This window comes from Phalangium opilio, unplaced genomic scaffold, assembly GCF_054372755.1.
Source record: "Phalangium opilio isolate 3A_F unplaced genomic scaffold, DU_Popi_V2 ptg000043l_1, whole genome shotgun sequence".
Classification (NCBI taxonomy): Eukaryota; Metazoa; Arthropoda; class Arachnida; order Opiliones; family Phalangiidae; genus Phalangium; species Phalangium opilio.
The window spans coordinates 5,205,433-5,277,521 of record NW_028324167.1 but is presented as its reverse complement, the minus strand read 5'-3'; the positions used below and the strand labels follow the sequence as shown (position 1 = coordinate 5,277,521).

Sequence of the window (72,089 nt, the reverse complement as noted above, 5' to 3'; positions counted from 1 at the left end):
GCTAGTGATTCGGTATTGATTTGATAGTGATTTTAACGATTTGATGATTTCTTGATTTTAACGATTTGATGATTTCTTGATTTGACTGCTTTGTATAGTGATTTCACTGATTTTTAAAGAGATTTCACTAATTTTTGCCGCGATTTGAACGATTTGATTGATTTCATAGCGATTTTAGTGATTTGCTAGATTTGGGAAGTGATTTGAATGATTTGAAAACCTACGTCTATGAGATTTGAAGGAGTGACGGCCCCCTCGGGACTAACACAGTTTTTTTTGGCCCTAATTTTGAAAATATTGGCTGAAATCGGTTGACATTTTTATGAGATGTGCAAAGTTGCTAATGTTTCTCTTTCATGGAATTCAAAGAATTTTTTTTAATTAAATTCAAAGAATTTTTTTTTAATTAAATTCAAAGATTTTTTTTAATTAAAATCAAAGAATTTTTTTTAAAATGAAATTCAAAGAATTTTTTTTAAAATGAAATTCAAAGAATTTTTTTTAAAATGAAATTCAAAGAATTTTTTTAAAATGAAATTCAAAGAATTTTTTTTAAAATGAAATTCAAAGAATTTTATTTTAAAATGAAATTCAAGGAATTTTTTTTAAATGAAATTCAAAGAATTTTTTTTTAAATGAAATTCAAATAATTTTTTTTAAATGATATTCAACGATTTTTTTTAAACTAAACTCAAAGAATTTTTTTTAAAATAAAATTCAAATAATTTTTTTTAAACTAATTTCAATGATTTTTTCGAATTATTTTTAAAATTAGTAATTGTAAAACTCTGCCTTCCATTTCGCATTTTAGCGCCTGCGCTGTAGACGTTTTGGAGCTGAGAGTGCGCACACATGGCACTGGAGCAACCCCCTTATTATCTCCCAGGGAGCACAAAAATAGAGGAGAGTCAAAGATAGAAGGGGTGAGGCAAGCTATAATGGCTGGGCAACATGGCTCTCACGCTGTAGACGTTTTGGAGCTGAGAGTGCGCACACATGGCACTGGAGCAACCCCATTGTTATCTCCCAGGGAGCACAAAAATAGAGGAGAGTCAAAGATAGAAGGGGTGAGGCAAGCTATAATGGCCGGGCACCATGGCTCTCACGCTGTAGACGTTTTGGAGCTGAGAGTGCGCACACATGGCACTGGAGCAACCCCATTGTTATCTCCCAGGGAGCACAAAAATAGAGGAGAGTCAAAGATAGAAGGGGTGAGGCAAGCTATAATGGCCGGGCACCATGGCTCTCACGCTGTAGACGTTTTGGAGCTGAGAGTGCGCACACATGGCACTGGAGCAACCCCATTGTTATCTCCCAGGGAGCACAAAAATAGAGGAGAGTCAAAGATAGACAGCCGAGGAATAAGACGTTACGTGATCCTTTGAGAAGGAAATTCAAAAAGGGTAAACACGAAAATATGCAGAAGCAAAATTAAAAAAAAATTTGTGTAATTTCACGTAATAAAATGTTTTAACAACTTGCTAATTAATTAGTGTCAATTTTAGTCAACAAAATAAATTTATTTTAAAAATAGTTGTTTCTTTTAGTATGGTCTTTGAGCGTCTATAGCTGTTTTTCTTCGTGTTAGTTTTTACTTCCAGGCGAACTGGTGGAGTTTTTTACTCTGCATTCTTCAACGCCTTCCACGTTGATGCTTGGTTTTCTTTTTTGTTCTAGCTCGCTTTAATTATCTTCTTACTTTATTATTTACTTTTAACCTTATTCCTGAAGCAATTTCAGTGGTATTTCCAGCAGGAATAAATGTTTTTGGTAATTATTCTATTCTTGTTCAAAATTTTAATTATTAATTTTTACCCCTCTGTACCCCATAGGTTTTTTGTAGGCCTAAATAGTAATAAATTAAAACTATCCATGAAGAATGTTTACACCACGTACCTCAATTTATTATACAATCTAAATTGAAGTTAAATAAGTCGATTGAAAAACACGAAGCCCTCGGAAATATTTTGTTAATTAATAGAATTTCAGTATCTAGGGTCCATAGTGTGTTACCACGAACTTTGTAGTGACGTCACATGCTCTTATCTCTTACCTTATTTTCAGGCGACCATATTGGAAGTCGCGAGACGTCGTCAGCTTGGGCAATACAAATTCGGGACCCAATATTGACGTCACAGTTTCCTCCCCCCCCCAGCTTCGCGGTAGCACACTATTACTGTGAATTTGAAGGTTTGTCCTATAGAGCTATTTCAGTTGGGGAAAAATTTCGTCACACCGTAAGGTGAATTCTATAATTGTTTGGCATTAAATCATCAGCAATCATCCCACGAACCTCGTCTTGACGAGGGACAAAAATTTACAAGCGGGTCTTGCCAAATATTTAAACGCTAATAGAGTAATGATGAGGGAACTATTTATTGTGTATGTGATTCGGTTTAGTAACCTTGCTCTAAATGCTCCGATGTTGGGAAGAATGACGAGGTATTCCAAGAGTCAAATATCGACCACAATGATCATTCTCGTAATGCACTGCCAAAGGCTGGCTGTTCTTTAGGCGGGTTATACTCCCCAACTTCCTGTTTAAATAAATAAAAAAGATGGCTGCCTTCGAATCGTACTCGTAGTAGCTCGTAGAATTAATTTAGATGCAGTTTGAAGATTTTATATTTAATTCTATGCGACTAATGTTTTTCAGAACTATATGTTTCAACCTTCTATAGTTTAATTTATTTGTTTTAACATCACCGAAGCGAGAGAAACGTAAGTATTTTGAATAACAATTGTTTTTCATGATAATCGACCAAGGCTTAGGATTGTTTTCCTTGCGGTTTCGCGTTATTAAATACATATTTTGCATTTTTAATTAAGGGGAATCATTCTTAAATGCATAGTTCCATTGTTAATTTAATTAAAATTGAAAAAAACTACATAATTTCAGATTTTTCTTAACTACGGAGCACTGAAAGCCGTTGCTTATTGCAGTTTCAACGAACATCAAGAAGATTAGGAGTTAATCATTACACCCCCCCCCCCGCCTTAATCAAGTCAAATTAACTCAAATAACGGTAAATAAACGTCATAGTAATTGAAACTAATCTCATTTTTATCTGAAACTCCCGTCAGAACATACTAACCTTGCATGTTTTTTTTAGGCTAAAAGATCTTCATCCCGTTCCGTTTCCACTGAAAATTTGTAAATAATTGTTATTAATTGGAGCATATCGGTAGCGGCAATATGTAACATGATTGATAGCCACCATTGTCATTATGACTTGATGATAAGGGGTGGGGCGAGAGCCTTTCGCCGCAAAAACGTCTCTCAATGGCGTAGGCTGTCTATTTAGCGCAAGTAGACATGGTAGTTTCCTATTTGATGATAGACAAAGCCCCGCCCATACCTTACCTTTTGTAATTGTAAATAGACCATGCCCCGCCCTTACCTTACCTTTTGTAGTTGTAAATAGACCATGCCCCGCCCTTACCTTACCTTTTGTAGTTGTAAATAGACCATGCCCCGCCCTTACCTTACCTTTTGTAGTTGTAAATAGACCATGCCCCGCCCTTACCTTACCTTTTGTAGTTGTAAATAGACCACGCCCCGGCCATACATTACCTTTTGTAGTTGTAAATAGACGAAGCCCCGCCCATACCTTACCTTTTGTAGCTGTAAATAGACCACGCCCCGCCCATACCGTCTGTAGTTTTAAATGCTCCACGCCCCCATGACTTCAACCCTCTTTAATTGGAAATGATGAAGCGCAATTAGTACTATCGTGGGCTTTAGCTATTTAGTTCAAGGATGCACGGGAGGTTCTTATTTTCTGTTAGACGATGAAGCCCCGCCCATAGCTTCTGTAGTTAGTACTAGACCACGCCCCTAGATTTCGAGCCACTTTAATTGGAAACGATGAAGCGTTGTTAACGATTATTGTTTAAAAGTTCCCTATTTCCCTCTTAAAGGGACACGAAATTTGAGTATGACACAGTCAATTAGAATAACGTCACAGACTTTTGCGAAATCATTATACTCATTTAATTCCAATTCTTGCTCTATAGACTAAAATTGCAACCTCAAATTTTCAGAAAAGTGGCCAACTTATTGCGTTTCTCATCATTGGTATATTGCAAAAGAGAGCCGAGTGTAGTTGAAGGAACACTCTAGACGAAGCTGAAAACTCTTTGAAAGGAGGTAACGCGGTCGAAAAGGTTGGTATTTAAAGGGACACGAAATAGAATAAGAATTAATGTTCAAATGTTGGAAATTAATTGGAACCAAAAAGAAGCAAATCATATTTTATTTCCTGCAGTTTCTTTTGCAAAGAAGGCTTCACCGGTGAATAAGAATTCTTTGGAATATGTCAAAGGCACCACGTGACTCCATGATACAAAGACTACCCAAGGAGTGAGATGGACAACAAAGTCCTTGTTATTCACGAGATTGCAACGCCGATTCTCCGAAGTATTAGTTTTTCGAAATAAAACTAACCAAGCTTCTTTGAACCAAGACTTTCTTTCGTCACGTCCTTATCATTATTTTCAACTCGCTGATGTCTTCTTTTCAGACCATTTAATACAACTACGGTGAGGTTTTTATTATTTTTAAAGTGTACATAATAGCTTAACCGTTAATTTGAATAATCTTAAATTGTTTTAGGTTTCCTTTTACAAAGGGTTTCACCGCAACACAATCCCAACCAGAAAATCCAGTTTTTCCCACTAATCTTGTGATTGATAAAAATTTATGGAACATTAATCGTTATTTTTAATTCTGTTTGTTTCAACCCCTTATGAGCCTGATTAAATGAATTTATTATAAGATTAAAATTAAAGAAATTTTAAAATAGTAGAAATTTTCCGTTTTCTTGCAAAATAATGAATCTAGAGTTTTCAATAAAATATTTAGAGTGAAAAGAGAACGCTGTAATTGTTTCGAGGTAATAAAAATCTTTATTTTCTATTTAATTACAGGATTTGCTTCAATTAAAAATGAGAAATCAACATTAGCGACTTGGGGGAATTAGGCAACGGAAAACGAGTCTGTGAATAGGAGACGTCTTCATGGGGGACATGGACGTCTCGTTGATTATATCTATCAAAATAGTTATTATGAGAGGCTAAAAAACCATTTCCGCACTAAATCAAGGTAGATTTCAAGTTTTAAAAGAGTTAAAACAGCCATAATTGCATCCTGAAGCAGTACAGTAAGCAGACGACAAGACAAAAACAGCTGAGCTAGCCCTAGCAGCGATGAAAAACTTATTTACAGCCCGCCTTAATTACAATCTGTAATCGCTGTCTGCAACGTCGCCTGCTAGCGTGGAGATTCCTGAAAAACACTTTAGTTTACTTATTTATCTATTTTAAATTAAACTGGATTTGCGAATTGAACTATTACACTCGCGCTAGTTAATTACTTACGTCTTTAATGTTTAATTTTTATATTACGTCAAATCAGACTTAGAAATAGCACACGTCCACTGGTCCAAAACCAAGCCTTGACTAGTTTTTTAATTCAAAAAGTGGGGGTTACTGGTCCTCGGGACCAGTTTATTAATTACAAATCTATAGGAGAACAAAGGCTGGGACCGCTCCGGAGACCGGTTTATTATTTAGGACAATAGGGGGGTCACTGGTCCCAAGGACTAGTTTAAAAATTATCCTTATTTCTAAGTCTGCGTCAAATATCTTCAAAATCATTTGCCGGTTACTGTTAGTCTGCAACGTCGTCTGCTAGCGTGGAGATTCCTTAAAGACACTTTAATATACTTGTTTATCTATTTAAAATTAAACTGGATTTGCCAATTAAACTAATTACACACGCGCTAGTTAATTCCTTGCGTATTTAATGTTTAATTTTTTTTATATTGCCTCAAATTTCAATAAAATCAATTGCCTGTTGAAAATAATTTTGATTTATTTACAGCCCGCCTTAATTACAATCTGTAATCGCAGTCTGCAACGTCGTCTGCTAGCGTGGAGATTCCTGAAAGACACTTAAATTTACTTGTTTACCTATCTTAAATTAAACTGGATTTGCCAATTAAACTAATTACACACGCGCTAGTTAATTCCTTGCGTATTTAATGTTTAATTTTTATATTACGTCAAATATCTTCTAAACATTTGCTTGTTAGTCTGCAACGTCGTCTGCTAGCGTGGAGATTCCTTAAAGACACTTTAATTTACTTGTTTACCTATCTTAAATTAAACTGGATTTGCCAATTAAACTAATTACACACGCGCTAGTTAATTCCTTGCGTATTTAATGTTTAATTTTTATATTACGTCAAATATCTTCAAAATCATTTGCCTGTTGAAAATCATTTTGATTTATTTACAGCCCTCTTAACTTCGGGGTTTAAAAATAAATTACGCGATGTCTGAATCGTCGTCTGCTAGGAAAGTGATTCCCGAAAAACGTTTAATTTTTTAATTAAGAAATTAAAGTTAAAATAAAAGAAATATTTCAGATTTCTAAAGTGAATTCGTTGATTATTAACAGATTTAGGTTTTATATTTCATCTATATTGTACAAAGGTTCTCAACGCCCTAAACCCTGTCTATCCAATAAGCGATAGACTGAATATTCTTTATAGAAGTGCACTAACTAAAGTTAATATATTTTGTCTTGTTTTTTACCTACTTTCTAATTGCAATTTTCCCCTTTAATTTACTGTAGCCGTTCATAGTATTTATGTTCAGACTATTTCGAGTGAAATATATTTAATTTATTTAGTGAAATAGCTCAACAAGCGCTTGTCTTATGATCCTGGGACTACTTCCATTGGATTCCTCTTAGGCTTTTTAAGACAGATTAGACTAAACAAATTTAATTTAATTGCTGTTTTAATGCTAAATATACGTTGAAAACATGAATGTTATACAAATCCCGCTTTAGTTTTGGACATTTAGTATAATAATTAATTAACGCTTAGTTGTAGAGGGGTGAAATTGGCTCCATTGGAACTGTGAGGTCCGATTCATCCAGATTTCATGTAATTCAATAACTATCGAAGCTAATTACTATGACAACAAAATAAAATAACCGTAAAGCTACATTATGAAAAGTTCTCCCAAAAATACTCTTCGATCGAGATTTTATTCCAGTGTTGTAGCCCTAGAGGTTTCATGCATTTGGAAAGTTAAGGTTTTTATGGATTTATTTTGCGTTTCTTTCTTAATTACGGCTCGTATTTAGGGTCATTTAACAAGAAAAAGATTTTTCCTGATTAAATTCAGGCTCAGGAATCCGAAAAAAATGGTTTTAATTGCGTACGGTTTTTTCACGTACTTTTTTTGCATAAACTCGCGTGTTACAGTTCAATAACTTGATCCAATATACCCAAAAACACATCACTTTAATTAAGATAAAACTAATTAAAGTCATTAAAGAAGAAACACCATATCAGGCGTTCAAGGGGCTAACCAACACAAATCAAACTCCATTGTAAGATATAAAACATAACTAACATTATTCTACCTAAAAAATCGTTGTGAAAATTAATTAAACTAATTTTAGACAGCAAATAATGTGTTTGAATTTTCCATCATTTCGAGCATTGGCAGCGTATGTTATTTTCCAATAGATATTAATACTTCTTTGCCACAGCCATGCTACTACTCGCATTCTGTTAAAAAAAAAGATATATGTATATTTTTCTTTCTCCGTACCCCCGTTGCGACTTCCAACTGGTTTTTTCCAGTTCAACAACCAACCCTAGTTGACAGTAAACACATTAGGTTTATAATTCCCTCCTTCCTTTCCTAGGACTCCCAGGATGAATACTTTACTACCCTTCAGAGGCAAAAATATTTCTCGAAAGAGAAAAAATATCAGAGTTACGAACCTGCAAAGTTTAGTGTGAAAATTATAAGTAACAGTCTAACCCCAAGTTGAGCATTTTCCTTAATTAAGGCGTCTAATTACGGTATATTAACAAGGAAAATATATTACCTGATAAATGTTAAGTCGAGGAATAGGAAAAAAATGCTTTCAGAACCGAATTAAAAAATTTCACCGAGTTTTCCTTCAATTTTATTAAAAAAATACAAATTTGAATGAGTTTTCATAGACTTTCATCCGCGAGTATTTTTGAAACTTCATAGACTTTCCCTTGGTGAGTAGTTTTGAAACTGGCCTTCTTAGACTGCCCCGTTGGACTATAGGATAGAAACAGAGTTACGAGCCTGCAAAGTATAATCTAACGCTATTTCTATTGCTCACGTTTTTTGCTTAATTACTCGGCCCCTGTTTGTCTCTAGCCTTAAGTTTATAGTACGCTTAGATGGGGACAAATTGGACTCAAAGGGCATCCCCGTATCTCTTGTAGAACAAGAGTTACGAGCCATAAAACCTAAGCCTAACGTAAACCATTTGGAGTTAGTTCAATTTTAATGCTATAATAATTGGACACCATAATTAATTAAAGAGGTACTTACCAGGCATTAAGCGAACAGTTTCTCGAGTTTCTTAAAACTGCGTGAGCCCCCACCAAGTTATCTTTCAGCAGAGAAAGCTGTACAGCTCCTTGCCAAGTGCCAACTCGCCACGCATGTCTCTCGAGTTTGACTGAAGATAACAGCTTCTACTCGCATAACACGACGCCCCAAGCACTTCCGAGGGGTTGTTTACATCCATTATAGCAGCGGGTTGCCCCTAATATTAAATTAAAATGTCTTAATTACACTTAAATAGGCCTATCTTCCGTTCTAACTAAGCCTTGGCCCTACTGTCATTGCTTAAACCTTGGTCCTTCTTTTCCTTAATCATTGCTTTTTCGATTACCTTTGGTCTATAGATCTGAATAAAACACGAGAGTTTCTTTCACGGAATCGTGGTTTGTACACTTCTTAACCATTTTTAATTGCAATTAACGCGAGAACTTGGTTAAATTAAACTAAATACAAGCGCAAACACGTAAGGAACATGACCTTAATACCACAGCGTACGACAGGCTGCCAGGCAGGCAGCTCGGCCGCGGATAAGACCGGAAATAAGCACAGAGCATAAAGCGTCGTATTAATTAATTTTTAATGTCCAATAATGCTTTTTAAAACTAAAGGGGTGTCACTGGACATTTTAACTAATAAATGTTTTTAGTTTTTATAGGTTACCACGTCACGACGACAGTTACGATACAATGAAGGCGATTCCGGTGATGAAGTTTTCCATTCTCGCTCAAGCTATACTTGTGGCGGTATTTTTGAATTTGAGATTTCTGTAATTTTTTTATTTTCTATTTTAAACCCTAATTAAACTTACATTATGGCTCAAATTTGATTGCATTAACTAAACAGAGGTCGAGAAATCCGAAAATGTTGGTTTTGAGTTCGTACATCTGATATGTTTTGAAATATTGACCTCCGAACTTGTAACATTAAAAGTTAAATTATGCAAATTCTATAAACAATTTTTAAACTTTCTCTACGTCATTTTGTAGATATTTTGATGCTGAATTCAACTCGAGTAACCCCGTACAGATCGGGTTAGTAGTTTAGGCCCTATCTCACTCACTAGTTTCCCGCCATTTTGAAAAATGGCGGCAACAGCACAAAGAGGCTGTAAATGGATAAATCAGTCGAAATGAGTAAATAATCGCAATCAGTTTCATCGAAATCGGCGGAATTTAAATCAGGAACATTAATAATCAGTTTTAAACCTCGTTTCTAACGCCATTAATCTGATTTTTCAATATGACACTCTAAACGGGTCACGTGACAATACGCGATAAAAATATTCCGTTAAAAATCAAGATAATTAAGGTTTAAACTCTATTTAACGAATATCAACGTAACTCGATACCAAGGATCTACTGCCAGACCTTAGGCTATAGCGTTTATAGTCGCAACACAGTTAGGTTGAAACCAAAAACGGACATGGCCTTAATTAGCGCAATAACGAATGAACCGCTAGTCGCACGATATTTGGACCACTTTCATTCGATTCCTCACAGTTTTCTACGTCAGAATCGGTTAATTAAGATTAAAGTAATGTTAATTAGAAAGGCAAAAAGACGTTGGAAAGAAAAAAACTGAAAAAACCGGCTGCGTTTCGAGACGTTTAATGGCGTAGTTAATTAACGCTTAGTCGTAGAGAGACGCGATTAGCACCATCGGAATCAGGAGGTTTTAATCATTCAGATTAAGTGTATTTAATTTAATTAATTAAGTTAATTTCGATGGGAAATTAAAAATAACCGAAAATTGAAATTGCGAAAAATTCTCTCTCACCTAGCGTTTCAACCGAGTCTGTCATCCATAGACTTCTGATGCGTTTGCATAGGCTTAAATTTGGAGTTTTAAAAATTGGTTTTTCCCTTAATTAAGGCGTCTAATTAAGGTATATTAACAAGGAAAATATATTTCCTGATTAACTTTAAGGCGAGGAATCGGAAAAAAATGGTTTCAGAACTGTACAGCCACGTTTTTGGCCACCTCGTTCATTGTAGGCCAATTCGCGTATCACCAATCGATTCGTCGGCTAAAACTACCCCGAACTCGATATCGGAATAATTAATATAGGCCTAATTACAGCCATAAAACGAGAAAAACCCTCCTTATCCGCCCTTCTAAGGTTCAAAATGTCTCGAAATGAACCCTATCCTACGCTGGACTTCGTAACTAACGGTAATCAGTAAAAAAATTGCGGTTAAAATTAATTAAAATGATTTTTTAAGCCCAAATAACGAATTTCGTTCGATTTCGTTTTCGAGTAATGGCACCCAGTTTTACTTTGCTGTAAGGTTAACGCTAGTAAGTCACGGCGCTGCCACTACCGCTGGACGAAGTAAAAAAAAGATTATTTTTCCAACTTTTTCCTCTCTAGTCTAGGACGCGACTAAGCAGATAGCGCCAGCAAGCGCAGGGAGGAATAAGAGAGGCTAACGCGTTCACTTTTAAGTTGAGTTGGTATCGTACGTCTGTGTTCTTAAAGTTTGCGTAAAAAGAGGGGGGCAGACAGCGGTAACGGGAGGGATAAGCAGTGTTGAAAAAACTGAGGTCAATAATCGCGAGACCCTCCGTAAAACAAGTCGTACCACCGCGAGAAAACCGAAGCGAAGTTTGTCTGTCCGATTTGGGACGAGGGGTTTTCAAATTATTCATATCACCTGCTATTTACTTCTGATATCACACGAATCACTTCCCGAATCTAGCAAATCACTTAAATCGCTATGAAATCAATCAAATCGTTCAACTCGCGGCACATATCAGTGAAATAGATAGTAAATCATTCAAATCACTATAAAAACCAGTGAAATTACTATACAAAGCAGGCAAATCAAGAAATCATCAATTCAATCAAATTATTATTAAAATCACTAGCAAATCCATCAAATCCTCGTTTAGTCCCAGCCATTATAATTCAAATCAATTCCAAATACTTAAAATCACATAAATCACACCGAAGAAGACGCATTTGACTCGATTAAACACCATTTATTTCATAAAATACAAATAATTTTAAGGGACAAATTAATTTTCAATTTGTTCTATCCTTTATTACTTACCGTTCACTAATTAACAGCCTCGTAAGTTATTAAAGGGCAAGTTTGAAGCCAGCCAGACAAGAAATTGACGTTAAAGGAGAGATCTAATTTCCAGAGCTAAAACTAATTTATTTAACTTTATCTTTTGAAAATAATTTTCTAAAAATACTAAACTTAGAGCAATTAATTTTAAACTTTTCCACATTAATTTAAATGTATCAGCTCAAGTTTCAGGCTAATCGAATTTCTGGTTCCGAAGATACCTTTCAGATGAGATGGTTCTCTATTTTCAAAGGAGAGAAAAAATATTTTGTTAGTATTATATCTTTCTTTCTCCGTACCCCCGTTGCGACTTCCAACTGGTTTTTTCCAGTTCAACAACCAACCCTAGTTGAATTTTACGCTTTTAGCTCGATATTTAGAGTTAAAAGGCTCGTTATAAAAATTGAGGACGCTTCCCCTCATCTGGTTTGTATTGTGGTGTGGGAACCAATGTAAAATGAAGTTCGGAGCAATGTTATTTTTTACTTTAAACATAAATGTCAGAATATCTAGGTAATAACCATATTCTACATTTGCCGTAATTCTTGCAGCCGTGGCTGATTCATATTTATGGGACCAAGCTATTACTTTTGCACACCGGTTATGCAGTTTTCCTAATCTGGTCTGATTTTCCTTGCTGGAGTTCCCTCCTTCCTTTCCTAGGACTCCCAGGATGAATACTTTAGTACCCTTCAGAGGCAAAAATATTTCTCGAAAGAGAAAAAATATCTTTTTTTTTTAACAGAATGCGAGTAGTAGCATGGCTGTGGCAAAGAAGTATTAATATCTATTGGAAAATAACATACGCTGCCAATGCTCGAAATGATGGAAAATTCAAACACATTATTTGCTGTCTAAAATTAGTTTAATTAATTTTCACAACGATTTTTTAGGTAGAATAATGTTAGTTATGTTTTATATCTTACAATGGAGTTTGATTTGTGTTGGTTAGCCCCTTGAACGCCTGATATGGTGTTTCTTCTTTAATGACTTTAATTAGTTTTATCTTAATTAAAGTGATGTGTTTTTGGGTATATTGGAGCAAGTTATTGAACTGTAACACGCGAGTTTATGCAAAAAAAGTACGTGAAAAAACCGTACGCAATTAAAACCATTTTTTTCGGATTCCTGAGCCTGAATTTAATCAGGAAAAATCTTTTTCTTGTTAAATGACCCTAAATACGAGCCGTAATTAAGAAAGAAACGCAAAATAAATCCATAAAAACCTTAACTTTCCAAATGCATGAAACCTCTAGGGCTACAACACTGGAATAAAATCTCGATCGAAGAGTATTTTTGGGAGAACTTTTCATAATGTAGCTTTACGGTTATTTTATTTTGTTGTCATAGTAATTAGCTTCGATAGTTATTGAATTACATGAAATCTGGATGAATCGGACCTCACAGTTCCAATGGAGCCAATTTCACCCCTCTACAACTAAGCGTTAATTAATTATTATACTAAATGTCCAAAACTAAAGCGGGATTTGTATAACATTCATGTTTTCAACGTATATTTAGCATTAAAACAGCAATTAAATTAAATTTGTTTAGTCTAATCTGTCTTAAAAAGCCTAAGAGGAATCCAATGGAAGTAGTCCCAGGATCATAAGACAAGCGCTTGTTGAGCTATTTCACTAAATAAATTAAATATATTTCACTCGAAATAGTCTGAACATAAATACTATGAACGGCTACAGTAAATTAAAGGGGAAAATTGCAATTAGAAAGTAGGTAAAAAACAAGACAAAATATATTAACTTTAGTTAGTGCACTTCTATAAAGAATATTCAGTCTATCGCTTATTGGATAGACAGGGTTTAGGGCGTTGAGAACCTTTGTACAATATAGATGAAATATAAAACCTAAATCTGTTAATAATCAACGAATTCACTTTAGAAATCTGAAATATTTCTTTTATTTTAACTTTAATTTCTTAATTAAAAAATTAAACGTTTTTCGGGAATCACTTTCCTAGCAGACGACGATTCAGACATCGCGTAATTTATTTTTAAACCCCGAAGTTAAGAGGGCTGTAAATAAATCAAAATGATTTTCAACAGGCAAATGATTTTGAAGATATTTGACGTAATATAAAAATTAAACATTAAATACGCAAGGAATTAACTAGCGCGTGTGTAATTAGTTTAATTGGCAAATCCAGTTTAATTTAAGATAGGTAAACAAGTAAATTAAAGTGTCTTTAAGGAATCTCCACGCTAGCAGACGACGTTGCAGACTAACAAGCAAATGTTTAGAAGATATTTGACGTAATATAAAAATTAAACATTAAATACGCAAGGAATTAACTAGCGCGTGTGTAATTAGTTTAATTGGCAAATCCAGTTTAATTTAAGATAGGTAAACAAGTAAATTTAAGTGTCTTTCAGGAATCTCCACGCTAGCAGACGACGTTGCAGACTGCGATTACAGATTGTAATTAAGGCGGGCTGTAAATAAATCAAAATTATTTTCAACAGGCAATTGATTTTATTGAAATTTGAGGCAATATAAAAAAAATTAAACATTAAATACGCAAGGAATTAACTAGCGCGTGTGTAATTAGTTTAATTGGCAAATCCAGTTTAATTTTAAATAGATAAACAAGTATATTAAAGTGTCTTTAAGGAATCTCCACGCTAGCAGACGACGTTGCAGACTAACAGTAACCGGCAAATGATTTTGAAGATATTTGACGCAGACTTAGAAATAAGGATAATTTTTAAACTAGTCCTTGGGACCAGTGACCCCCCTATTGTCCTAAATAATAAACCGGTCTCCGGAGCGGTCCCAGCCTTTGTTCTCCTATAGATTTGTAATTAATAAACTGGTCCCGAGGACCAGTAACCCCCACTTTTTGAATTAAAAAACTAGTCAAGGCTTGGTTTTGGACCAGTGGACGTGTGCTATTTCTAAGTCTGATTTGACGTAATATAAAAATTAAACATTAAAGACGTAAGTAATTAACTAGCGCGAGTGTAATAGTTCAATTCGCAAATCCAGTTTAATTTAAAATAGATAAATAAGTAAACTAAAGTGTTTTTCAGGAATCTCCACGCTAGCAGGCGACGTTGCAGACAGCGATTACAGATTGTAATTAAGGCGGGCTGTAAATAAGTTTTTCATCGCTGCTAGGGCTAGCTCAGCTGTTCTTGTCTTGTCGTCTGCTTACTGTACTGCTTCAGGATGCAATTATGGCTGTTTTAACTCTTTTAAAACTTGAAATCTACCTTGATTTAGTGCGGAAATGGTTTTTTAGCCTCTCATAATAACTATTTTGATAGATATAATCAACGAGACGTCCATGTCCCCCATGAAGACGTCTCCTATTCACAGACTCGTTTTCCGTTGCCTAATTCCCCCAAGTCGCTAATGTTGATTTCTCATTTTTAATTGAAGCAAATCCTGTAATTAAATAGAAAATAAAGATTTTTATTACCTCGAAACAATTACAGCGTTCTCTTTTCACTCTAAATATTTTATTGAAAACTCTAGATTCATTATTTTGCAAGAAAACGGAAAATTTCTACTATTTTAAAATTTCTTTAATTTTAATCTTATAATAAATTCATTTAATCAGGCTCATAAGGGGTTGAAACAAACAGAATTAAAAATAACGATTAATGTTCCATAAATTTTTATCAATCACAAGATTAGTGGGAAAAACTGGATTTTCTGGTTGGGATTGTGTTGCGGTGAAACCCTTTGTAAAAGGAAACCTAAAACAATTTAAGATTATTCAAATTAACGGTTAAGCTATTATGTACACTTTAAAAATAATAAAAACCTCACCGTAGTTGTATTAAATGGTCTGAAAAGAAGACATCAGCGAGTTGAAAATAATGATAAGGACGTGACGAAAGAAAGTCTTGGTTCAAAGAAGCTTGGTTAGTTTTATTTCGAAAAACTAATACTTCGGAGAATCGGCGCTGCAATCTCGTGAATAACAAGGACTTTGTTGTCCATCTCACTCCTTGGGTAGTCTTTGTATCATGGAGTCACGTGGTGCCTTTGACATATTCCAAAGAATTCTTATTCACCGGTGAAGCCTTCTTTGCAAAAGAAACTGCAGGAAATAAAATATGATTTGCTTCTTTTTGGTTCCAATTAATTTCCAACATTTGAACATTAATTCTTATTCTATTTCGTGTCCCTTTAAATACCAACCTTTTCGACCGCGTTACCTCCTTTCAAAGAGTTTTCAGCTTCGTCTAGAGTGTTCCTTCAACTACACTCGGCTCTCTTTTGCAATATACCAATGATGAGAAACGCAATAAGTTGGCCACTTTTCTGAAAATTTGAGGTTGCAATTTTAGTCTATAGAGCAAGAATTGGAATTAAATGAGTATAATGATTTCGCAAAAGTCTGTGACGTTATTCTAATTGACTGTGTCATACTCAAATTTCGTGTCCCTTTAAGAGGGAAATAGGGAACTTTTAAACAATAATCGTTAACAACGCTTCATCGTTTCCAATTAAAGTGGCTCGAAATCTAGGGGCGTGGTCTAGTACTAACTACAGAAGCTATGGGCGGGGCTTCATCGTCTAACAGAAAATAAGAACCTCCCGTGCATCCTTGAACTAAATAGCTAAAGCCCACGATAGTACTAATTGCGCTTCATCATTTCCAATTAAAGAGGGTTGAAGTCATGGGGGCGTGGAGCATTTAAAACTACAGACGGTATGGGCGGGGCGTGGTCTATTTACAGCTACAAAAGGTAAGGTATGGGCGGGGCTTCGTCTATTTACAACTACAAAAGGTAATGTATGGCCGGGGCGTGGTCTATTTACAACTACAAAAGGTAAGGTAAGGGCGGGGCATGGTCTATTTACAACTACAAAAGGTAAGGTAAGGGCGGGGCATGGTCTATTTACAACTACAAAAGGTAAGGTAAGGGCGGGGCATGGTCTATTTACAACTACAAAAGGTAAGGTAAGGGCGGGGCATGGTCTATTTACAATTACAAAAGGTAAGGTATGGGCGGGGCTTTGTCTATCATCAAATGGGAAACTACCATGTCTACTTGCGCTAAATAGACAGCCTACGCCATTGAGAGACGTTTTTGCGGCGAAAGGCTCTCGCCCCACCCCTTATCATCAAGTCATAATGACAATGGTGGCTATCAATCATGTTACATATTGCCGCTACCGATATGCTCCAATTAATAACAATTATTTACAAATTTTCAGTGGAAACGGAACGGGATGAAGATCTTTTAGCCTAAAAAAAACATGCAAGGTTAGTATGTTCTGACGGGAGTTTCAGATAAAAATGAGATTAGTTTCAATTACTATGACGTTTATTTACCGTTATTTGAGTTAATTTGACTTGATTAAGGCGGGGGGGGGTGTAATGATTAACTCCTAATCTTCTTGATGTTCGTTGAAACTGCAATAAGCAACGGCTTTCAGTGCTCCGTAGTTAAGAAAAATCTGAAATTATGTAGTTTTTTTCAATTTTAATTAAATTAACAATGGAACTATGCATTTAAGAATGATTCCCCTTAATTAAAAATGCAAAATATGTATTTAATAACGCGAAACCGCAAGGAAAACAATCCTAAGCCTTGGTCGATTATCATGAAAAACAATTGTTATTCAAAATACTTACGTTTCTCTCGCTTCGGTGATGTTAAAACAAATAAATTAAACTATAGAAGGTTGAAACATATAGTTCTGAAAAACATTAGTCGCATAGAATTAAATATAAAATCTTCAAACTGCATCTAAATTAATTCTACGAGCTACTACGAGTACGATTCGAAGGCAGCCATCTTTTTTATTTATTTAAACAGGAAGTTGGGGAGTATAACCCGCCTAAAGAACAGCCAGCCTTTGGCAGTGCATTACGAGAATGATCATTGTGGTCGATATTTGACTCTTGGAATACCTCGAATGACGTTACAATTGCTCCGCTTTGTGGTACACTTCTCTCGAAGAGAAGTATTATATACGTCTGGTTTGGCCTATGTATATTTTTTTCAAATTTGAGCAAAATACAGGAATGGTTTTTCGATAGAATTGGTACTTCTACATTTAAGTATTATTTTGTATTTTTGTAACAGGTTTTCCGCTATTTCATCAACTAATAGAATGGAGGACCAAAAGTATGACGGAATGGCTAAGCCAACCGTCTTGAACTTTCAAAATGGGAGTGGTACGAAAGAACCGATCACTTATCCCTCAAACGTCCAACCCATAGAAAATATGGGTATGGCTCATCATAATTACGACGTAATCGTCAAGCCAACAGTCGTAAAGACTGGTAATGGGCGTGGTACGGAACTACCGACTACAGACCCGACAAATGTCCAACCCATAGAAAATATGGGTATGATTCATCAGAACTACGAAGGAATGGTCAAGCCAACAGTCGTAAAGACTGGTAATGGGCGTGGTACGGAACAAACGACCACAGACCCGACAACTGTCCAACCCATAGAAAATATGGGTATGGTTCATCAGAACTACGACGGAATGGTCAAGCAAACCGTCCAAAGCACTGCCAATGGGCGTGGTACGAAACAAACGACCACAGACCCGACAACTGTCCAACCCATAGAAAATATGGGTATGGTTCATCAGAACTACGAAGGAATGGTCAAGCCAACAGTCGTAAAGACTGGTAATGGGCGTGGTACGGAACAAACGACCACAGACCCGACAACTGTCCAACCCATAGAAAATATGGGTATGGTTCAACAGGACTACGACGGATTGGTCAAGCCAACCGTCAAAAACACTGCCAATGGGCGTGGTAAGGAAAAAACGAACACAGACCCGACAACTGTCCGACCCATAGAGAATATGGGCACGGTTCATCGAAATAGTCATGTGATTCATAAGGCAACTTCACATACTGACAATGAGATTGGTACGGAACAAACGACCACTAGCCACGAAAACGGCAAATTCATACAAAATATTGGAAAAAATTATGGTTCATTGAAAAAATCCGATTCGAGCGCAGTTATCCCTGAAAATAAAGAATCATGTGAAAACGATACTTGGAATGTTTTAAAGACACCTTATGCACACCGTAAAAAGGCAGGAGCTCCACTTCGCGAATATGACATTAACCATAGAGCTTCTGAAATAAAGCATGAATTGATGTCGAAAGAATCGAAAAAAAAACGTATAATCAGTGATAAACTTTTGCGCGAAATTTATATGAAAGCTAATAAACAGGCTACTGAAGAAACACTTTCCCAGCCATCTGATACCATTATAATAGATATGGATTGTGAAATCTTAAATAAGAGGCCAATGCTAGAATCTGAAGGATCAAGATTTAGAGTTTCACTGGAATATAAAGTGCCCTTATTAGATAAATTCTTTGTACAGCTGTTTGAAATGTTTTTGGAAGAATTGGACGTGAAACTATTCCTAGAAGCATTTGGATGGGGTATTTACGATACTGAAGTTCTTATGAAACAAAGTCATTTTAAATCTGATAGCCCTATTAATACAGTCGTTGGCGTTGATTCAAAAATTGTTGAAATTATGCTATTGATATTCGAGTTTTTAATTCCACTATTTCATTCAAAAACCAATGTATTATTGGAATCTAACCACGTTATAAAATTAGCGCATAACGATGTTTTGATTTCAATTGTCTCTAAATATCTCGATAAGAAATGTGAATATAATTCAAATAAAGATAGATATAAAAGGCAAGGTTTGGAAAGAGAGTTGTTTGAAATTATGGACAAAGAAGCGGTAACTTTGATTAAGAATAAACATGAATTCGGGAAAGCGACCGACGAAAAGACAAATTTTACAATATTGAAGGAACAAAATTCCAATTCTAAATTTCTGTTATACGACGTAGATAGTGTTGCAGAATCAACCTTCACTTCATGGTTGCTGAAACTGAATGTCCAAGAGACTTTGGATATGCACGGACCAGCGTGCTTGCTAATGTCGCGATAATGAGAAAGTGGCGCAATTCTAGAATATTCGTTCCAAATCAAAACAATAATATTTCTACGGTTGCTGTTGCATTTTACGACATTTTACGACATTTTGTCTGAAAGAGTTGGGGCCGAAACACAAATAGTGTTAGATCCATTGTATTTCAATAACTTAGCTTATAACGAAACATTAATTTCGCTTGCCACTAGATTTATTACAAATGAACAAACGTATGATACGATTGAAGCTAAAGATAAAGCCAAAGAAATGAAACGGCAATACATGGAAAAACGTAAAATATTACTATCTACCCAGATCTATGAAAATAGAGCTCTTGAAAATGCTACACAAGATAAATGTATTATTGTATCCGAAACCCAGATCGGTGAAAATGAAGTCATGGGGAATGCTGCACCAGATAAATGCGCGAGTTTATCTGAAACTGAATACATTGGGTATTCTCATTTTTACGGAAGTGGGTAAAACGGAAAGAAGTATTATAACTGTCTCACCTTTATGTAATAAAAAAGGCATAACAGAACCGATTTACTTTGCAGACGAGTCTTCAAGTTTATATTCAAAATAAAGAGAAAACTGTTAGAAAAAACCGACCAGAACTCATCCAAGTTTGGGCTTTTTCGACCAAAGGTGACCATATCCAAAAATTGTCTGTCAAGTTTGTACGAATTTTACCAAATTTGCACATACCCAAAATGGCATACCAAGTTTGAACGCTTTTGACCCAAGTAGCACAAATCATAAATTAACACACCAAGTTTGCACACTACTGACATATTTGGGCCAGGAAATAAAAGCCAAGTGTGCTTTGAGATTGCACAGATTGTGGTACACTCTAAGAAAAAGCATTCAATGGGTATTCAAACTTGAAAGCAAATGTTCATTCTTGAACAGTTTGGAAATATTCGGCGTTCAATCGCAAAAGGTGTGCAGAATCATCAAAGATAACATGGAAGGTGTTCAATCCTGACAGTTTGCCTAAAATGTTATGAGGTTTACTAACAAAACCATATTAAAAATCCAATAGTATCCGATAATATCTCAACAATTTACTGTAAAATGATTATTTATCCTAAATTTAATATAAATTGGTCTTTACAAACATCATTTTAAAATAATTTGAAAGGAAATGTCAAGGATTATTGCGTATTTCACCCTTCCGTTATATTTATATAAGACTTTAAATTGAAAATGTAATTATTTGCTAGTCCATTTTTAACGGAGGAAACAGACAATAACCACATTCGTCAAGTGCAGTCCCAGGAGGGTAATTACTACTTTTCGTTAACCGTTCAAGAAGTGGGAGTACGATCTAGTGGAATCTCCCCATTTTGTTTTTCTTTGATTGGGAATTCGCTACATTGGAAATGAATGAACATTAATATCGAAGGTTGGAATTATAAGAGATAAAATGGTTCGCTGAACTATTCAAAACTGCCACTATAAGCTTTCCAAATTGTCATTTATACCATGCAAAATTGGCAGATTATGTGTGCCAAATTGTCAACTATACTGTTCAATTTTTCATTCCCAAGAAGAAATCCTACCACACACAGTGTTCAACAATGAGCATGAAAGTGCTCAACGTAGCACAGCGTTTTGGTGTTCAATTTTGGTACCTGTATTTACTGTTCAAAACTGAACCCAAAAGTGTGCTCCCAGTGTGTTGAGGCTTTCCGCAATTATTTGTTCAGGTTGGAACAAATATTTCTTAGAGTGTAGGTTTTTGCTTTCTCTACCATTCATGTGATATTAAATCGCAAAAAGTCTACAAACCAAAATATTTCTTCTCAAGTAAATTAGTTAAAATATATTTAGTTCAAAACTAAAATTCATTATATATTTGGCAAAAATGTCATCGGCCAATTCGGAGACTTTTTACCTGCAAATTAAAATCCAATATACAGTATGTCGCCACCCGCTTAGTATTGTTTATCAAACTATCGAATGATAAAACAAAGCGGTTTCCTATTCAACAGAGTAGTATCACAACCAACCATAAGCCAAAGGCAGGGATTCGAAATTACTCCATTATCGTGCCACCTAAAATGTTGTTATTTTAAACAATTCAATTTTGTTTTGACTATTCATTTAAGGTCGAGAGTGTGTTGAAAGTTGGTTTGCAACAACGAAAGCTACAGTGTGATACACTTAGAACTTATTCAAAGAACTGTTGAGGTGCGAAGCAAAGGCCAAAGCAATAACATTTCATATTTCTTAATAAGCTTTTAGATTCTACTCCTTAGTTCATACTCCCTTCTTGTTTTTACCTTGTGCTGGTATGAAAAGAACTCTTTCAAAACCGTAAAATATTCGTTTTGCAAAATATTAAATGAAAATATTGTAAATGTGTTTCGGCATTACGATTCTTCTAGTGGTTTTGTAGCTATAAAGTTCTAATTCATTTTGATATTCCAAGGAAAACTTTTGATATTAATATTTGAATTGGAGCGTTTACGTTTTAATTTACTTCTACTACATTTATATAAAGTTTAAACATAGATTTTAACTTGCCAAGAGACAATGGTAAATACTTCTTAATTTTAGTTTTTCCTGATCGGTTTTATTGAATGCACCGAATAACGAAGCCAAAATAGGCGTGGGTTCGCGTCCTCTCTGAGGAGGTCCTAACGGTTCAGAGTGAACCGAAAGTTAAATACACATTAAGCAATATTAGTCATTTTCTTTATGTGCACCATGAAGACTGTGCAAGTAAAGAAATAGACGTTTAAGCCTTCACCAATGCATAAAGCAAAATTTCACCAAAATGTACTATTGTCTGATTTATTTCTGTTTAAGGAGTATAATAATTGGTTTAAAATGTTGTCTGCTTTGCTATATATCCTTCATGGAGGTGGGGAGTGGTATAAACGTGGCCATCGTCGATATTCCATGCAAAAATTGTCGGTTTTCCAATTGAAGATATTCGAAGTATAAGCCGTCGATGGTCGGTTGTCCGATCCAAGATGATCGATATTCTGTACAAATATGGTCTATATTCCGTTCAAATATGATCGGATTTCCAGTCTAAAGTGGTCGATGAGCCTGCCGTTGATGGTCGAATGTCCATTCAAAGATGGTTGATTTTCCTGTCGTCTATTGTCGGTAGACCGTTCAACGATGGTCGGTTGTGCGCTTAAAGCTGGCCGTGCTTCTGTGTAACTTCGCACAATCAAATTAATGTGCACATTAGCACATGATTTAATCTGTGCAGATTTGGTTGAAAGTCTGTGCTGTCTCAGAGTCACTACTCTGAACATGATTTTGTCCAAGATTGAACAGTTTTTTTAACAGTGTAACGTCCTGGCTACTGGATAATATAGCATGATGTGATGTCATTGAATCTCTTGAATATCTCCCTTGTCTCTGTTGATTAGGGTGGCGAGCTTTGCGACAGTCCCGTGTCCAATGGCCTATCATGTTGCAGTTGTGACATCTATCTGTTATACGGCAATCTCAGGCGAAGTGACCGATCTTGTGGCATTTGTGACAGCGATTCTTCTGATCCATTATTGCGGGTGAAGATTTCGTATAATTCTTCAGCTTATTCCCTCTATAAGCTACCATGGCCGTTGTTAGTTGCGTCTCATTCGTTGATGTCATATGCTTTTGTCGATCATATTCTGCTAAGAGTGTTTCCTTGACTTTCGTAGTAGTGAAGCCGGTTTTCCCAAGATTATATAATCCACTAACAATAGTGCCATATTCTGGTGGTAGATCATTTATCATTTGGAATGCAACGTCATCATCATCCAATGGTTTCCCAGCCAGTGATATTTGGTTAGCAACTGCCTTTACCCTAGCAAGATATGCTGCCATCGTCTCCGGGGGTGTGTACTTAATTGAAATAAATTGAGATCGTAGTTTAGCTATCCTAGCCAAGGATTTGGGATGATACAGGTCATTAAGACTATCCCAAATTGCCTTAGCCGACGTCTCATCTTCTATGTTTTTTGTGTTCATCATCCATAGCAAGAGTCACTTTCGCAAAGGCCCGTTCCAGCCTACAAGCATATCGCTCCCTTACATCAGCTGGTTCTGTTGCCGCGGGTGCCACTTCTGTATCGGCTACGATACCCCATAATCCACAGTCCAATAACATCATCTTCGCGTCTATTTTCCATAATTTTAAGTTATCGTCCGTTAGTTTCCGAAACGAAACCGTGCCTCCAAGATGATAATTGTCCGCCATAGTAAATATCTCCGTCTAAGCCTTCGTCATCACGCTTCCTAACCAACCACGCTCTGCTACCATGTTAATGTATAAGGTTGATATTTAGTGGAGATTCGTTTTTATTCAAGTTAATTTATTTAGTTAAGAAACAAGTTAAAGCTTTAATACAATTATCTTATATTAGTTATACTAACTCCGGGACCAATATCGAAAGCACCTACCCACATCGGATCTATAGAGGCAACTAACTTTTGTACAATCTAAAATATCTTATCACACGTGGCATCCCTTATGGTGCTTATGGATAGTGGTGCATATGGATAATGGTGCATATGGATAGTGGTGCATATGGATAATGGTGCATATGGATAATGGTGCATATGGATAGTGGTGCATATGGATAGTGGTCCTATGTCAGTGTATATAATGACTATGTCTCACCAACAGAACAAAAGTCGGAGTTATCATTCGATTAAAAATCAAGTGATTTTTAATCGATTCTTCTACTAATTATTAGACGAATCTGCATAGTGAAACATCCAAAATATAACACAGAATTACAATTAGTTTCAAATTTTATGGATAACTAGCTGTTATCTGCGGCGTCGCTCGCGTGTAAAAAGAACTTCCATCAAAATGATATAAAGAATGGGTGGATTTTACTCATGAATAATAATTTTGTAGCACCCTAGGAGCGAAGGCACTCGGCGTTGCCCGTCAGCCCGTCGGGACATTTTTTAGTACTTTTCATGCGGAACTTATTCCATAAAGAAGGGTTTGTAAGTTTTAGACCGTCATTTAAAAAGATGGCAACAAATCGATTCCAAAAGACCATTCAGCCCGCCTATACGTTAAAGGAAGCCAGTGTACTAAAAATTTGCGAAATCCTTTGAAACACGCGGACTTTGTTGCATAGAGAAGATTTTTTACATTTCTGGGTGTCATTTATTAAGATGGCGGCGAATTGGAAAAGTCTTTCTAAATACGCGCCTACTACTTATGAAAAACGTTCCTGAAAATTTTCAGCCTTCTGGGGCAAGCGGTTTGAACAGTCAGGACTTTGATTTATATAGATAAAGATTTTAAATAAGTACCTCCGACCAATCACGCAAGGCTGTGCCTTTTAATTTACAAAAATTTCGTGGCACGCTCCGTGTCCAAAGTAATTTATCGAAAGGTTTGATACAAATTGTCACAATCGTGGCTCAAGACATGGAGCGTCCCACAAGAATTTTGTTAAAAGGAAGACAGGGAGTTACGAAATTAGTCGGAGCTACTTATTTAAAATTACCCAAGAAATCTTTTAACTAATTGGTAATTTTAAACCATACGGATGCATTTCACTTGGTAGATTGGTCTTATAATTAGCAGAATCGATGAAAAATCACTAGATTTTCCTTTTCACACTTCTTTTCATGATCACTTAGCTACTTGAGATTCCATAGTTTCAGTGCATTAATAACGAGGAAAGCAGGCAATGGCGAATTCGCGACAACTGATTTATTCTAATCAACACTATATAGTTACACGCAGTGTGGATAGGTGGCATCTACGTAGTTTTCGCTAGCGAATAGTTCATCAGTTCTTTCTTAGAAGTGTTATGCGACACTCTTGAAAGTGTTATACGACTATCTTAAATGTGTTATACGACTATATTAAATGTGTTATACGACTATATTAAATATGTTATACGACTATATTAAATGTCTTAAACGACTATATTAAATGTGTTATACGATTATACTAAATGTCATACAACACTCTTGAAAGTGTTATTTTAAAATATGTCCGCACCCTTTAAGGAATTGCACAACAGTCTTGAAAGAGTAACTGTATACTTTCAGTGAGATATAAGAGTGCGATATAGATCATCAGTTCAAGAGCTTATACTCTTCGTTCAAAATGTCTATTGTTGAGAGAGTGTCGTAACTCGCCGAGCATTACCAAAAACGATAAAATCATTGACGAAATGTAAACGAGAAGTATGGCGCCAACATCACCAAGAGTTATCTTCGAAAACGTTAAACCCTGCTTTGTCTGCAGGTATTTTGAGCAGGCCTTCTTGTTCAACATAAAGTTGGCTTTGATTTGATGTCCAGTCTCCCAAAAGTTCAAAATTCTGTCGAGTAATGAATACCTCAGCAACTAAATTTACCAATGACATTGTCTCTTACCTTCGATTGATCATTTCTTTCACTGTATTCGAAACCACCTTGGACGCTGGGAAAGCGGAGAAGTATGAAAAGAAACTACCTGTACTGTAATGCAAGGGTTTTTGTGGTCCATAGGAATGAAGACAAAAGTATTCCAAATGGTGAACGCTGCCAAAGTAGACGGCGTTCCCTCGATTGAAAGTGGCGTCGTTGTCTCTAGCTCGTCGGTTGAATTTTTTGAACCGTCTTTCGTATTCTATCACAACGTCATTAATGTTCTCCTAATTAGAAAGAAAATTTCGTGAAATAATATTAAGAAGGGGAAGGTAAATAAGCAACTGCGGGCATTATGATTAAATCACATAGAAAGTTATTTCTGCTATTTCATTATCTAAAAATTATGTTCAAGACGATCAACGGATAATAGTGCAAAGCTCACATACAGTGTTAGGTCAGGTTATGTTTTAAATCTCGATCCCAATAGTATTAGATCAGATCAGGGGTGCCGATCATGTGGGGCCAGTGGTGGCACCCCTGTGAAAAAATCAGAGTTGGCTCAGCCCCCTCTTGATAGCCGCGTTTAATGTAGAGCCATTGTGAGTTGCTTGGTACTGGGCCCCAACAAAACCTTTTTTAAGGGTTGACTTCCATCGAAAAGGGTTCGAGCGAACTGAAAACAGCAACGAGATTAACAAATGAAGCGACCGTGCCGATTTTCGATTCCCCGCTGGGTCAAAAGTTGGAAGGGTTCTCGCTAACTAAAAGCCGCGCAATGTGGTTCTAGCGAACTCAAGATGAACAAAAGAAATCCTTTTAGTTTTATTTCCTTTCGAATTTTTCCTTTCCCCTGAAGGAAATTCTCTATTGTGTATCTTCAGTTCGCTAGAACCACATTGCCCGGCTTTCATTTATTTTTTTAATAAAATCCAATATTTTTGAACCTGTACTATAAAGTTCTATAATTACTTGAAGGTCCGATAATACCCGATATTTTCATGAAAGGTCCTATATTACTCTATAATTTCACGAAAGGTCCTATATTATTCTATAATTTCATGAAAGGTCCTATATTATACTATATTTTTTCACATAGTCGTAGTTTCTGTATAGTTTAGCGTCAAATTTCTCAAAATTTTGTCATACATTGAGATCACATTTGAGTAGAAACCGAAATTGCGGAGCTCGCTTCGCTAGCTCAGAATTCTTTATTTATTTCATTTTCATTAAGTTGCTCTTTTCAAAATAAAATCCAATTTGTTTTTTAGAGATTTTTCTACATATTTTAGTCAAAGTAGTAAATTTATTAAGATATGTGATTTTTTCTTTAACATTACAGAAGGGTATTTAGTTATATCTTAAAGGGCCTAGCGCGCGGCCCTGTAGAATTACATATGAGCAGTTTTAGTCCTATATTTCCGTACAAAAACACTTTTTTTCTCATATTAAATACTCTAATTCCAGAAATAAATTCCGATTCTTCTTATAAGGAGTTTAAAATTTTGACTTAGGTCCTTAGAAACGTGTTAGCAACATCTGGAGCGCGTTTGCAATTCACAGAAAGCAATATTGACTCCATTATCATCGTTAGGGTTAAGATGTACGCGGCGATCGGCTAAGGTTACGCGAAACGTCTAGTCTCCTAAATGGCAGGGCTTCCATCATGAATTCATATAAATAATACGTATTTTGGATTTCCAACTTGCCCAAAATCGCAGCCACCAAATATGTGCGACACCCGCGGATCTGACGCCCTGGAGCTAGGCCAATTTGAGTCCAGAGAATTTGGGTTGCGTGGAAAAAGGGAAGTAGTGCACGGTACATACGGCATCTGCTCCAAAAACGTGATCCGGCCGCCAATTAACACAAAATTTACACTGGCCAGAAGCCCAAAATAGCGTAACGTCCAGAAGACGTATGAAATTTCGCGCATGCGCAGTGAGAAAAAAACTAACTTCCGTCCCAATTTAGAGGGCCGGGTAGTGGGAAAGAGGAATAAAATTGCTTTCTCCGTAACGCGCGCCAGATAGAATGCCTTGTGGTAGGTACGAGTTGGAAATCCATTATACGTAGTCTTTATATAAATCGAACTCGTATATCTTGAACCTAAATAGTATTAGGGCAGGTGTGGTTTGGTTTCGATATTTGAACCTCAAAGCAATAAAAGCATGGTAAAAATTAGGTTAGGTGTGATAAGGTTAGGGTATGATAATCTACTTGTACTTATTTGGTAGGGTTTAATAATTGTTCAAAACTGTAGATTAACACTGCTTTTTACCAGTTTACTATGCCGCTGTCTTTTTGGAGCCTCGGTTGCTATTCTGCAAACTGGTGTTACAGGGTACACCCATGAGAGTGTAGAAACAGTAAATTAGTTAGTTAAAAATGAACTAAAAATTTAGTGCCAGGCTATATTTGTAGCGTTTCAATTATTTTCTTGGTTTCAAACCCTGATTTTTTAGAAGAAAAAACAAGAGATAACAATAATAGAAGAGACCAAGGGTAAATCTTAACTGATTATAACAGATTTCGAACCTTGACATCCTTGACTATGACTGACTCACCCCTATCTATCGGCTTCACCTATATTTAACCCATTATATTATACCCGAAAATAATCCAGGCGGAGATAGAAGTTATTCTGAAAAACAATCGGCATGTTGGGGTTTTTAAAGATATCATCGAAGTTATTGATGTTGCGATCAATGTCCACTGTCAATTTGGTCGACAGGTTTGCTTTGAAGACTTCAATCAAAATGAAACAGCCGACGAAATAGGTGGCCAAAATAACCTTCTTGGCAGTTCCGTATTTGTTCCCCATGTTGTCGGTGACCCCGATAAGAAAACGGCGCACTCTTGGCCCGAATCGTTTGGCAATCGTCAAGAAATTGAAGAAGGCGAGAAAGAGAATGACAATCGTCCACACCTTCGAAATTCAGGGGTTTTGGTAAAAAAGCCTCCAAAATGTGGAAATATCTACGCACCTCAGGAAGAAAGACTTCAATGATTCCACTGAGTGATATTTGGTACTCGGCTTCTTGTAAGTAGGACAACATTTTATGTTCGTGAAACCAAGTCGGGTGGCTTAAAGTTCGATTATACTTTCCTAAATGGGCGATCGACGAAGCGCGAACAATAACCCTAGTAAAATAAACATCTCCATCCTAAAACACGATAAGAAGATATGAAATGGTTTTTCCCGCATTAAGGAACGCTTCTATATCCAATATTAGGACTTACCATGTGATATATATTATCGCTGGGAATGTACGTTATGTTAATTCTGCCAAAAATATTCAACATTTATCTTAACCGCAAGTAGGCTGAAAACCTCTTCAAAATTTACCGGTCTTTCGGATAGCCTATGAATTCCATTATCAGTCCATCTCCTGAATGGATGCTCTTTGGGTCAAAAGTTTTCTTTGCAACGTCATAAAAGTACTAAAATGAGACCCGCAATTAATTTTGTAGCTCATGTCGTCAAGAAATATAATGACTTCCTCAAGAGTAGTCATTATCGATGCAAAGGGTACAAGAGCATATCTGATTTCACACATACAGCTAACGATATTTTATCACCACGCCTAATTGCTTAAAATTTCCGTAAGACTAAGTTCATATTATAATAGACTGGGATGTAAAAGGTCTCATCTCAACTCGAAATTATACTTCATATTCTCCGAGAAGAACGTTATACCATAGATAAAGAATGCGCGTGAGGAAATTTGTTTCCACGCTATAGGATCGGCAACTCCCTACCCTTACAAAAATCTTCTTAAGAACTCTTAAGAAAATTCCTTGGGAAATTGCTTTGGAAATCCTTAAGGCGTTCTTTTGGAAATTGGGGAATATTGGCCTCTTTTTCTTTGGAAATTACTTTGGAAATATCTTTGGAATTTTCTTTTGAAATATCTTTGGAATTTTCTTGGGAAATATCTTTGGAATTTTCATGGGAAATATCTTTGGAATTTTCTTGGGAAATATCTTTGGAATTTCCTTGGGAAATGTCTTAGGAATTTCCTTGGGAAATGTCTTTGGAATTTTCTTGGGAAATATCTTTGGAATTTTCTTGGGAAATATCTTTGGAATTTTCTTGAGAAATATCTTCGGAATTTACTTGGGAAATGTCTTTGGAAATATCTATGGAATTTTCTTGGGGAACATATAGAGAAGGTTATGGGGTAAATTAATTTAGTCCCTAGAAACGAGGATAGCTCTCACATGCAGAACCATATCCCAATACTGGGAGTGCAGTTCTTATATGGTGAATTACACCCCTTACAGCGAGAGAAATTCTCGCATGCAGTGTGAAATTGCTTATAAAGTAAGACTTTTAAACATCCGTAAACGGCGGAAAGTTTAAACCTTGTGCAATTGTATAGGGTACTAAGTGGGTTTTGGAGGCTTTAATGGCCAAGCAGTAGATCCATACGTTGTTGTTAAATTTAATGATGTATATTCATTGAGAGTTTTTTGAGTACCAGAAACGCGTTTAACCTAATTATCTCTACAATATTTCTAAAGAAATATTTATTTTGGACTCTAATTACGCTCGAAATAAAGATAAAACATGCCATAAGAGAATTAAGCAACAATTCCGACTGCCAGCTTAGATTCCATGTAAATCTAAACAACGATTTTAATTACTCTTACTTTACTTTTAATCTATTTTATCCTTTAAATAAACACCTCACGGATTATTAAAGGCAAAAAAATAAATAAATAAAAAATAGGTAGGAGCCTTAGCTACGGGACAAGCCTTCGTGAAACGTTTTTATTTTTTTTTAACCATAAAGTTAATTTCTATCTAGGAAAACTTTAGCTAAACAATTTGGGTAAAATATTTTGAGATAACTATACGTAAAGCCAGAAGTTGATGACTGGGAAGTATTGAACACTAAGGCTTTATATAGTATCCATCCCTGCAAGTCAAAATTGCCTATGGCAATCGTAAAAGAGGGTCGAAAGTTTCCTCCCCACTAGGAAAACGATCTAATCTACTGAAAAAATCCCACGCCGAGAGGCTGTGGCACTCAAACTGTGGGGCGTGTTCAAAAGTTCTTCAGCGCCAATCATTGAAAGGCCGTCTGTCTAGAACTCTCTGAAAATCCATTACAATCCGTGGGCCTAGGACCCCACACTAGTTTGACCGGAATTTCTACCAGTCTATTAAAAGAGCTGTTCTTGTCACCGTTTCTGATTCGTTACCTCAAACCACAGGACACACCTTAAAGTTTCGTTTCTTGCCCGCTGCTGGCGCGCAAATAAGCCTGCCAGCTCAAAATGGGGGAAATGCCGTAGGTGGCGCGGTGATCGGACCTAATAAGAAGTTGGCTAACAGAGATGGTTCCGGATATGGTTAGAGTCCAATACTTCCCAGGATAAGAAGTCATAAACTTCTGGTAAAGCATAATTGCAATATATCTGGCCTTTTGAAATTCATCTCTAAAATTCTTAACTAATTTCGTTGGAAAATAAACCTTCTTTGGAAATTTTTCTCTTGAATACCAAACGAATTTCGTTGGAAAATAAACCCTAGACTTTCTTTGGAAATTGATCTCAAGAATTCCTAAAGAATTTCGTTGGAAAATATTCCCTAGACGTTCTTGGGAAATTTATCTCAAGAATTCCTAAAGAATTCCGTTGTAAAATAATCCCTAGACGTTCTTTGGAAATTTATCTGAAGAATTTCTTTAGAAAATAATTCCAAAACATTCTTTGGAAATTTATCTCTAGAATTCCTAAAGAATTTCTTTAGAAAATAATCCCGAAACATTCTTTGGAAATTTATCTCTAGAATTCCTAAAGAATTTCTTTAGAAAATAATCCCCAGACCTTCTTAGGAAATTTATCTCTAGAATTCCTAAAGAATTTCTTTAGAAAATAATCCCAAGAAGTTCTTTGGAAATTTATCTCTAGAATGCCTAAAGAATTTCTTTAGAAAATAGTCCGAAGACATTCTTTGGAAATTTATCTCTAGAATTCCTAAAGAATTTCTTTAGAAAATAATCCCTCGACATTCTTTGGATATTTATCTCTAGAATTCCTAAAGAATTTCTTTAGAAAATAGTCCCACGGCATTCTTTGGAAATTTATCTTTAGAATTCCTAATGAATTTCTTTAGAAAATAATCCCTAGACCTTCTTAAGAAATTTATCTCTAGAATCCCTAAAGAATTTCTTTAGAAAATAATCCCAAGACATTCTTTCGAAATTTGTCTCAAGAATTCTTTAGGAAATTCCAAGGAAGTCTTTGGAAATAGTTTCTTTAGAAAATTATCCCAAGGGCTCCGTAGGGTTCCAAAGAAATTCCTTTAGAACTCTTAAGAAGATTTTTGTAAGGGTATCTCGAACGATAGCTTATTTTGTATATACTCTGTTACAATATCGGTTGTCAGCACGCGCAAAGCTGTTTCTCTATGTATCGTAGCTTTGTACGTGCTGTCAAGAGACAAAAAATTTCATGATCTTTAGGATTTAAAATATCCCCGAGTTTTTTAGCTCGAGTGCACGGACCTCTAGGTCTTAGTTTCAAATACGTGTGAAATTACCTACAGCCTTCTACACGTATTTGATACTAAGGCCTAGAGGTATATTTTAAATCCTGAAGATCCTGAAGTTTTTTGTCTCTTGACAGCACGTACAAAGCTATGTTCCATAGAGAAATATATTTGCGCGTGCTGACAACCGATGTTGTAACGGAGTATACACAGAATAAGCTGTCGCCCGAGATAGGGAGTTGCCTATTCTGTAGAGTGAAAACAAATTTCCTCTTTATCCATGGTTATACTACATTCCTGTAACATTTGTCAGTCACCGTATTGAATTATGGGAGATCAATTCGCACCAATATACCAGAATGCCTTGGACGCGAGAGTATGCAGCCATTATAGCGAACAAAGATGGCGGCCACTGTTAAGGCGGGGGAGCCGGGTTTTCCCGATCTCCTCTCTTTTCCTGTCAATATTTGATTGATTGTATAGGCTTGAAGTATTATAGGCTTAAAAATTAAGAAAATAAACTATTTCACATTAAGGGTAAATTTTATTCGTTTGTTAACAAATACTACAATAAATTAATTATAATAATAAAAAAACGCCTGCAGACAAAACTCACAGTAAATTAAAAATACAAAAATTAAAAACTATACCATTAAATGTTTAAAAAGTTATACAATTAAATAATTTTGCAAATTTAAATTTACTTAAGATACCCGTAAGGGGTTGTGGTGTAATCTAGGAAAACTCTTACTTTATCGACGACTAATTGATATGTTTTTGTTTGATCTATTGTAATGAGTGTGTGATTAGGCAGGCGACGTATTTGGGGACCAATGGTACTTGTACTGAGTTCATTTCTGGTTTACCATGGTTGTTTACACCTAATAGTTTCTTCATTATATCAAAATTTACATGATTTTCTGTTGATGAATTTAAATAGAATCCTATAACTTTAACTATGTTGGTGATCTTTTCTGTTGCGGAATCGTAAATATTCATCTAATAATTTTTCGCACCAGCGCTTCCGAACTCACAAATATAGGCGTCTTTGCCGTATGGCTCTAAATCATTCTTTAACTCACCAAGATAATCTCCTGTGGGGAGTATAGGGGCTCCATCTGGCGAGAAGGAGATAAGGCTATCGGTATCCATATAACAACATAGGTCTCCCACCATCTCGAGATGTTTTAAAAGATGAAGGCGTGCCATAGTCGTAGTATAGCATGCTATAACTACGTTTGTATGCTTGTGAGCTATCACGTTTTCTGCAATATCTTCTAATTTGACTAAGACATCTTGTTTCTATTGGTGGGGGGGTGTATTTTGCATCCATGATAATAGCATCCCATATATTCGAACACATCTTTGTTGATTGAACAATAACCATCTACCATTTAGGGTTTGGATTTTAACCTCTTTGCCTCTAAAAGAGGATTGAATGGGGATATTTCTGTCATGCGAAGTCCATTCAAGCCATTCAATAGCGCCTAAATATTGGTTCTCACAAAGTCTGTAATAGTTTGATGCGATGATGCTAATGGTGTTTGATTTGAGATAATTTTTTCGATACACATAGGAACAGACCCCAGGGAGAGTGACAGACCCGCAATTAAATGGGTTTATGGTAGTGACTTTAAGTAGGAGCGACCGAAAAGTTAAACAATCTAAAATTAGGAGTACTAAGTAGAGTGTCGTTTTGGCAATAATAATAAAGCTCGTTTAAAAAATTAAAGCCTTTACCCGTCCTGACTTTTGAGGTATGCCATTTCATAAAAGCGTCCAAGTTTTTCCTAGTGAGATACTAGCACCCGTAAGCCTCTGTGAGGGGTAAAGTATTTTCTAACACGTAGTTTGTCTCTTCCTGGCGGTCTATATCGAACTCGTGTTCGACTACGTTGAAAAGAAAATGGGGAAAGTACCCCTTGGCGGCATTAGGTAAACCAAAAGTGGCGGGGAACTTAGATAAAGCTACAGGGATAAAATTGTACGAGTCGAGGAATAATAGATTAGAGAGCTTCATCTCTAAAATGCGCGTACAGTTAATAGACCAAGAGCCAGTGGCCTGGATCTTACCTCATAAAGTACAAAAGGTCTGACCATTGGAATGAGTTCAGTTTTGATGCTCATTAATAGATTTGGCCGTCTTACGCGTCACAGCTGGGGCATTTGAGGGGGGCGGGGTCATGTTTGACCCTAATGAGGTATGATTTCTTACCTCATGAGGTACATGAATAAAAAAAGGTGGCAAATGATAGAACTAGAAATGGCGATTACAAATATATGAAATCTGACGTCATCAAAGGAGACCATCAATAAATCAGACGGGGGTTAAAATGGTCGAATGAGGTATGAATTGTTACCTCATGAGGTACATGTATGAATCCAGTGTTGTTTGATAGATCTGGTCATGCTAAATAACAGAATATAAAATCTGACTGGAAAATTCGCGGCTTAGGTTTATTCTGACGGCCTGATTCTTGCGTCAGACTATGACAACTTCGTGCCTCATAAAGCTAAATTCCCAATCGACCGAAAAAAACCGGCGCAAATCACGCAGCATACGGTAGAAATTTTACCTTACGCTGTAGTCTGTTCACACTACGACTGAATTTTAAGTTTGGCGGTATATATTTTTGGGTCATGTGACAGATTAGAGTCGTTTCCATAACATTTATTTCGCACTCTGAATTGGTATATCTGTCCCATTGTCGCTTAGATCGTAGAAGAAAGTATATTATATAACCTCCTCAAAAAAGACTTCCTTATTAACATCTTACCTAGATACATTTTTCTTTCTTCGTGGCATGTTTCCGACCAAAAAAAATACATGGCGGCTATCAATTTATCTAGCGTATGCGTGCACTCTTGAAATTTAGAACGTAGTCAGTGGGATAATTTCATTGGCTGAGACACCGGCGTAACGCCGAACACGACCGAAAAATAGAACACAACTTGCTCCCGGCCGAGCGGTCAAACCCCTTTCTGCCGGGTCTCCGTCGTGATTTCCGTCGAGTGCGAGTCAAGCTTAAATGTAGCAGGTGATATATTGTAAAATCAGCCCCACTGATGTCAAGTACATTAAACTTAACTTGTTTGAGCGAGTTGCCTCTGTTTCAATCGAGGAAATGTGGTGAAATATTTTTGACTGTGATAAATGAAATGAACTTAAATTGGCATCATTTAATAATAGAGCTATATCAATTCGGGGGTAAGGAGAGTTTTTGAGGCGGGGTTTCACCAGTCCCCGCCTAGGTCCCTTATTGTGCGCGAAATTTAGATTAGAGTTCTGCAGTGGCCCGCACGGAGGGAGGGTGAAAATCGGCTCCGTTTATTGGCAGGCCCAACTGTGACGTTTCCCCCTTCAACTGCTATAGCTCTATGCAGGCACATTTTTTTTCACACTCATTCAATGAAACCTTCAAGCGTTAAATTATTATTTAATGCAAATAAAGATACAAAAATGTTATATTTTAAACGTCATCTGGTTCATCATCCGAATCAGTCTGATAATCAATATATACGGTTTCATCGTCATAGTCACCCTCCCTCCGTGTGGGCCACTGTAAAACCCTTTGCTAAATTTAGCGCACAATAATGCACCTAGGCGGGGACTGACGAAACCCCGACTCAAAAACTCTCCTTGCCCCCGAATTGAAATAGCTTTATTATTAAATGATGCCAATTTAAGTTCAGCTCATTTATCACAGTCAAAAATATTTCACCACATTACCTCGATAGAAACAGAGGCAACTCGCTCAAACAAGTTAAGTTTAATGGACTTGACATCAGTGGGGCTGGTTTTGCAATATATCACCTGCTACATTTAAGCTAGACTCGCACTCGACGGAAATCACGACGGAGACCCGGCAGAAAGTGGTTCGACCGAAAATCTTTACGCCGAGCCCGACGGAATTTCCGCTCGGCCGGGCGAAAGTTGTGTTCTATTTTTCGGTCGTGTTCGGCGTTACGCCTGTGTCTCAGCCAATGAAATTATCCTACTGACTACGTTATAAATGACAAGAGTGCACGCATACGCTAGATAGAGTGATAATCGCCATGAATTTTTTTTTGGTCGGAAACATGCCACGAAAAATGTATCTAATGGAAGTATATAGAGGTAAGTATATATAAGGAAGTCTTTATTGAGGAGGTTAGAAAATATAATTTATTGTACGATCTAAGCGACAATGGGTCAGAGATACCAATTAAGAGTGCGAAATAAATGTTATGGAAACCACTCTAATCTGTCACGTGAACCAAAAATATCTACCGCCAAACTCAAAATTCAGTCGTAGTGTAAACAGTCTACAGCCAAACGACGGCCTAAGGTAAAATTTCAACCGTATGCTGCGTGATTTGCGCCGGTTTTTTTTTCGGTCGAGTGGGAATCTAGCTTTATGAGGCACGAAGTTGTCATAGTCTGACGCAAGAATCAGGCCGTCAGAATAAACCTAAGTCGCGTATTTTCAAGTCAGACTTTATATTCTGTTATTTAACACGACCAGATCTATCAAACAACACCGGATTCATACATGTACCTCATGAGGTAAGAATTCATACCTCATTCGACCATTTAAACCCCCGTCTGATTTATTGATGGCCCCCTTTGATGACGTCAGATTTCATATATTTGGAATCGCCATTTTCAGTTCTATCATTTGCCACCTTTTTTATTCATGTACCTCATGAGGTATGAAATCATACCTCATTAGGGTCAAACATGACCCCGCCCCCCTCAAATGCCCCAGCTGTGATGCGTAAGACGGCCACATCTATTAATGAGCATCAAAACTGAACTCATTCCAATGGTCAGACCTTTTGTACTTAATGAGGTAAGATCCAGGCCACTGGCTCTTGGTCTATAATTTTCAGAGTTTCGAGGAAAAATTTCTCGTCACGATTCATAATTTCCCTAATTAATAATTGATTGTCATAGTTGCTCCCAAATTGGGATAATACATTAACTTGCTTCACGTCGAATAAACTGACTAAATAATCCATGAATAAAGCTATAGGTTTGCTACCTGAAAAACGTTGTTTTCTAGTTCCAAATTGGTTGCATTTGATGCAATTAATATCTAGGGATTTTTCTTCTATACAATCTTCGCAAACCAAGATGCTAACGCATAAGATGGCTTGATGTTCATACGCGCCCAACTTTTCCTGGCATACTTTTGTCTGTATGCATTCCACATCAAAGAAAACATACATATTACGACGAGGTTTTTTCGGGGGATAACGTTGGGGTTTTTATCTTTAATCACTTGAATGTAACATAAATGGTCGCTGGGTTGATGTTTTCCACATACTTGATAATACATTTCTCCACAAGTGTGTTTAGTCTTGCGGTTTTTACAAAGGTAGAGCCTCTCACAAAGGGCGTTTTTGTTATCTGCTGGGACCAAATGACTGTTATAGCAATCGTCGCCCCAGAATTTTCGCAAACATGACAGACATGTTTTTTCGCTACCGTGACAAACTGTTGGACGCAAATATTTGAAACAAAAGTCGATGCATTTGTTTGATTGAATACGCCAGTAGGGGGTAAGACACTTCTCGAAAAAGTGATCGTGACTAAACAATGGTTTTAAATTGGTAATTACTCTCGTTAAGTAGAAAGAAGCGTGGTCCGCTGTCTGTAGGATCGTTTTCGCCTAATATTAAAATGGGTACCCTATTTTCGAGTTTATAGACAAAGATGGAGTTAGCCGATAAGTATAGTTTAAATTTCTGAAAGTAATCGGAGCTACCACACTCATCTAAAGTGACACCTTGTTTAACCTTTCATAATTTTAATATTTTTTTTAACTTTATTTTTTTTAATTATTTTGCCTTTTTTTATTAACTTTATTTTTTAATTATTTTACCTTTTTTAACAATTTTTTTTTCATTTTTATTTCTTCGAATATTTTTGAACACTTGTGTATAGCTTTTTTAAATTTTCAGTATTTTTTATGCATTCTAATAACTGCCAAAAATGTCGAATATGTTGAATATGTTAATAATTACTGTTTAAGTATATTAGCCATGCTTAAATATGTTTTTATATTTACTTTGTATTATATCCCCAATTATTTTTAGGAAGAGGAACATATTTTAAAGAGAATGTAAAAGCCATTTATGGTAGATAACATAATTCTAGCATTTGCGAGAGGATAGAATTATGTTATCTACCTTAAATGGCCTTTGCATTCTCTTTAAAATGTGTTCCTCTTCCTAAAAATAATTGGGGATATAATACAAAGTAAATATAAATACATATTTAAGCATAGCTAATATACTTAAACAGTAATTATTAACATATTCAACATATTCGACATTTTTGGCAGTTATTAGAATGCATAAAAATACTGAAAATTTAAAAAAGCTATACACAAGTGTTCAAAAATATTCGAAGAAATAAAAATGAAAAAAATTGTTAAAAAAAGGTAAAATAATTAAAAAATAAAGTCAATAAAAAAGGCAAAATAATTAAAAAAATAAAGTTAAAAAATATTAAAATTATGAAAGGTTAAACAAGGTGTCACTTTAGATGAATGTGGTAGCCCCGATTCCTTTCAGAAATTTAAACTATACTTATCGGCTTACTCCATCTTTGTCTCTAAATTCGAAAATAGGGTACCCATTTTAATATTAGGCGAAAACGATCCTACAGACACCAGACCACGCCTCTTTCTACTTAACGAGAGTAATCACTACAATGTAATTACCAATTTAAAACCATTGTTTTGTCACGATCACTTTTGCAAAAAGTGTCTTACCCCTTACTGGCGTATTCAATAACACAAATGCAACGACTTTTGTTTCAAATATATGCGTCCAACGGTACCGAAAAAACATGTCTGTCATGTTTGCGAAAATTCTGGGGCGACGATTGCTATAACAATCATTTGGTCCCAGCTGGTAACAAAAAAGCCCTTTGTGAGAGGCTCTACCTTTGTAAAAACTGTTTTTAAACAATTGATTTCGGAAACCGCAAGACAAAACACACTTGTGGAGAAATGTATTGTCAAGTATGTGGAAAACATCAACCCAGCGACCATTTATGTTACATTCTAGTGATTAAAGATAAAAACCCCAACGTTATCCCCCCGAAAAAACCTCGTCGTAATATACCGGAACTAATGTATGTTTTCTTTGATGTGGAATGCATACAGACAAAAGTATGCCAGGAAACGTTGGGCGCGTATGAACATCAAGCCATCTTATGCGTTAGCATCTTGGTTTGCGAAGATTGTATAGAAGAACAATCCCTAGATATTAATTGCATCAAATGCAACCAATTTGGAACTAGAAAACAACGTTTTTCAGGTGGCAAACCTATAGCTTTATTCATGGACTATTTGGTCAGTTTATTCGACGTGAAGCAAGTTATTGTATTATGGCATTTTGGGAGCAAACTATGACAATCAATTATTAAATAGGGAAATTAACAATCGTGACAAGAAATTTGTCCCCGAAACTCTGAAAATTAACGGGACGGGCATTTTAGAGATGAAGCTCGCTAATCTGTTATTCCTCGACTCGTACAATTTTAGCTGCTTGCCCATTGGGCCAAATCCCATTAGACCGAATGTCCCATTGAACCGAATCCCGTTGGACCGAATATGGCCAAAATGTGCGGGTTTATTATCTTAAAATTTTCATTGCTATTAAAAGACATATTTTAATTGCCGTATTTTAAAACCGAATTAAAAAAACCTCTTTTGGCTTAAAGAAAATACCCTTGTCCTTAAGCTTGCGTCTTCCTATATAAATAATGAAACTGTGATGGCCAAATCCCAAGTTTAAAAGGATGCCTCTATTGTAACCGAGCCGAATCAAAGCCAACCTGAAATGACCCGTAAAAAATCAATATTTTGGAAAAGGCATATATTTATTGTTCAAGGAACTTAATAAATGCAGCGTTAATTGCTCCAGAATATTTATAAAGAGGCCCGCTTTTATTATGCAAGAACCTCAATGAAAATAAAAATATTATGGAAAATCGGTTATCCTACCACTTCCAATCCTAACCTAACCTAACCCAACCAAACCCAACCTAACAAAACATTAACCTAACCTAACCTAACCTAACCTAACCTGACTTGATTTAACCCTAACCCTCTAAAATATTACCGTAATTTTAATAAAATTTAGGCAAAATATTTCAATTACTCAAAGGCCATTATTGCAATAGTATTTTTTTATTACTTTATAGTTTCCCACACTGTCTAACGTTAACTGCAATTAAGTTCAAATGAAATTAATAATCAACTGCATGAAACTATTATTACGTACTTCACATTTTCATTCGGGGAATCGATCCAAGGACTGTCGCACGGTAGTCCGATACTCTTCCACTGCGCCACGGTGAGACGAAAGTTCCTATCGCTAAATTAACTTATGTAGCCTTGTAAGTAATAATAATATTCCTAATAAAAAATCCCAATAGACAGAAACCGCACAAACGGCGGGATTTAAAATCATATTTCAGATAAAATCGGTTGATTGGGAATTCGGTCGAATGGGATTCGATCCAATGGGAGGACACCCAATTGCATCCCTGTAGCTTTATCTAAGTTTCCCGCGACTTTTGGTTTACCTAATGACGCCAAGGGGTACTTTCCCCATTTTCTTTTCAACGTAGTCGAACACGAGTTCGATATAGACCGCCAGGAAGAGACACACTACGTGTTAGAAAATACTTTACCCCTCACAGTAAGGAGAAGTCAGGACGGGGAAAGGCTTTAATTTTTTAAACGAGCTTTATTATTATTGCGAAAATGACACTCTACTGAGTACTCCTATTTTTAGGTTGTTAAACTTTTCGGTCGCTCCTACTTAAAGTCACTACCAAAGACCCATTTAATTGCGGGTCTGTCACTCTCCCTGGGGTCTGTTCCTATGTGTATCGAAAAAAATTATCTCAAATCAAACACCATTAGCATCATCGCATCAAACTATTACAGACTTTGTGAGAACCAATATTTAGGCGCAATTGAATGGCTTGAATGGACTTCGCATGACAGAAATATCCCCATTCAATCCTCTTTTAGAGGCAAAGAGGTTAAAATCCAAACCCTAAAGGTAGATGTTATTGTTCAATCAACAAAGAAGTGTTCGAATATATGGGATGCTATTATCATGGATGCAAAATACACTTCCCCACCAATGGAAACAAGATGTTACATATATCAAGTAGTCGTCGATAAAGTAAGAGTTTTCCCAAATTACACCACAATCCCTTACGGGTATCTTAAGTAAATTTAAACTTGCAAAATTATTTAATTGTATAACTTTTTAACATTTAATTGTATAGTTTTTAATTTTTCTATTTTTAATTAACTGTGAATTTTGTCTGCAGACGTTTGTTTCATTATAATTAATTTATTGTAGGATTTGTTAACAAACGAATAAAATTTACCCTTAATGTGAAATAGTTTCTTTTGTTAGTTTATAAGCCTACAATACTTCAAGCGTACACACTCAATCAAATATTGATAGGAATAGAGAGGAGATCGGGAAAACCCGGCTCCCCCGCCTTAACAGTGGCCGCCATTTTGTTCGCTATAATGGCTGCATACTCTCTGACGCGGGCCATTGTGCAATTAGTAAAAATTCTCCCTGTCCCTATTCTAGTAGCACGGCGCGTCTAAATCCAAGTTGTTCGAACCATTTAATACAGATTTAAAAGGCTAGTTTTACTTTACAAGAAACGATTGAAAGTTTGCGGAAGAGTACTTAGATTAACACGGAACCTAACTAAATCCATCGTGGCTTACCTAATTCGCATCAGGGCATACGCGATACTCACTCTAGGCACCACTACTCTCAAGGTCTCGTTCATGGTGAGCTCCGAAGATCATGGACTGACACAGACGTTCGGAATCGCAGTCAAACGTTTCCGCTATTTTAAAGAAAACCAGGCGACGACTCACTTAATTTAGCATTAGGTTCATGAAAAATGGTTTCGAAGTTGATTTCTTAAAGTTCGAACTGTATATTAACTGAGTTACTATGAAAACGAGCGGTGCTCGTGTTGACACGTAATTTATAACGAAATCGTATCGATTTACGCCCGGATTCCGCGCAGCCAAATTACTTAAAATGTGCAATCTCACTGAGAGGTCTGTTTCAGAACCATTACTATGCATATAAATATTCAACAAATGAGCTCTTTGTTTACCCGGAAGAGAAAACTGGTCATATTTTAAAGTATATTATTCACTATCTAGATTAAAAATTGTTTCATTACAGCAAATGCATGTTCTCATACTTCTTCAGATTTATGTAATATTAGCAGAAGGGAATAATAGAAGAAGGATGACACACTGTACCCTCTTATTACTTAAGTTACGTAATATGATTCTTCCCAGGCTGACCCTTTTTATTTGCTCTCCTGCTCGTCTAATTCCAGAAGGTCATCGCACCGTGCTAGGGTGAATTCCATAATTGTTTGGCACTAAATCCTCCGCAAACAACCCACAAACCCCTTCTTGACGTGGGACCAATATCCACTTGCGCATGCGCCTTGGCAAATAGTTAAACGCTAATAGAGTAATGATGAGGTTTTAACTATTTATCGCGTATGTGATTCGGTTTGGCAAAAGCGGATAAAATAAGAGAAAGTCTGGCTCTCAACCTCTGGGCAGCTCCACGTAAAATTAGAAGCCCCCATAGTTCTATTTTTAGTGCGAACCCCTTTAAGCCCCGAGTTACAAACGGAGATTGACTCTAGGTACATGCGTGATATGGTTGGAGAAAATAGTTCCTTTAGTCTTTCCAATCTGCTTGACTCTATGGTCTTCAGAATTTTGAGTGGTGTGAGTTTACTGCTGCGTGTGGAATGGTGGAATTGTTACAAGCCTGTCGGGCCAGCTAAGTAAGTTTTTAATTTTTAATATGTTTTAAACTGTTTTTATGTAAACATTTGGTCGTAACGACCTCAGTATTAATTCTCTAGTCAAGTTAGTTAACGCAGACGTGATTATTGACAAATAACATTGTGCTAGGGTGCACTTGTTGCTCTTGTTTACCAAGGCTTAGGTGATGTTTCTTACTTTTTAAGTTTTTTAAAGGTTATCATTATCAACGAAACATTCTGTTGTTGTTTGACGCAAGAACGACTCTGGGACTAATTGGTTACAAACTCTTAAATAATTTAGTTAAAGCATTTTATTAATTTAGTTAAAGCATTAAAGTTAATTACCGAGAACACTACTGACTGTACCCCCAGTAGCACAAGCCTTCCGCATAATAGTCGGTTAAAGGTCGAATAGTCGGTTTACGGTCCAGTCGGCTGTACCGTGCTTATTCCGACACTTTTCCGTTTCATGGAGCCGACTACTTCTTTTAGTTGGCAATGCCGACATCTATCTGACAGTTGGAACTGAGATGGTTTAAAGTAGGCTTGCCTACCGTCTAGAAAATTCCAACTTATTTTTTGCCAATTGATTACCGACTCTTTCGCGCTAGTCGGTATTGTGACGTTTAAGAAGAGTAAAATTAAAAGCAAAGTTATGCTTAGGCCGTTTAGTAACCGACATTTATCCGACAGTTGGAACTGAGATGGTTTAAAGTAGGCTTGCCTACCGTCTAGAAAATTCCAACACATTTTTTGCCAATTGATTACCAACTCCCTCGCGCTAGTCGTTATTGTGACGTTTAAGAAGAGTAAAATTAAAAGCAAAGTTATTCTTAGGCCGTTTAGTAACCGACATTTATCCGACAGTTGGAACTGTGGTGGTTTGAAGTAGGCTTGCCTACCGTCCAAAATATGTAACCCATTTTTGCCAATTGATTACCAACTCCTTCCCGCTAGTCGGTATGGTCACGTTTTAAAAGAGTGAAATGAAACCATGCACGTCATCATCGAAGAGGGCGCTGCTAGTGCGAAAGCAAGTTAGCCTTTCAGTATATCTGACGCGGCTGGGTCGTTAGAATGTTTAAACGAGATTTTTGTGGTCGAAAATGATTAGTTCTAGGCTTGCTAACTTTTAATTTCATCGCTAAGGTTCTTTGTCACACTATATAAACTAGAAAAGTCTTCGTTTGTCACGTAAGGTTTGAATTTTGTTATTGAATTATCAATTTATCTACCTCTTAGAGCCAGTTTTATGCATAAGCCTTTGCTTTTTTACCTAGCTTCTCATCTGCTGGGAACCACACCCATAGAAAGTGAAACCAAAACTTAAACGTTTATGTATACCTTCAGTTTCTTTGTTTGAATATAAAAGAAGCAAGTGTTTTGGGGCGCTTGGAGTTCAAAAACCTTATATATTAAGATTATATATTTTTAAGATTTTTGGTTGTGAAAATACTACTGAATTCCAAAATAGATCTCAATTTGTTTTAATTTGATAATTTTTATGCGGTTTCAAACATTTTAAGAGAAAAATGTGTCAAGTAATACCCTTTAGAATTGTATGTTTTTCTTTTTCCTTAAAAAATCTGTAAGTGTATATTTTTCATAAAGATTTTTGTAATTTAAGAGATAGTAACTGGCCACATCGAAGATATAAACAATGAATATTAATAAATGCTTTAATTTATGTAAATATTATACTCGCCCTGAAAAATTTTACTTTTTGTTAAAACCAATTAGCTAGGCAGCTAATATTTCCATTAGACTAGTCGTGTAATATCGAATACATTGTTTAATATTTGAAATTGTTATAATTGACCTGCATGTTACTTGAAATATTCAAAGTACAAATTATTAAGTGTTGTTCATTGAAAATGTATTAAAGAAATTTCAATACTAGGTATCAGTATCCTTTACTATAAGCGAATGAAGCCTCGAGTTAAGGCTTGATCGTGGCAAAAGCGTCGGACCTCTTGCTAACAGGCGGTTTAGTCGACTCTCAAACGTGTTGGATGAGGGTCGTATTTCATTCGTGTCGTAACAGTCGGTAAACCAGTGGGCCGTAGTCCCACCGGGCGGACATTTCGATTCTCAAACCCTTACTCTACCAGCCCTTTACCGACGATTTATCGTTCCTATACTAAAAAGCCGCGAAATCGTCGGATTGAGCGCGGCTTTAGGTAGGCATAATGACGCCGACATATAGTCGGCCAACAGTCGTTTTATAGTAGCCTCAAAACAGTAGGGAAACCGGCGGGCCGTCGTCCCTCCAGGCGGACATTTCGACTATCAAACTATTACTCTCCCGACTTATTAGTGACTTTTTACCAACTCGTCGGTAACACACAAAGCCGACCATGTAGGCCTGACGTCGGCAGTGCTACTGGGGACACTGCTCGACATCTGACAACCGTTATCAGAACGCTATCCGGTTATATAGTTAAAGGCATCGCGATAAAAAATAAAAGGTTACAAGAATGACCGCGATGCATAAAAAACACAAGTATAAAATTAAAATCTGGATATAGATTAAAAACAACCGTTATTATCTCTAATTTAGAACAGTCCCTCTTAAGATCGGTGGCTTAAACCTTCTATCCCGGAGGTGGTTATTTAATTATTTCCAGTCGCAGGGCTTTGACGCAGAAGAGATGCTTTGGACGGAACAGGCTCTTCGTACAGATGTCAGCTGGCATTTCCTCAGTTGGTAGATACCGCAAGGCTATATGTCCCTGGTCGTCGGTGTCTCGAATGAAGTGGTTCCGGATATCAATGTGCTTGGTTCTGTCATGGAAAACAGGATTCTGATCGAGTTGCTGGGCACCCTGGTTGTCGTTGTACAGCACGATCGCCTGAACGGATACTCCAAGTTAGTTGAGAAGACCTTTGAGATATATGGCTTCCTTGGTTGCGTCGGACATTCCCATATATATTCTGCTTCTGTACTAGACAAGGCAACGGTTCGCTGTTTCCTTGCTTTCCAGGATATTGCAGCGCCGGCTAGTTTGAAGACATATCCAGTATATGACTTTCTATCTTTCGGACAGCCTCCATAGTCTGCGTCAACGAAACCCTGGATTGGCAATCCGGTCTTCCGATAAAGCAACCCATGATGAAGAGTTCCCTTCAGGCATCTTAGAACTCTTTTCCCGGCAATCCAATGAGTTTCGTCATAACTTGTGTTGAACTGGCTCAATGTGCTGACTGAATACGCCATATCCGGTCGTGATGACACTACCAGGTACATGAGAGAGACGACCAGAGATGGATACGGAATACGACTGATGTCTTCTGCTACTGGGTTTTCTGGATTTTGCAACTTGTTGTTGGCATCCATTGGAGTCGATATTGCTTTGGAGTTTTGCATGTTGAAACGTTTCAGGACCGTTTCTGCATATTTTGCTTGGGAAATCCGGATGGTGTTTTGTTTAAGATCTTGGTGGAATTCCATTCCAAGACAGTGATGGATTGGTCCCAGGTCCTTCATATCGATTTTCTCCGAAGTTCAAGCTTTACATCAGTCATCCAATCCGGGTTGTTGCTTGCAAGGATCAGATCATCGACGTAGACTCCAATGATCATAACATCTTCCGCCACTCTTAAAACGTATAAGCAGGGGTCGCTATTCAATGGTGTCATTCCAATTTTCGAAAGTCTTTGATGTAACTTCTTGTACCATTGGCGGCCCGATTGTTTTAAGCCGTAGAGGGATTTCTTGATACGACAGACTTTATGTCCCTCTTCTTCCAGGTCGCTGGTCCATTTCTTTGCTCTGGCAATGATTGACTTGTCGAACCGGGTTGACTTGACGATTTCTTCGAGGGATTCAGTGGTTAGCGCGTTCGGCTGTTAACCGAAAGGTTGGTGGTTCGAGCCCGCCCGGGAGCGTTGTTTTGAAGTCTTAGAAGTAACGTAAAAAGGAATTTTTTTTCCACAGTACTTGACGTTCGTTGTTTGCCTATGCTTCCGTGGCGCATTGGTTAGCGCGTTCGACTGTTAACCGAAAGGCTGCTGGTTCGAGCCCACACGGGAGCGTTGTTTTGAAGTCTTAGAAGTAAGGTAAATAGGAAATATTTTTCCAAAATACTTGACGATCATACTTTGCCTAAGCTTTCGTGGCGCAGTGGTTAGCGCGTTCGGCTGATAACCGAAAGGTTGGTCGTTCGAGCCCACCAGGGAGCGTTGTTTTGAAGTCTTATAAGTAACGTAAATAGGAAATATTTTTCCAAAATACTTGACGATCATTCTTTGGCAAAGCTTCCGTGGCTCAAAGGTTAGCGCGTTCGGCTGTTAACCGAAAGGTTGGTGGTTCGAGCCCGCCCGGGAGCGTTGTTTTGAAGTCTTAGAAGTATCGTAAAAAGAAAACATTTTTCCACAGTACTTGACGATCGTTGTTTGCCTAAGCTTCCGTGGCGCAATGGTTAGCGCGTTCGGCTGTAACCCGCAAGGCTGCTGGTTCGAGCCCACCCGGGAGCGTTGTTTTGAAGTCTTAGAAGTAACGTAAAAAGGAAATATTTTTCCACAATACTTGAAGATCATTCTTTGCCTAAGCTTCCGTGGCGCAATGGTTAGCGCGTTCGGCTGTTATCCGAAAGGTTGGTGGTTCGAGCCCACCCGGGAGCGTTGTTTTGAAGTCTTATAAGTAACGTAAATAGGAAATATTTTTCCAAAATACTTGACGATCATTCTTTGGCAAAGCTTCCGTGGCTCAATGGTTAGCGCGTTCGGCTGTTAACCGAAAGGTTGGTGATTCGAGCCCACCCGGGAGCGTTGTTTTGAAGTCTTCGAAGTAACGTAAAAGGGAAATTTTTTCCACAGTACTTGACGATCGTTGTTTGCCTAAGCTTCCGTGGCGCATTGGTTAGCGCGTTCGGCTGTTAACCGAAAGGCCGCTGGTTCGAGCCCACACGAGAGCGTTGTTTTGAAGTCTTAGAAGTAACGTAAATAGGAAATATTTTTCCACAATACTTGAAGATCATTCTTTGCCTATGATTCCGTGGCGCGATGGTTAGCGCGTTCGGCTGTTAACCGAAAGGTTGGTGGTTCGAGCCCACCAGGGAGCGTTGTTTTGAAGCCTTAGAAGTAACGTAAATAGGAAATATTTTTCCAAAATACTTGACGATCATACTTTGCCTAAGCTTCCGTGGCGCAATGGTTAGCGTGTTCGGCTGTTAACCGAAAGGTTGGTGGTTCGAGCCCACCTTGGAGCTTTGTTTCGTAATCTTAGAAAAAACGTAAAAACGTCATATTCTTTCAAAATACTTGACGATCGTTGTTTGCCTAATTTTCCGTGGCGCAATGGTTAGCGCGTTCGGCTGTTAACCGAAAGGTTGGTGGTTCGAGCCCACCCGGGAGCGTTGTTTTGAAGTTTTAGAAGTAACGTAAATAGGAAATATTTTTCCAAAATACTTCACGATCATTCTTTGCCTAAGCTTCCGTGGCGCAATAGTTATTGTGTTCGGCTGTTAATTGAAAGGTTGGTGGTTCGAACCCACCCAGGAGCTTTGTTTTAAAGTCTTAGAAGTAACGTAAAAAGGAAATATTTTTCCACAATACTTGACGATCATTCTTTGCCAAAGCTTCCGCGTTGCAATGGTTAGCGCGTTCGGCTGTTAACCGAAAGGCTGCTAGTTCGAGCCCACCCGGGAGCGTTGTTTTGAAGTCTTAGAAGTAACGTAAATAGGAAATATTTTTCCACAATACTTGACGATCATTCTTTGCCAAAGCGTCAGTGGCTCAGTGGTTAGCGCGTTCGGCTGTTAACCGAAAGGTTTGTGGTTCGCGCTAACCATGGAGCGTTCATTTGAAGTCTTAGAAGTAACGTAAAAAGGAAATATTTTTCCACAATATTTGAAGATCATTCTTTGCCTAAGCTTTCGTGGCGCAGTGGTTAGCGCGTTCGGCTGATAACCGAAAGGTTGGTGGTTCGAGCCCACCAGGGAGCGTTGTTTTGAAGTCTTATAAGTAACGTAGAAAAAAAACATTTTTCCACAGTACTTGACGATCGTTGTTTGCCTAAGCTTCCGTGGCGCAACGGTTAGCGCTTTCGGCTGTCAACCGAAAGGTTGGTCGTTCGAGCCCACCCGGGAGCGTTGTTTTGAAGTCTTAAAAAAATGTAAAAGCGAAATATTTTTTCGAAATACTTGTCGATATTTTTTTGTTAAGCTTCCGTGGCGCAATGGTTAGCGCGTTCGGCTGTTAAGCGAAGGGTTGGTGGCTCGAGCCCACCCGGGAGCGTTGTTTTGAAGTTTTAGAAGTAACGTAAAATGGAAATATTTTTCCACAATACTTGATCATTCTTTGCCTAAGCTTCCGTGGCGCAATAGTTATTGTGTTCGGCTGTTAATTGAAAGGTTGGTGGTTCGAGCCCACCCGGGAGCGTTGTTTTGAAGTCTTAGAAGTAACGTAAATAGGAAATATTTTTCCACAATACTTGAAGATCATTCTTTGCCTAAGCTTTCGTGGCGCATTGATTAGCGCGTTCGGCTGTTAACCGAAAGGTTGGTGGTTCGAGCCCGCCCGGGAGCGTTGTTTTGAAGTCTTAGAAGTAACGTAAAAAGGAAATATTTTTCCACAGTACTTGACGATCGTTGTTTGCCTAAGCTTCCGTGGCGCAAAGGTTAGCGCGTTCGGCTGTTAACTGAAAGGCTGCAGGTTCGAGCCCACCCGGGAGCGTTGTTTTGAAGTCTTAGGAGTAACGTAAAAAGGAAATATTTTTCCACAATACTTGACGATCATTATTTGCCTAAGCTTCCGTGGCGCAAGGGTTAGCGTGTTCGGTTGTTAACCGAAAGGTTGGTGGTTCGAGCCCACCTTGGAGCTTTGTTTCGTAGTCTTAGAAAAAACGTTAAAAATAAAATATTTTTCTACAGTACTGGACGATCATTCTTTGCCTAAGCTTCCGTGGCGCAAGGGTTAGCGTGTTCGGTTGTTAACCGAAAGGTTGGTGGTTCGAGCCCACCATGGAGCTTTGTTTCGTAGTCTTAGAAGTAACGTAAAAAGGAAATATTTTTCCAAAATACTTGACGATCATTCTTTGCCTAAGCTTCCGTGGCGCAATGGTAAGCGCATTCGGCTGTTGACCGAAAGGTTGGTGGTTCGAGCCCACCCGTTAGCGTTCTTTTGAAATCTTAGAAATAACGTAAAAAGGAAATATTTTTCCACAATACTTGAAGATCATTCCTTTCCTAAGCTTCCGTGGCGCAAGAGTTATCGTGTTCGGCTGTTAATCCAAAGGTTGGTGGTTCGAACCCACCCAGGAGCTTTGTTTTGAAGTCTTAGAAAAAATGTAAAAACGAAATAATTTTTCGAAATACTTGACGATCATGATAAGCTTCCGTAGCGCAATGGTTAGAGCGTTCGGCTATTAACCGAAAGGTTGGTGTTTCGAGCCCACCCAGGAGCTTTGTTCTGAAGTGTTAGATGTAACGTAAAAAGGAAATATTTTTCCACAATACTTGAAGATGATTCTTTGCGTAAGTTTCCGTGGCGCAATGGTTAGCGCGTTCGGCTGTTAACCGAAAGGTTGGTGGTTCGAGCCCGCCCGGGAGCGTTGTTTTGAAGTCTTAGAAGTAACGTAAAAAGGAAATATTTTTCCACAGTACTTGACGATCATTCTTTGGCAAAGCTTCCGTGGCGCAATGGTTAGCGCGTTCGGCTGTTAAGCGAAAGGTTGGTGGTTCGAACCCACCCAGGAGCGTTGATTTTATGTCTTAGAAGTAACGTAAAAAGGAAATATTTTTCCACAATACTTGTCGATCATTCTTTGCCTAAGCTTCCTTGGCTGTTAACCGAAAGGATGGTGGTTCAGCCCAACCCGGGAGCGTTGTTTTGAAGTCTTAGAAAAAATGTAAAAACGAAATATTTTTTCGAAATACTTGACGATCATGATAAGCTTCCGTGGCGCAATGGTTGGCGCGTTCGGCTGTTAACCGAAAGATTGGTGTTTCGAGCCCACCCAGGAGCTTTGTTCTGAAGTGTTAGATGTAACGTAAAAAGGAAATATTTTTCCACAATACTTGAAGATGATTCTTTGCGTAAGTTTCCGTGGCGCAATGGTTAGCGCGTTCGGCTGTTAACCGAAAGGTTGGTGGTTCGAGCCCGCCCGGGAGCGTTGTTTTGAAGTCTTAGAAGTAACGTAAAAAGGAAATATTTTTCCACAGTACTTGACGATCATTCTTTGGCAAAGCTTCCGTGGCGCAATGGTTAGCGCGTTCGGCTGTTAAGCGAAAGGTTGGTGGTTCGAACCCACCCAGGAGCGTTGATTTTATGTCTTAGAAGTAACGTAAAAAGGAAATATTTTTCCACAATACTTGTCGATCATTCTTTGCCTAAGCTTCCTTGGCGCAATGGTTAGCGTGTTCGGCTGTTAACCGAAAGGATGGTGGTTCAGCCCAACCCGGGAGCGTTGTTTTGAAGTCTTAGAAAAAATGTAAAAACGAAATATTTTTTCGAAATACTTGACGATCATGATAAGCTTCCGTGGCGCAATGGTTAGGGCATTAGGCTGTTAACCGAAAGATTGGTGGTTCGAGCCCACCCAGGAGCTTTGTTCTGAAGTCTTAGAAGTAACGTAAAAAGGAAATATTTTTCCACAGTACTTGACGATCGTTGTTTGCCTAAGCTTCCGTGGCGCAATGATTAGCGCGTTCGGCTGTTAACCGAAAAGTTGGTGGTTCGCGCTAACCATGGAGCGTTGTTTTTAAGTCTTAGTGTTAAATTAATATTGAAGTAATGACGCCGGATTATATAAAACCATATTAGTTTATTATTATTCAGTTTAAGTTAAGTTAGTCATCGTTCTTCATTTCGATAAAGCACTCTTACTGTTATTACTTACTGGTTATAACTACAAATAGTTGAATACGTCCTACTACAATACTAGGTCTACCTAGCGTAAAGCACGAGAGGCACATCCTGAGGGAGACTCACTGGTAGAGAACCGATCGAGGGAGTGATGCATTATCACTAATTAAGTCTAATCCTAAACTCGGGTTAGGTGCAAAGGTTCTTTATCTCTATCATGTGATTATAGCGAAGATAACTGTTCAGTTCAGTTCAGTTCCAACATGCTCCCCTCTTTTTTTCGTTGTCTGAGCTATTATGCTTTATACATCTTTGTTTTGTTTCTGATTTTTTTCATACATTATTATGTTACTTCATTATAACATTGTTATGTTATTTCATTAATACATTGTTATGTTCTTTTGTCACATTATAGCACTTTAGTCTATTATCACAGTTTATATATCACGTTAGTCTTATTATCACATTAATTTATTAATTATTTATCACATTGTCTATTTATATCATAAATAGTATCACTTTGGTTTGTTAATACTGCAACCTTAGTGTGTTGCAAAACTCTTTAAATTTTCTAGTTGGTATTGCCTTGGTAAACATATCAGCAATATTATCATTTGTTCTTATGAATTCAACATTAACAAGACCTTTATTAATACAATCTCTTATAAAATGATATCGGATATCTATATGTTTCGTTCTATTATTCTCTATACTATTTTTAGATAAAGCTATGGTTGCCTGATTATCACAATATATGGTTGGCTTTAATTCATTACTTTGTAATCTAAAAATATCTACTAATTCGTGTATAATTCTTGATATCCAAATTACTTCTTTCGTTGTCTCTGCTAATGCAATATATTCAGCTTCGGTGCTTGATAATGCGACTATGTCTTGTTTAACAGTTCGCCATTGAACTGGATTATTGCCAACATTTAGTATGAACCCTGTGGTTGATTTACCATCATCTAAATCCATCCCATAGGATGCGTCGGTATAAGCGTCGACCGTTAAGTAGCTTAATGCGTTATAATTCAATCCATAAGCATTAGTATCAAATACATATTTCAATACTCTTGTTAAATGATCACAATGTATTTTGGCTGGATTTTCCGAGTATCTTGATAAGCTAATTACCGCATGCATTATATCTGGTCTTGTACGTTGTGCTATGTATAGCAATATTCCTATTAGTTGTCGGTATGGAAAGTCTACTCATTGCCCATCAGGTGGACATTGTCGTTTTGAGAATACAACGCCAACTGGTACCGGTATTTCATAGATTCTGGTTAGTACCATATCCCAAGCTTCTTTTATTTTAGCAATATATCCCTTTTGATGTATATATGCTGTGCCATTCGTGTGAAATTCAAATTCTATCCCAAGAAAATAGTGCAATGGTCCAAGGTTGTTTATTTCGAATTCGGATTCAAGTCTTGTCGTTATTTCCTTCATTACTTGGTTATTTTTAGCAATTATTATGATATCATCTACGAATACTAGTAGTATCCCCTTATCTTCATAATGGTAAATACAATTACAACCTTGTAACTTCTTAAAGTTCAAATCATGTAATGTTTTGTCTAACTGTTCATACCACTGCCTACCGCTTTGTTTTAACCCGTATAACGCCTTGTTTAATTTCCAAACATACTGTTCTTTTCCTGATTGAACAAAACCCTTTGGTTGCCTTAAGTATATATCTTCTTTTAAATTGCCATATAAGTATGCATTCTTTACATCTAGTTGTGTATGAGTCCATCCCAAACATAGGATAAATATGATTACGCAAATTCTTACAAGTGCAAAATTGATAACTGGCGCATACGTCGTCGTATAATCTGATCCAAATTCTTGTGAAAATCCTTGGGCTACTAGTCGCGCTTTGTGCCGTATAGTTTCGCCGTTTGCATTCTGTTTCAAGGCGTAAACCCATCTCGTTCCAATGATATGTTGGTTCTCTGGTTTCTTCACTAGATCATATACGTTTCGTTTTGCAATTGTTTGTAATTCCATATCCATGGCGTCTTCCCATTTATCTTTGTCTTCACTCTCTATGGCTTCTTCGTACGTCTTTGGAATCGTCATACAATGGAATTCAATATTTCCTAAACTATCTCGAGCATATCTTGCCTGCTGTTTTGCCATAGGCTTAAATGAAAATTTACTCAGGTCATCCTTGATCCCTCTTTGGCGTAAACAAGCTTTCACTTCATTATTTGATCTCAACCTTTCCTTTTCATCCGTGATATAGTAGACATCTATTCTTTGCCCAGATGTTCTCGGTACTTCTTTTCTTCGCCATCCTCTTGGTAATTCTAAATCGTCTTCTTTATCTGGGAATCTATCTTCTTTCTTCTGAGGTTCCACGTTATCTTTATGGTCTGGGAAATGAAATGTGACCATGTCGTCTTTCTCCTTGGGATTCACGTGTTCTTTGTTGGTACGTGTGGGTCTTCTGAATTTGACTCTTTCTTCATAATCTTCAGATTCATGGCTAGTTTCTTCCATTTTGTCTTCAACAGATTCAGGGCTAGATTGCTCCATACTGTCCTCGAATTCGTCATCAGACGTTTCTCCAGCTTCATCAGCAAATCGTACTGTTGTCTTGGTCTTTGCTGGTTCCCAACACTCTGCATCATAGTGTTCTACTATTTCTACCTTCGAGTTAACTTCCTGTATCCCCAATTTATCTTCGTCAAATGGCACATGTTTCAGTTCAATTATCTTGTCTTGATCTGGAAACCATATTCTATATCCCTTAGTTTTGATTGCATACCCAATTAAAACACCGACTCTGGATCTGTTTTGCAGTTTGTTTCTTCTTGGTTTGGGTATCAATGCAAATGCCGTACATCCATATCGTTTAAGGTGTCGTGCACTCGGTTTCTTTCCCATCCATCGTTCTAAAGGAACTTGATTTTTAAGTTTGTCATGAGGTAATCTATTGTACAGGTATGTAAACGCCATTGCAGCTTCGCCCCATAATTTCAAAGGTAATTTAGCATCTTCTAACATCGTACGAATTCCTTCTGTCATCGTTCTATTGAATCGTTCCGCGAAGCCATTCATTTCTGGAGTGTATGTATTGGTTCTTTCGAGTTTTATTCCCAATTTCTTACTATTATTCTCAAATTTCCTATAACAGTATTCTAAGCCATTGTCTGTTCTTAAGACCTTGATGTCCTTGCCTGTTTGCCTTTCTACGAATCGTTTAAACTCTTGAAATTTGTCGTACGCTTGATCTTTCGTTTGCATAATATAAATCGTAGCTCTTCTTGTAAAGTCATCGATAAACGAGATAAAATATCTGCCACCACATCTTGACATTATAGGTGATGGTCCCCATACATCACTATGTATTATTTCTAATGGTTGTGAGGTTGTAATTTTATCACTTGTTCGAGACGGATATTTCGCAGCTTTTGATAATCGGTAAGGTTGACAAACGCCTAACTCCCCATCCAATTTAGGTATGCCTTCGACTAAATGCTTGTCGTGTAATTCTTTCAATCTTCTTTCATTAGGGTGCCCTAATCGTTGGTGCCATCTCATTATATCATGCGTTTGACTTTTTAATGTGCTTATGTGCTGCATACTATCTTGTTCTGGTTCATCAATATGTACTTTGACGTCTGCGACGTATAAATTCTCCTCCGTTAACTTGGCGCTCAGGAAGAATTTCCTCTTCTCATCGTATACCTTTGCTTTTCCATTTTCCACGATAGTCTTGTATCCACTCATATCGAATTTTCTCACTGATAATAAGTTTCGATTATACCCTGGTACATGTATGACATCTATCAAATCAATTATTTCCTGTCCATTTCTTATGGATAAGGCGACATTTCCTATGCCTATAGCTTTGGCTCCACCTTCAGCAATTTCTACTGAGGATTCTATTTGTTTGAATAGGATTCTATAGTTTGAGAACCATTCTCTCTTATGGCAAAAATGATGCGAAGCTCCTGTGTCAAATATCCAGGCTTCCTTATCCTTTATCGCTAGTAAGGCTGATGCGAAATGAGCTCGTCTACTTTCATTGTCGCTTGACTGCTTATGTTTCTGTTTATTTGTTTTATTTGACCAACAATCTCTTGCATAATGTCCTTCTTTACCACAATTAAAACATATTATCTTAGTTTTATTAATCCTATTCCTTGATTGACTTCTTTTGCGACTATTACTTCTATTGGGCCTAGGCTGATTAAAGTTATTCGGGGTCCTAACTCTACCTCTTTGTTGCAAGTGAGATGAATAACCGGCTTGTTCATAATCATCTTCACGATCTTCTCTCCTTTGCCTATCATATTCTGATATTAGCAACTGTTTCACGTTCTTCGGAGTAAAATCTTTATCAGGCCAATGATACGCTAAAGTCTTGATTTGCCTATAGGCTTCTGGTGGTTTATGTAACATTTGGAAGGCTATTTCCATGTCCGATATTTGTAATCCCGCTGCTTTCAAATTATCTGCTATCACTATTAAACTTGCTAAGTGTGTTGCCATTGAGCCACCCTTATATCGACAGCTTATAAATTCTGATCGTAAGTCTGCCATACGCGCTTTTGATTTGGGTTCATATATTCCTGCTAAAATATCCCACGCTTCTTTTGCTGTATCGCACTTCTCTATAATACTCTTGTGGGGTCATCACATGCTAATGATAATTTTGATAACGCTTTCTGCGATCTTCTAAGATATGCTGTTTCGCGTCTTCTGAAGCTGATGCATCTGGTTCTTTTTCTTTTCCATCCAGGAATCCCCATAAACCATAGTCTAATAATGCCATTCTCGTATCGCGCTTCCATGTCTCATAATTGCAATCACGTAATCGGCCATTTTAATTATAAATATTCGCTACTTTACTTAATTTGCCAGCTTATCATGTCATATAATACTCTAATAATAATCTTTAAATGCTTATTAACTCCCTTCTTATTTAACTTCCCTAGTACTCCTTAACTTCTCAAATGGTTTTATGATTGGCTTATTTCTGTTTACAAGCTATGATTCTTACTTAATGGTCTTATTATTATTATTAAATTATGGTTAAAATGTTCCATTAAATGTTCATCAGTTCATACTTAGATCACCATTACTATTATACTTAAATTATAATTATTATCGCGTACTGTTCAGTTTTAGGTTTATTCTTGTTATGTGTAACTCACCGACGTTGTTTTTACTGTTCTTGTCCTCTGTTGTATGGCTTCTTGTTTCTTAAGCTGCTCTTCCTTGGTTGCTTGTTGTGAGCATGTTTTAACTTGTCCATGACAGTTCCATTCCTCGATTAGTTGACACACTTGGTCTGGGTTTTCTAACCCTAACTTCCACGTTGTACCGGATTGCGTACAGATTTTGATTGCCCCGTTCGTCGCTAAGCCTCGGATAAAGGACTCCTTCCGCGTAAACTGTTTATTACCGCGTCAGTACAATTAATCACGTTAAATACCGCCAACCACGCTCTGCAACCATGTCAAATTAATATTCAAGTAATGACGCCGGATTATATAAAACCATATTAGATTATTATTATTCATTTTAAGTTAAGTAAGTCATCGTTCTTCATTTCGATAAAGCACTCTTACTGTTATTACTTACTGGTTATAACTACAAATAGTTGAATACGTCCTACTACAATACTAGGTCTACCTAGCGTAAAGCACGAGAGGCACATCCTGAGGGAGACTCACTGGTAGAGAACCGATCGAGGGAGTGATGCATTATCACTAATTAAGTCTAATCCTAAACTCGGGTTAGGTGCAAAGGTTCTTTATCTCTTATCATATGATTATAGCGAAGATAACTGTTCAGTTCAGTTCAGTTCCAACAAAATTTTTGGTATGGTGTCAGTACTAGGTTTGCAGCGTCATACCCTTCTATCTCTTAGCTCAGTGTCATCCCCCCTACACTCCCTGTCTAATGACACTACTCTATTAATAAAAAATATCTTAGTAGGACAAAGACTAGAAAAAGTAAACGATAAGAGAAGAAAATGGAATGACCGAAGTAATAGATATAAATATTTTTACAGTTTAAAGACATGATTATAACAAGTTGGGAAAGCCAAAATATTACCTCTCCGAGTGGAGATGACTATCACTACCCCTTAAACAACCTAAATATATGCATCTATCGCTTTTTTTAATTCTTTGCAAGTGCAGGAATTGAATATTAAAATAGTCTATTGTTCAAGCCTTTTCAATATCTCTCAATTGCTGTGGAAACTCTACTCTCTCGCTATACCTCAACCGCATTCTTAGTCTACCAGTATGATTTGTAACATTTGTCCATATCAAAGCTGAATCATACCTCGCCACACAAAAAGCAAATGTGCCCAAATCATGGAAGCCACAACCCAATCACACATAAGCTAGGCTCCCACTTAACCAAAATAATTATTAAACAGTTAAATACTCACAAAGGTTGGCAAAATCAATCTCCTTCAGTAATACGTAAGGCTTAATTATATTATTTGCCGAACAAAATTAATCGAGCAAATCTAACACTTAACTTTTTCCTTCGAAATTCTATCAAAGAATGATTCAACTGTTTAAAAAAAGGTTTTTTTCGCAAATAGGGCGCTATCATATCAACCGCAATTCCGTCATATTTAAAAAATATACATGGCCAACACTTTTTTAGACACAATAGTGGAAGTTTTAGTCTCATTTAAAACATGTAAAACAATTATCTCATCTACAAATAGCTTACACATGTCTTTTTTTACCAATATCTAGCCGTTTGGATTTTTCTAAAGCAATCTTACCACCAAAATATTTTTTGATATAGAATAAATGTTCTATGTTCTTCATTTTTGAAAATATATTTTTTAGCGTTTGTAATGATTACTCTCTACACCTACACTAATCTAACAAGGAGTATAAATCCACTAGTGGAAGCGGTGTTTTTATTGAAAATATATTTTTTAAGCATTAAATCTAACTGGGAGTTATATGAAAGGAGTAGAAGCTTATCTGTCTTAGGAAATATGAAATTTTATCTTAACAGTTCGTTAAATCATAAGTTTATAACGAAAAAACGCGGAAGGGGAAAACGAGCAGACAACAACGATTTTTGGGGGTAGAAGTTTAAGAGCGCCATCTGTCGTCCGTGCCAAAGTTGAACTTCCACTCGAAGGCAATGGGAAAGTGGATAAAATAATGCCATCAGCTATTTAACTGCGTCGATATATTTAACGACTTGACCCATGACATGCCCTTAACACTGGCTTCTATGAATCCTATTTATTCTTGGATGCTAGGAAACTTGGTAGACGTAACAGTCTGTACCAAGTACCCAAGCATCCTTCAATAAACGCCTGGCAACATTGTGGTACGCATGGTACAACTAAAAAATAGGATGTGTATTTATCTTTCGACTCACTCCAAGCCTTTAAGCCCTCAATACAGAGGATTTGAAACACTATCGTAATTCCTAGTGTCTCGAATGTCTACGTTCCTGTCCATTATAAACAGTGCTGAGAGAATGATACATCAGAAAGAGCCATTCAAATCGAATTGCCGAAAATATTATCCATATTTTCATTTCATATAACTGAGAAAACAAATTATTATGGTTCTGAGAGGAGCTTCCCATTTTGGTTGTTGTTCTCAAAAATATATCGCAATGCACGGGCCTCGATAGATATTGGAGGCAATGAAGGAAATATATCACAATGCATGGGCCTTGATAGATACAGGAGGCAATGTAGGAAATATAACGCAATGCACGGGCCTTGATAGATATAGGAGGCAATGATTTAACGACTTCGGTACTTGGGTTTATCTTTAATATTTAAATAAATATAATTATTTTTAATTATTTTAATCGCCAGTAAATAACTTTAAAAATAGTTAAATCGTTTAAAATAAAGTTGTTCCTATTATCTTTCGAAACTTTGCTAATATTGACGTTTAAAGTGAAGGGTACCCCTCTTGCCCGCTTTTTTCAAATTTTGGGGTATATATACGTTTCGTTTCCATTATAATAATAGATAAAAACGCATTCGCGTGAACCTTTGGTGGAAGCCCTGCCATTGGGAGGCTAGACGTTTCTCGTAACCCTAGCTGATCGCCGCGTATATCTTAAAACCAAATAATAGATAAAAACGCATTCGCGTGAACCGATGGTGGAAGCCCTGCCATTGGGAGGCTAGACGTTTCTCGTAACCCTAGCCGCTCGCCGCGTATATCTTGAAACCAAACGATGACGATGGAAAAGAAGCCAGAATGTACTGACCGGCGTCCATGTGGAATGGACAAAAGACCTGAAGATGGTGTTGCATAGAAGCTGGTGTCAATGTGGAATTGACGAAGAACAGAAGATGGTGGTGCATAGAAGCTGGTGTCAATGTGGAATTGACGAAGAACAGAAGATGGTAGCGTATAGAAGCTGGTGTCAATGTGTAATTGACGAAGAACAGAAGATGGTGGTGCATAGAAGCTGGAGTCAAAGTGAAATTGACGAAGAACAGAAGTTGGTGGTGCTTGGAAGCAAGCACGTACAGACTAGTGTCCATGTGGGATGGACAAATACTAGCAGATTGTGGTCCTTAGAAGCCAGTTAGTAAAGACTGGTGTTGGTAGATGAATGACCAAATTTCCGTGAACCGCGAACGCGTTCCGGAAATCGGGTATTTGTTTGCTCCGATTTGTAAACTGCGAACGCGGTCACGTGGGGTCTGACAGACAGACACACAGACAGACACACAGACAGACACGGCCGGTGTAATACCTCTCCGTGACATACGTCACTCGGAGAGGTAAAAATTACTAAACATATATTTGAAAAAAAATACTTACTTTCGTTTTTTTGCAAGAGTTACGTTGGTTTGTCGAAAATAAGAAAACATGTTGGAGATCCAATGAACAGATATGGTTTTTACCTCTCCGTGTGACGTAGTCCAGGAGAGGTTCTGTAACGGCCGTGTCTGTCGGGGTGTGTGTGTGTGTGTGTGTGTGTCTGTCTGTGTGTCTGTCTGTCCGTTGTTACACCCACGTGACCGCGTTCGCAGTTTGCGTATCGGAGCAAACGTGTTCCCAATTTCCGGACCGCATTGACAGTTCACAGAAATTTGGAAAATTGTATTTCTCTCCTTTGGCTAATCTATACTTGAGTTCTCACACCACCATGTTTGGTCTTCGTCCATCCCATATGAACACCGGTCTGGTACTTTTCTGGTTTACACCACCACCATCTTCTATTCTTTGTCAATCCCACATTGACACCAGTCTGCACTTACACTGGCTTCTAACACCACCATCCACAAAGTCTATTCCACATAGACACCAATCTATATCATTGGCTTCTACTCCATTATCATCGTTTGGTTTTAGGATATACGCGGCGATCAGCTAGGGTTACGAGAAACGTCTAGCCTCCCTAAGGTGGGATCTCCACCAAAGGTTTTCGCAATTGCGCTTTTTCCTTACTATTATAATGGAAACGAATCGTATATATACCCCAAATTTGAAAAAAGCGGGCAAGAGGGGTACCCTTCAATTTAAACGTCAATATTAGCAAAGTTTGAGATGATAATAGGTATAACTTTATTTTAAACGATTTAACTATTATTAATGTTAATTATTGAAGATTAAAATAATTAAAAATAATTATATTTATTTAAATATTAAAGATAAACCTCTCGTGCAAAGAGAGAGATTATCATTGCCTCCTATATCTACCAAGGCCCGTGCATGCGATATATTTCCTTGATTGCCTCCTATATCTATCAAGGCCCGTGCATTGTGATATATTTCATTCATTGCCTCCTATATCTATTAAGGCCCGTGCATTGCGATATATTTTTCAAAACAACAACAAAAATGGGAAGCTCCTCTCAGAAACATAATAATTTCTTTTCTCTGTATATGAAATGAAAATATGGATAATATTGCTCTCCTTCTTTAATGGTATGAATCCTTGCCTGTCTATTAATATTTTACGTAAGAGAAATACGTATTTAGCGAAGCCTAGAGAGGATAAACATAAGCGAGATTGTTTCGGAAAAAAAATACTGCTTCCACTAATGGGTTTATACTCCGTGTTACTGTTGTATAGAGTAATCTTGATAAAAGCTTAAAAAATTACGAGAGGACAGATCTTTTTTATCCTCTTGTTTTATTCTTAATAAGAATATAAAACATTTATTTTGTATCAAAATATATTTTTTGGTGCTGAGATTGCTTTAGAAAAATCCAAGCGGTTAGGCATTGGTAAAAAATACATGTGTAAGATATTTTCAGAGATGATAATTGTTTTATATGTTTTAAATAAAGCTGAAGCTTCCATTATTGTGTTTATGCTCCTTGTTTGTTTCTCTGAAAACCATCTAGGTGTAGATAACAGTTAGACCAAAAATTTCAAAAAAACCTAGTTGAAAATAGACCTTTTAAATTTGCGGGAGCCATTCTTGAGAATTTTTCTTTCCTTGTAGGTTGTCAATTTATCTACCAGTAAATATTTGTGTTTGGAAGTTGGATATTAAGTCAAATTAAGTGGTTGTAAAGAGCCAGCAGGTTTTTGCCGCTCCTTTTTGTGAGTATTCGATTTTTGTATGTAAAATGGAGGAAGATAATGTTGAGAGTAAGGATGAAATGCGGAAGCGCAAAGCGCGGGAAAGGATGAGGGCAAAAAGGTCGACGTTTTCATTGGATACTTAAGTTTATATAATCTTCTCGACACGGAGAGGTAATATTTTGGTTTTCCCGACTTGTTACCTTTAATTTAGAATTTGAATTAGAATAATGCAAATGTAAAATGTCATTAAACGAAAGAATCTCTACACTTAAAAAAATTGGTGTTTCCCAACACCCTTAGGGTGACTTTTGTTCAACACAAATACGTCACCTTTTGGGTTCATTTTTAACACCTTTTTGGGTTCATTTTTAACGCCTTTTTGGGTTCATTTTTAACACCTTTTTGGGTTCATTTTTAACACCTTTTACGGTTCATTATTACCACGTTTTTGGTTCACTATTTACACCCTTTCGGTTCACTCTTTACACTCTTTCGGTTCACTCTTTACACCCTTTCGCTTCACTAATTACACCCTTTCGCTTCACTAATTACACCCTTTCGCTTCACTAATTACACCCTTTCGCTTCACTAATTACACCCTTTCGCTTCACTAATTACACCCTTTCGCTTCACTAATTACACCCTTTCGCTTCACTCTTTCCACCCTTTCGCTTCACTCTTTCCACCCTTTCGCTTCACTCTTTCCACCCTTTCGCTTCACTCTTTCCACCCTTTCGCTTCACTCTTTACACCCTTTCGCTTCACTCTTTCCACCCTTTCGCTTCACTCTTTCCACCCTTTCGCTTCACTCTTTCCACCCTTTCGCTTCACTCTTTCCACCCTTTCGCTTCACTCTTTCCACCCTTTCGCTTCACTAATTACACCCTTTCGCTTCACTAATTACACCCTTTCGCTTCACTCTTTCCACCCTTTCGCTTCACTCTTTCCACCCTTTCGCTTCACTCTTTACACCCTTTCGCTTCACTCTTTACACCCTTTCGCTTCACTCTTCACACCCTTTCGCTTCACTCTTTCCACCCTTTCGCTTCACTCTTTACACCCTTTCGCTTCACTCTTTACACCCTTTCGCTTCACTCTTTACACCCTTTCGCTTCACTCTTTCCACCCTTTCGCTTCACTCTTTACACCCTTTCGCTTCACTCTTTCCACCCTTTCGCTTCACTCTTTCCAACCTTTCGCTTCACTCTTTCCACCCTTTCGCTTCACTCTTTCCACCCTTTCGCTTCACTCTTTCCACCCTTTCGCTTCACTAATTACACCCTTTCGCTTCACTAATTGCTCCCTTTCGCTTCACTAATTGCTCCCTATGGGTTCACTCATTGCTCCCTATAGGTTCGCTCATTACACCCTTTCGGATCACTTATTACACCTTTTTTGAATCACTTATTGCACCTTTTAACTTTAGTAATTGCGCTCTTTTACGTTCAATAATTACACCCTTTTTTAGGGCCAGTAATTGCACTCTTTTCTGTGTGATAATGCTCTTTTATAAGTGAACCAACTACGCCTAGATGTCGCTTAACAAACCCACGTAAGAAACATTTCGCCTTTTCCTCATACAATATTCCTGCAGGCAAACAAAGCAACGAACTGTAATAATTAATATTTTCAATAGTTACTAGACGTTTCAAATATATTTAAGAAATGCAAAATTTATTCGTTCATAAGAAAAGGAGTTAGGTACGTTTTCTTACAATTTTTTCTTAATTTCTTTGGCTCCGATTTAGTGCCATTTAAAGAAGAAATTGCATTAGTTACAACTCTGCAAAGGGCAGTGTGGCTAAGCCCTAAAAACGAAGATTCAATTAAAGTAATAGTCATCACCAATCAAGAAGGTTGACGTTTCCTTCGTCACATGAAACACGACACGGCTCATGCAGTATTTACACGCCACAGAGGAGTTCCTCATCACGAAATGTGCAAAACCAACATCGAAAGTACAACGATTCATACCGCCTATCAGTAATACCGCAAAAGCGTTCCTTCTTACCAACTGTGCAAAACTCGAAGACTTCGGAATCTACATCATCTGAACTACATGCTTCTAAAAATGAAAATCAAAATAATCGCACTGAAGAAGATGCACATAGTGAATTTGATGAACAAGAAGATTCTTTAATAATAACTCAATTTTATTTTTCACGAACTTTACCTAAAACAAATCAAACCTCTGAACTGCATACTTCTAAAATTGAAAACCTTGAAAATCAAACTGCAGAAGAAGTACAAAGTAAATTTGATGATCAAGAAAATTCCAAAATAATAACTCAGTGTTATGTTACTCGAACTTTGAATCAAACCTGGAATAATCAAGGTCACAAGGAATATACAAATAGCGAAAATAATGAAAATTCAATTAATTTAAGAAAAGCACATGAAGCCATGGCTACATCGACTCAAGTTAAGAGTGCAACCACTTCATTTTATGGTTTGCCAACCACCCAACCCATGTGGAGAATTCTCCCTGGATTTTATGGACCTAATATACCGACACCATTTTCTAATTCATCTTAAATAATCAACAGCGTTCATTGATGTTTCGCATCAGAGTTTAATGTTAAAATTGTTAAAAAATGGTGAGAGAGAGACTTAAATGTCACATATTTCTTTTTTATATAAAATAATTTTTTTGACGTCCTAATTTGAGAAAAATTCCGAATGATCTAAATTCATCTCTAATAAAGAAACAGCGTTCAATGATATCTGAAATCAAAGTTTGATGTTTAAATTGATAAAAAAAATGGTGAGAATGGTTTTAAATGTGTCAAATTTCTTATTTGTATAAAGATAATTTTTCTGTGCTAATATCAGATAAATTGCCAATGATTTGTATTGTTTTTTGTTTCCCGAAACTAAAATTTTACAATAGCTGCCTCAAAATAAGTAAATGCAGAATATGTTTCTATTATAAAAGGTAAATATTTTTTGTTCCCACTAAACTAAAATTATACTAAAAGTCACAAATTTCTTATTTGTGTAAAAACATTTTTTTTTTGTTTTCCTAATGTCAGAAAAATTCCGAGTGATCTAAATTTATCTTAAATAACAAACAGCGTTCAATGATATTTGACATCAAAGTTCGATGTTTAAATTGATAGAAATGGTGAGAATGGTTATGAATGTCACAAATTTCTTATTTCTATTAAAATATTTTACTCGCGCTCCTGATTTCAGATAATTCTGAACGTTCTGAACCACACCCCCTTTGTAAGGACTGCGTCAAAGCGGGCAGTCTAATACTGATTGACATGGAGAAAAATTATGGGAGTTAAAATATTACTCCTGTATCGTTATGTCTTTAACGGTTGATAAGTTTTACCGAGTCTATAATAACTAGTCCAGTTTGTTGTGAGAGTATACTTTAATCATTACTTCCTTGGTGGCTGGCCGGTACACGAGTGCCGACCCCACTCGGGTTTTACAATATTTAGGAATCCCGAAATAAGCAATACTGCCGTAGACAGTTACGCCATCTACGTGTGATGGGCTCTTTAGGAGAGCCCGCGAAATTTGAGTAACCTTATCGATACAACTCCCATTAAATTTTCTCAAGTTACAGCTAGTCTAAACATTTATGGCTCCATGGTGGAAAACGGCATAATTCTTATGTCCACCTCTCCACGTTTGTGCAAGTAAATTCACGTGTCAAGTTGTTTGAAAAAGAATTCTCTAGAATCTCTTTGTTGTGAGTGGCGGTTGATGCGTCGAAGTTTCGGTGGCTGTAGCGCAATTTTTAAGAATTATAAGTATCATTTAAATAGAACACTGAATGAACTAGCGCAATTTTTAAAAATAATAAGTATAATTTAAATTAAAATAGAACACTGAATAAACATAGCTGTTGAAGTTTCGGTGGAATAATTATAAGTATAAATTAAATTAAATTAGAACACGGAATAAACGTAGATGTTTGTGACGGTTGATGCGTCGAAGTTTCGTTGGGTGTAGTGCAATTTTTAAGAATAATAAGTATCATATAAATAGAACACTGAATGAACGTGGGAACTATCACATGTTGAAAAATCCTCTTGTTTCAGTGGGGACTATCGTATATTTAAATTTAAATAGAACACTGAAAGAAAGTAGTCGTTAGTAACGGTTGATGCGTCAGTCTCGTTGGTTGTAGCGTAATTTTAAAAATAATAAGTGTAAGTTAAATTTAAATATAACACTGAGTGAACGTGGGAACTATTTTATTTTGAAAAATCGTCTGTTTCTGCAGGGACTATAGTATCTTTTTGCTTCTGTGAGGACTATCGTGCATATAAAAAACGAAATCTTTTTGCTATGGCATCAAGAGTGTATAAAAACACCCTATTAGAAATGGAAGCCATCGTTGGTCACCGTAATTTGTGGCCTGAAAATATTAGGCGAATTAGTCTTTTAAAACATTCTGAATCTAATGAACAAATTGTACAACTTTGCGCATTCGTATGTGTCAATTTTGTTGACCGATATCTTCTTGAAAATGTTTAATATCAAGTAGGTGGTACAACTGCATACGCTGATTATAAATCAGCCATTCATGCAAGTTATTTCGCGTGGAATATGAGTAAAGATCTGAGACGAAGTCAGTTTGCTTATTCTGTCAAGAAACGTGCCACGTTGCATGTTAAACCTCAACCATGAAGAGTAAGTGAAAGTTGGTAAAAATAATAAATGATTTCATAAAATGTTTTGTTATGAAGAGCAAGAAAAGTTTGAATTTGTCCAATGAAATATCCATCTAAGTCAACATATCAGTATTCTCCATCTAAGTCAACATATCAGTATTCTCCATCTAAGTCAACATATCAGTATTCTCCATCTAAGTCAACATATCAGTATTCTCCATCTAAGTCAACATGTCAGTATTCTCCATCTAAGTCAACATATCAGTATTCTCCATCTCAGTCAACATATCAGTATTATCCAACAATGAAGCGCTCTCATCCTGGTTGGCAATGTTTGCGAAATTCATTTACAAATTTTAATTTAGTTCATTTAGAAGCGTCTTCGACTATTAAAGATGAAGATATTGACAGTATATTAAGCCAAATTCCAGGAAGTTTTTTGGATTCTCCTAACAAGAAAAGCAAAGAAATAGCTGTGTCTGGTAAATTGTATCAATTAAAGATGAATTTCAATTGTGAAGCTCAGTGTTCTTATAATTTCTGATAAAAGGTATATTTTTGGCCATTCCTATATAAACCATTAATTACACAATATCTTATATATATTTGAGAATGTGGTTTTTTATTGGCTTGGTTTGCCCTTTATGTACAGTCGCAACTCGTTAATATCTGAATTTGACCAAACTGCATGCTTGATATCAGCTGGAAGTTGTTGGGGTCATGATGAGCTCTAGATGTTAGGACTGTAGAGAACTGTTAGCCATTAAGGTTTACCTTTATTATTAAATTTAACCCATATTTTAGCTTAGTTTTACTCAATTTGCAAAAACTTTTGTTTCTAAAAATCAAAGCTTGGCCAGTATCCTATAATATCATGTATTTTCATTTCCTAGATATATCATAAGAAATTTCACCTAAACCAAAAAAAAAATTGATTCCTGTAAAAAAAAAAACTAACAATAAAGAAACTGCTACCTTCTCTTAACAAGGAAGAAAAATTGTTTTCTTTTGAGATGAATGAAAGTTTAAGCAAGAAAGAAGTGAATTTGAGTGGTAAGAAATTTTCTGCAATTGAAATTAGTACACACTTCACGCGAATAATACTAGCTTCTTTTTAGGTCAATCCGAGTCTGAAGATCCAGAGTGAAAAAAAAGTAATAATCACGCATCAAGCAGTATGGGTGCTCTTACTGTGAAACGCAACAATTCTGTTGTTTTTTGTTAACACTGAAGGTAATATTTTCTCATAGTTCTCCACTAAAGTTAATATTTTGTCATAGTTCTCCACTAAAGTTAATATTTTGTCATAGTTCTCCACTAAAGTTAATATTTTGTCATAGTTCTCCACCAAAGTAAATATTTTGTCATAATTCTCCACTAAATCTAATCCTATGAAAAACATTAACATGTACAAAAATGGGCCAAGCCTCGCTTCGTGCCCTTTCCGCCGTAAAACGTTCTGAGATCCCATGTAGAGCCAAGTCTGCCTTTTGTTCTCATTCAATCGCCAATTGAACAATTATGTTATAAATTAAGTCCTTTTCCTAATTAATAACCAATATTCTTTGACTCTATCATTATTATACATCTTTGTTCGTATCAAAAATATCGTGACTTGGCAATCGCAGGTAAGTAATATTAAAAGGAAGTCACTAAATCGTTGCCGATTTTAAAATAATCGAAGGGATGTTCACTAAATCGTTTATGGTATAGGGGATATGTACAAGTTTATAAGATGAGTCATGCTCAACCCTATGTACAAATTATATGGTGAGTTATGCATAACCCTATTTACATGTTTATTAGGTGAGTTATACATAACCTTATGTACACATTTATAAGGTAATTACCTGCGCTTGCCAAGTCACGATATTTTTGATACGAACAAAGATGTATAATAATGATAGAGTCAAAGAATATTGGTTATTAATTAGGAAAAGGACTTAATTTATAACATAATTGTTCAATTGGCGATTGAATGAGAACAAAAGGCAGACTTGGCTCTACATGGGATCTCAGAACGTTTTACGGCGGAAAGGGCACGAAGCGAGGCTTGGCCCATTTTTGTACATGTTAATGTTTTTCATAGGATCTCACTTCTTTTTGTAGATCCTCTCGTTATACTTCGGTAGTTATATTAAAAGAAGACCCTCTCGTGGTACTTCGTTTACCAATATAATCGCTAACGTTTCTCCATATTTACGCTGAATTACCCCTTTCGACCCGCAGAGAATATGCAATAAAGGTTGTACGCGATATCCTAATATAAGAATGTAGCATCAGTTACGACACATTTCTTTTAAATTACTACACCTATTAGCTTTAATATATATTTAACTTTCGGTTAACTTTGGCCCATTACGTCCTTTCATCAAGAACACACACTATTACTGTTAAAAAGACGGCAGCGCCATCTAGTTTTAAAATAAAGAACTAAAGAACAATTTTATAAAAATTTCGGGATGTTTTAATTTTTCTGTGCTTTATAAAATAAATGAAAACTAAATCCTGAATTTTAAGTTTCTATCTACCCTAGAAGTACCTTAGAATTTTGATGATCGGTGAGTGAGTGAGTGAGTGACAAAATAAGGGAAATTTCACCTGCGATATTTCGAAAAGTATATTGGGTAGGATCTTGAAATTTGGAAACTATAGCTAGAATTGACAGTCCTCGCGGCAAGCAAAATTTCAGACTTTTACCTATACCCATAGCGAAGTTACAGTGGGCTTAAAAGAGCCACGAGTTGCTTCGAGAAAAGGATGTCAGTGCTCGACTTGGCTGGGAGCACTGCCGTGCTCCCAGATAGTTTATTATAATTCAACACCAAAGTTAAGATTTTGATATAATTCAGCACTAAAGTTCATATTTTTGTTATAATTCCGTGCTCTAATACTTAGTTTTAATTCTGCACTGTAATAAAATAAATTTCATTTCTGCACTGTAATAAAAAAATAAATTGCATGTTTCACCAATATTTTTGAGGTTTCAGTTTTACTAGCAATTTCAAAGTAAATTCAAATATAAAATGGGTTTAATCATCTTATCATTTTTTTTAGAAATTTTCTATCATTTGAAACTACTAGAATTAGAAAACTAAGTTGATAAGTGGAATTTAAATTAAATGTTTGTTAATATTAACACAGGAAAACGCCTTCATAAATTCATAATCCACGAGAAGAGATAAGTTTTCTGAGACTAAACAATGATCGATTAGGTTCGCAGGCCGTAATTCAATATATATAAAAGTACTATATTTTAAATAAATTTACATAATTTATGTAATAAATATAATAATACACAGCACAAAATATCACAATTCTCCATATATTACTCCTTCGTATGTGATACTTAAAGCGTATACGCAGCTTTATTTTAAAACCCATTAAAACAATTTAAAAATAAATATTTATCGCATATATGATTATTATATTCAAATAATTATATTTTATAAAATGAAAAACTATTAATAACTATAAATAGATGCACTAGACGGTAAACTATGATGATATCAGGGTGGAAAATAAGGATTTTTTATATCTGGACATTGGGACAGCGACCCCCCTGGCCTGGAATAAATAAACTGGTCCTTGGCCTGGGCCGGAAAAAAGGAAAAATTCTTATAGGACACGTGTCCAGCGACGCCCCTTTGACTGGAAAAATTATAGGACACTGTAGTGTGCAAAAATAGTGTCGCATCTTCATAGTCAAACCATCAAAACTACGGAAAATTTATTGGTCCAAAAGTCCAGTGACACCCTTAGTTTTCAGAAAAATTATGTGACATTTTTAAATTTTATTGGACAATGTCCAGTGCCCCGTGCTTACTTCCGGCCCTGTCTATGACCAGGGCTCTACATAAGGCACTAGTCAAAGCATTTTACTACTAAAAAAATGCCTTGACTACTAAAATAAATCGAAATCTGGGGGTTCACTAGTCAACTTGACTAGTAAAAAAAATGTCCCAAATATTCGTAAACCATGCGTCTCACTAGTCAGTGACTACTAAAAAAAATTGGGATAGAGGGCTCACTAGTCAGGCTGACTACTAAAAAAAATATCCTTATGTAGAGCCCTGTCTACGACCATTGACCAGGGCGCGTCGTCTGCTAAACTAAAGAAGTGGATAATTAATATAGTAGAGTTTTAATATCTGGATTCTGGTTACCCTTGAATTTTCTTAGTGGTCCTGTGGACCACTACTGACCCCCTCCGATTTAATTTTTAAACTGGTCATTGCCCTGTGCCACCGCCTTATTTCCCACGCTGGGTGATACTTTTAAGTTTAACCATAGCCCACTCGATTACGCGCTCGACGACGTAAGCTCGCTATTTCGAGTACGTGATCTAGTGGGCTAAGGTTTAACCGACCAACCGTAAGAGAACTTTAAACTTCCTTTGTTCCCTTGCGAACTCTGTGTACTGAACTGTTCTGGAAATTTATTCCTGCTTTCTGTCAATGTGAATTGAAAAATTTAATATTCGAAATAAGTATTTGTTTTGAATTCTAGTTTATAGAGATGGGCCGATACCAGTTTAAACCGATACCGATATGATCCGATACTTGGGAAACCGATACGTACCAATACCGATATTTTACCCGATCCTTCGATTAAACCGATATCAAACCGATACCGATATGGTATCGGTATCGGCCCATCTCTATTGATGATTCTCGATCCAATTTCGGTAATTGAAACTATAAAACTGGCTTACGAAAAACACATTTTAGACACTAGTTACGTTATCCAAAAATTGATGAAAAACTGTGCTGTCTCAGAGTCTAGGTCTTAGGGCGTCACCTACTCTCAGCATAAGTATTTATTTTCTTCAAAAAATATCGGGTAGAAATATCGGTTCGTTTTTAACCGATACCGATATATCGGTTAAGGCCAAATATCGGTACCGATACCGATATGGCATCGGTATCGGCCCATCTCTACTAGTTTATTTTACTCATTCCATAGCTTCTCATTTGTTAGGACTACCAATTTACCACTAATCATTCTAGTTTATTTTGTTCTTACCATATTTTCTC

General features: G+C 36.8%; 5 long non-coding RNA genes and 4 other non-coding genes across 19 annotated transcripts; 7 read left to right on the top strand and 2 right to left on the bottom strand.

Annotated features, from left to right (window-relative positions):
* The first annotated feature begins 2,443 nt into the window (after positions 1-2,443).
* LOC149677899 (uncharacterized) lies at positions 2,444-4,811 on the top strand. 3 transcript variants are annotated; one of them, XR_016366387.1, is made up of 6 exons: positions 2,444-2,721; positions 2,900-3,026; positions 3,114-3,319; positions 4,045-4,167; positions 4,269-4,542; positions 4,616-4,811. It is a non-coding gene; the product is annotated as an uncharacterized LOC149677899 (long non-coding RNA). The 3 variants fall into 3 exon arrangements; XR_016366386.1 differs by having other exon boundaries at positions 2,448-2,721; positions 3,114-3,154; XR_016366385.1 differs by lacking the exon at positions 3,114-3,319 and having other exon boundaries at positions 2,450-2,721.
* Positions 4,812-4,885: 74 nt separating this feature from the next.
* On the bottom strand, positions 4,886-9,986 carry LOC149677898 (uncharacterized). 7 transcript variants are annotated; one of them, XR_016366390.1, is made up of 9 exons: positions 8,747-9,986; positions 8,401-8,617; positions 8,186-8,321; positions 7,916-8,121; positions 7,678-7,808; positions 6,019-7,589; positions 5,380-5,944; positions 5,226-5,287; positions 4,886-5,050 (listed from the first exon to the last, which is right to left on the bottom strand). It is a non-coding gene; the product is annotated as an uncharacterized LOC149677898 (long non-coding RNA). The 7 variants fall into 7 exon arrangements; XR_016366391.1 differs by having other exon boundaries at positions 5,380-7,589; positions 8,747-9,149; positions 9,224-9,986; XR_016366392.1 differs by having other exon boundaries at positions 5,380-7,589; positions 8,747-9,144; positions 9,224-9,986.
* Positions 9,987-11,174: 1,188 nt separating this feature from the next.
* Positions 11,175-13,967, top strand: LOC149677897 (uncharacterized). Its single transcript, XR_016366384.1, has 2 exons — positions 11,175-13,805; positions 13,880-13,967. It is a non-coding gene; the product is annotated as an uncharacterized LOC149677897 (long non-coding RNA).
* Positions 13,968-14,281: 314 nt separating this feature from the next.
* LOC149677896 (uncharacterized) lies at positions 14,282-14,938 on the top strand. The gene is made up of 2 exons (XR_016366383.1): positions 14,282-14,444; positions 14,537-14,938. It is a non-coding gene; the product is annotated as an uncharacterized LOC149677896 (long non-coding RNA).
* A 74-nt stretch (positions 14,939-15,012) lies between these two features.
* On the bottom strand, positions 15,013-17,388 carry LOC149677895 (uncharacterized). Of its 3 annotated transcripts, none has more exons than XR_016366381.1 (6): positions 17,101-17,388; positions 16,798-16,922; positions 16,505-16,710; positions 15,657-15,779; positions 15,282-15,555; positions 15,013-15,208 (listed from the first exon to the last, which is right to left on the bottom strand). It is a non-coding gene; the product is annotated as an uncharacterized LOC149677895 (long non-coding RNA). The 3 variants fall into 3 exon arrangements; XR_016366380.1 differs by having other exon boundaries at positions 16,670-16,710; positions 17,101-17,387; XR_016366382.1 differs by lacking the exon at positions 16,505-16,710 and having other exon boundaries at positions 17,101-17,386.
* A 29,811-nt stretch (positions 17,389-47,199) lies between these two features.
* TRNAI-GAU (transfer RNA isoleucine (anticodon GAU)) lies at positions 47,200-47,272 on the top strand. Its single transcript has one exon. It is a non-coding gene; the product is annotated as a tRNA-Ile (tRNA).
* Positions 47,273-47,493: 221 nt separating this feature from the next.
* TRNAY-GUA (transfer RNA tyrosine (anticodon GUA)) lies at positions 47,494-47,566 on the top strand. The gene has a single exon. It is a non-coding gene; the product is annotated as a tRNA-Tyr (tRNA).
* A 1,396-nt stretch (positions 47,567-48,962) lies between these two features.
* Positions 48,963-49,035, top strand: TRNAI-GAU (transfer RNA isoleucine (anticodon GAU)). The gene has a single exon. It is a non-coding gene; the product is annotated as a tRNA-Ile (tRNA).
* A 74-nt stretch (positions 49,036-49,109) lies between these two features.
* TRNAD-GUC (transfer RNA aspartic acid (anticodon GUC)) lies at positions 49,110-49,182 on the top strand. Its single transcript has one exon. It is a non-coding gene; the product is annotated as a tRNA-Asp (tRNA).
* Positions 49,183-72,089: the final 22,907 nt, after the last annotated feature.